Raw genomic sequence first — 52,632 nt, 5'->3', positions numbered from 1 at the left:
TCTTGCAACTTGAAACCATTGGTTCCAGTCCTACCCTCCAGAGCAGGAGAAAACAAGCATGCTCCATCCATGTGCCAGCTCATAAGATATTTGAAGATAGCTATAATATCTCCGCTCAGACTCCTCTTTTCCAGGCTAAACATACCCAGCTCCTTCAAGCACTCCTCATAAGGCTTAGATTCCAGACTATCTTGGTCTCCCTCCTCTGCACACGTTTCAGCTTGTCCACATCCTTCTTTAATTGTGGTGCCCAGAATTGGACACAGTATTCCAGGTGTGGTCTGACTAAGGCAGAACAGCCGGCACCTCGTCAAGGTTTACTTTATTTAGAGGTTATTTTGAGATATTTATTTCTTTTCTATATCAAAGTTTCTTTTGGAACATTTAAATCTATTATGTTTCTTTGAGTAATTATTAGTTGGGTTTTTTCACCTTACCAAAATCTCGTTTCAGGGATTTATCATGGCATAGTTTTATTTTTGCGTTGGTTATAAATTTATGTGATTGTCTTTTTTGCCATTTTAAGTACAGAACCTGACATTTGTCCCTATTGAAATTAATTTTGTTAGCTTGCGCCCAGTTCTCCAATCTGCTGAGGTCATTTTGAATTCTGATTCTGTCTTATGCAGCATTAGCTACCCCTCCCAGTTCGGTGCCATGTGCAAATTTGATGATCACCCCCTCAATTCCTTCATCCCATACTCTGCATTTGTATTGTTGTTGTTGTTTAGTCGTTTAGTCATGTCCTACTCTTTGTGACCCCATGGACCATAGCACGCCAGGCACTCCTGTCTTCCACCGCCTCCCGCAGTTTGGTCAGTTTCGAGAACACTGTCCAACCATCTCGTCCTCTGTCGTCCCCTTCTCCTTGTGCCCTCCATCTTTCTCAACATCAGGGTCTTTTCCAAGGATTCTTCTCTTCTCATGAGGTGGCCAAAGTATTGGAGCCTCAGCTTCACGATCTGTCCTTCCAGTGAGCACCCAGGGCTGATTTCCTTCAGAATGGAGAAGTCTGATCTTCTTGCAGTCCATGGGACTCTCAAGAGTCTCCTCCAGCACCATAATTCAAAAGCATCAATTCTTCGGCGATCAGCCTTCTTGATGGTCCAGCTCTCACTTTCATACATCACACCTGGGAAAACCATAGCTTTAACTTTACGGACCTTTGTTGGCAAGGTGATCTCTCTGCTTTTTAAGATGTTGTCTAGGTTTGTCATTGCTTTTCTCCCAAGAAGCAGGCGTCTTTAAATTTCGTGACTGTTGTCACCATCTGCAGTGATCATGGAGCCCAAGAAAGTAAAATCTCTCACTGCCTCCATTTCTTCCCCTTCTATTTGCCAGGAGGTGATGGGACCAGTGGCCATGATCTTGGTTTTTTTTTTGATGTTGAGCTTCAGACCATATTTTGCGCTCTCCTCTTTCACCCTCATTAAAAGGTTCTTTAATTCCTCCTCATTTTCTGCCATCAAGATTGTGTCATCAGCACATCTGAGGTTGTTGATATTTCTTCTGGCAACATTAATTCCCGCTTGGGATTCATCCAGTCCAGCCTTTCGCATATAATTCTGCATATAAGTTAAATAAGCAGGGAGACAATATACAGCCTTTCCCAATTTTGAACCAATCAGTTATTCCATATCCAGTTCTAACTGTAGCTTCTTGTCCTACATAGAGATTTCTCAGGAGACAGATGAGGTGATCAGGCACTCCCATTTCTTTAAGAACTTGCCATAGTTTGCTGTGGTCGACACAGTCAAATGCTTTTGCATAGTCGATGAAGCAGAAGTAGATGTTTTTTCTGGAACTCTCTAGCTTTCTCCATAATCCAGCGCATGTTTGCTATTTGGTCTCTGGTTCCTCTGCCCCTTCGGAATCCAGCTTGCACTTCTGGGAGTTCTCAGTCCACATACTGCTTAAGCCTGAGTGAAATGAGTGCAATTGTGCGGTAGTTGGAGCATTCTTTGGTGCTGCCCTTCTTTGGGATTGGGATGTAGACTGAGACAACTGAAACCACGAGTTGGTCCCTGCAGCTGGTTCCTTCCCATGGTTTCTTGCCCTTTAGCAGGTTTCTGGAATACCACCTCACTTTCCTGTGCACCATTTAAGCTGTTGCCCCCAGTGCCAGGTGCTCTACTGTTGTTTGTATTGTTTTCTCCCTCCCCCTCAAGATCTGGTTTAAAGCTCTCCTGATCAGATTCTCAAGACTCTTGGCAAACACATTATTGCCAACTGCTGTGAGGTGCAGCTCATCTCTCGCCAGAAGTCCTACCTTAAGGAAGCAGAGACCATGACACCTGCGCAGCCAGTGGTCATTCACCTCAAGTATTTTTCCTCTCTCTTATTGGGCCATGACCTTCAGCAGGAAGGAGTGATGAAAAGACTACCTGTGCACCAAAAGGTGTTATATTCACAAATATAAATGCCACACCGTGCATTTAAAGCACATCCAGCACACATTTAACATGCATGCCTTCAAATGTGTCTTGCTTTAAATGCACGTTGTGGCTCTGACCTGTATAAACACCACTCCCCTGGTTCTATATTCACACAAACACTTAGAGATAAGAGATAAGATATCTTTATTGTCATTGTCCCCTTGCGGGAACAACAAAAAATTACTCGGTTCCTACATCCACTCAGATAAAGCATTCTGCATAATCCAAAATTACAAAACCTAATTAAAAACAGTAAATATAATACAAAATAACAAGTAAAATAAGATGACTTCAAAGTCCAGGCTTTCCATTTAAGGCCAGAATCGCTCTAGAGAAGAAACTCTTCCTGAGACGGCTCGTTCTTGCCTGCATTGTTCTATACAATGTATCTCCGTCCCGATGGCAGGAGCTGAAAGAAATGGTGACCAGGGTGCGTTGGATCTCTTGATATGTCTAGTGCTTTTCTATGGCACCTGGTGGTGTAAATTTGTTCTAAGGTGGTGAGTGAGCAGCCAATAATGCTCTCTGCTGTTTTAATAATTCTACACAGCCCTGCTCTGTCCTGAGAAGTACAGCTTCCGTACCACACATATAAACCGTATGTGAGCACGCTCTGTATGGCACAGTGATAGAAGACAAGCAGCAGCTTTTGTGGAAGATGGTTTTTCCTTAAAATTCTCAAAAAATACAGTCTCTGCTGCGCCTTCTTCACAAGCCCCCTTGTATTAACACTCCAGGACAGATCCTCCTGCAACTCAATGCCTAGAAATCTAAACGTTGTTACCCTCTCCACACAAATTCTGTCAATCAAAAGTGGCTGGACCTCGTTCTTCTGTCTCCTAAAGTCCACCACAAGCTTACTTGGATTGGAAGCCCCATTGACTACCCAGCTTGATATGGGTGCGTTTCCGCTTACAAACAGTCCTGCACAAGGTATGGGGTGAGGAGAAAGTCCCATTATGCTTCAACCACTTACAATGTGGATAAAGTTAAATGGCTAATCTCTCTGTGTAACTCATCTGCATGACGGATGTTCCTGCCTGTATCTCCCCCCTCTAAACAGACTTGTAGAAGCTTAAAAAGTAGCAGATTTATTTTGGCATAAGTAGATTAGAGCCCAGTTTATCAGATTAATGAAGTGCAACCGTCATCTTGCAGATATACTGTATGTATGGATGTCTATACCAACAGACAAATATATTCATGGGTGGGGATTATAACAGTGAAACTAAATGGTCATGAAATGCAAATAATAATAATAATAATAATAATGGCATGATTATGTATGAAGCTGGAACTAACCAAGTGACCACTCAAATAATAGCGTTTTTCTTGATGGTTACAGGATCGGACATTTTTAAAAACACCACTGAAATGAGTGCTTTTAGTCTTGTGATGAGTGTTTAGGGGAGCAGAAGAATAAGCTGCTCCTCCAATATACTGTAGCAGTGGCATTCTCTGCAGGGCCTGTGGCAATACATCCCCACCACAAATATAATCAGTACTCTCATCAGAAACCATTGAAAAACCCACCTGCCAAATACAGGAAGTGGTTCTGTAATGTAATGTAAGACTCCAAACAACCAGAAAGCAATTATGTGGGTTATCACTGAAGCTGATAATTAGATCACATCTCACCTACATGACGGGCTAACAAAAGGGCTGTTGCTTACTGTGGAATGCTACTGGCACAGCTGCTGGGATGTCATGGAATCGTAAGTAAACATATATTAGAAATATGAATCTCCACGAACCTTAAAACAGCAATGGAGAAGTGTCAGCAATATAATTTTAAAAAATAAAAACTCTAGGCCAGGGCTGGGAAGCCTCTGGCACAGGGACTGGATGTGGCCCCCCGGCCTCTCTATCTGCCCCTTGGAATGCTCCCCAGGCCACACTCATCCCTGACCCTACTTCTCATCCTGTGTAGTTTTGGCTAGAACTCCTGATAACGCCTTTTGCTTGCCTGGATAGAGAAGGATAGAAAGGGGGTGTGTGTGAATGTGTGTGCTGGTCTCCTGTACAAAGGTAACATTTACATTTGTTACTCCACCTGTTTTTGGTTCCGCCCACCAACAGCATGTGGCCCCAAGGAGATTGCCCAGAAATCCAGCCCTTGGGCAGGAAAAAGGTTTCCGCATCCTACTGCCAGCCTCTCGTGTACAAATGATTTTGAACCATTGCTACATAGCATGCATGGGCAGTCATTCCACAGGCCAATTCACACAAACACTCTCTGCCCATCAGGTGGCCTTTGGAAGTCACTTTCTTGGGGTGAGCTGCATAAAATTTGTTCTTGCACATGGGTTCAGTAAAACAGGCTTGTTCTGCCACAGCCTGCCCAGAAAACCACACACAATCACACAGATATTGCTTGTGCTGCTGCCACAATGTATCTCTAACATGCAAGACAGAGTGGGCCAGATTCCCCTGCCTCGGTTCCTTTACTTCTGAGAAAGCAAAGCACAAGATTGTGCCAATGAGGCAGATATGGCGTGGAATTAAATATTGCACTCTTCCAGTCATTCTGTCCGCACAAGCATTCCTAATTTAAAGCATCCAAACGGATTGATCCCCCCTCTTTTCCCACCCCATGCCCCCCCAACCCCTCAAGTGGAGAGGGATGTGGGTGGTGCTGTGGGTTAAACCACAGAGCCTCGGGCTTGCTGATCAGAAGGTCAGCAGTTCAACTCCCCGCGACAGGGTGAGCTCTTGTTGCTCGGTCCCAGCTCCTGCCTACCTAGCAGTTGAAAAGCACATCAAGTGCAAGTAGATAAATAGGTACTGCTCAGGTAGGAAGGTAAACGGCGTTTCCGTGCGCTGATCTGGTTTGCCAGAAGCGGCTTAGTCATGCTGGCCACATGACCCAGAAGCTGTACGCCAGCTCCCTCAGCCTATAGAGTGGGATGAGCACTGCAACCCCAGAGTCATCCGTGACTGGACCTAACAGTCAGGGGTCCCTTTACCTTTACCAGCCACTGTGAGAACAGGATGCTGGACTAGATAGGACCTTCACCAGATCTTCTTATGTTAGTAAGACCAGCAAACAGAGCAATCTAGACCTGCTTCTTTATTTGACGTGTTGAAGGGGTTTGGTATCCTTCCACCTAGCCCTGCTCACCAGTGGCTGCCAGTGGAAGCGTTTTAGGGGCAGAACTGGATCTGCTAGATCCTGAGCTGCTATCATGGCAGCAACAGGCCAGATCCAGGCCTATTAAGAACAGGCCTATTAAGACCTGTGCTGGATCAGGTCAATGGCCCGTCCAGTCCAGCATCCTGTTCTCACAGCGGCCAACCAGACGCCTGTTGGAAACCCTTGAACACAGAACAATAATATTCTCCCCTCTTGCAGTTTACAGAAAGTGATATTTAGAAGCATTGCTGCCTCCAACTGTGGAAGCAGAGCAGAGGCATTCTGGCATTGCCATCCTCTCTGTGCTAGCCTGGGAACAGTGTGATCCTGTGCATGTCTACTCAGAAGTACTGACTCCAAGAGAAGCATTCGTAGGGTTGCCATCATCTGCACATTTACCTGGAAGCCCTATCTGCACATTTACCTGGAAGCCCTATTTAATTCAGTGTGGCGGGTAGATACCGTACTTTTCTGTGTATAAGACTAGGTTTTGTCTGCGGCAAGGGGTGGTGTTGATTGGTTGTTTCTCCGGCAATTGGGTGGGGGGACAGAGGTTCGGAGGCTGTTGCGACGTGCCCGAGTGTTAGCGTAGGCCAGGCGGGTGATTTGAGCTCCTATAATAAGCTCAACAACTCTGGGCAATCTCCCCCCATCTTCTTAATTTTTAGTCCCCCCAAATAGGGGCATCTTATTCATGGGGGGGGGGGCATGTTATACACGGAAAAATACGGTATATCTCAATTAATTGCACCCAGAAGCCCCAGGTTCAATTCCTGGCATCTCCAGGTAAAATTGGGTGAGAATCCAGGTTGAGACCCTGGAGAGCCACTGCCATTCATTGTAGACAACACTGAACTGTTTTCTTTACTTATTGCATTCATATCCCGCCCTTTCCTCCAAGGGGCTCAAAGTGGCATGACTGGTTCACCCCCTTCCTCATTTGTTTCCCACAACAACCCTGTGTGAGGTAGGTTAGGCTGAGAGGTAGTGACTGGCCCAAAGTTACCCAGTTAACTAGACAGACAGAACAACCTCCTGGATCAAGCCCAAAAGGCCCACCTGGTCCAGCACCCTGGACCAAAGGATCCATACTGTGCTACAGAAATTGAAATATATTTTGCTGTCTGTGAAACTTGTCTGCCTGCCTTCATTCTAGCCTAGATGTACTGCATCTAGACAAGGAACTGGTTGTAAGTGTGGCACATTATCCAGTTTGTGTTTGATTGCGTGTTTTGTATTCTCATTTCGTGTTTTTTTTCCTGATGTGAACCGCCCTGGATCTTCGGATGAAGGGCTTATACAACATAAATGCACGCATGCAATGCCTTGGCCCTGGGGAAGGTTTGGGAACAGCTAACGAGATTCCCGGCCTTAAGAGACGCTGATTCCTCTGCTTTTCCGGGACACAAAACTGCCCTCGCCATCCTCCGCAGCTCCTGTTGCTCTTTAACACACCTGCAGAGATGCGGAAGGCTGTCGTCCGGGCAAGGCCTGTTGCAGAGGACCCCACTCCCAGAAACACGCGTGTGCCGTTCACACGTGCGCGCGTCCTTTCCTGTTGACCCCAGCCTCCCTCTCCTGCCAGGGGCTTGTCCCAACAAAAAGCCAAGCTGAGGTGCATCCGGCTCTTGGGACAACCCAAAGAGCCTCTCGTGGCACCCGAAGGGGCGTCCCCGAGGGCCAAGCAGCCCCCTCGAAGCTCGAGGGGTCCCGCGCGGCCGGCTGGGCAGGGTGCCGCCGCCACCGCCCGCCCAGCGATGCTGCTGCTGGGCGCGTTTGCAGTGCGGCCGGGCTGCGTGCCGGGAGTGGCACCTCCGCCGCGCGCGCTGCCGCGGCCGCCTCCGCCGCCTGCAGGTGCTCCCGCGCTGCGGCTGCCCCGGCCGCCCCGCCGCGTTTCCACCCCGCACCCCGCGCGCGCGCGCGCCCGAAGCAGGCGGAGGCTGACGCCGGCGGAGGGGGCGCCCCGTCCCCGCCCAGCCGCGGTTGCGCCGGAGCTGGATTGCGCGGGCACTCCCTGCGCCCTCCCGCCGGAGATGCGCAGCTGAGCGCCGCTTCCCTCGGCCAGGCAGCAGCCGCAGCAGGCAGGAGCCGCCGCCGCCGGCGCAGCGCAGTGCTCGTCCTCCAGCTCGCCTCGCCGCCGCCGCCGCAGCATCCCCAGGCCCGGCAGAGGCTCGCCGCCGTCGCCGCCACCGGGCGCGGCGATCATGGCCAAGCACCGCAAGGAGCGGAACAGCTGGGGTAGGTCTGGCCCGGCCGTTTCCTCCAGGCCTGGCGAGAGGGCAGGCGCCGCGGCGGCCTTCCCCGGCTCTCCACTCCCCGTCCCCGGAGAGGCTGGAGCGGGGCGCGGGGTCGCCCCGGCTGAGGAAGGCCAGGATCAGATGAGCCACCCGTCCCTGCCTCCCTTCCTCCGGCCCATCCCCAAGGTTGCTCCCGAGCTCCTAGGCGGTCCCGGCTTTGGCCCCACCCCGGGGGCGCATCCTGCAGGGCGCCGGGAGGATGGTGGCAGATTGTGGGGCGGGGAGGGAGCGAGAGGGAGAGGATGAACAATGGGGCCAAAGAGATGCAAGGGGTGGGGAGCGGGGAGCCATTGTTTCTCCTCCTCCCCCCCCTTTACTTGTCAGAAGTAAACACTGAATTGGAAGACGGTGGTCGAGACATTGTGGCCGTGCAAAAAAAAAAAAAGGAGTGGGGGGTGTCTGGCTGTTAGATTTTATATGCATTTTAGTAGCCCGTTAGCACTCCTTGGTGGCCAAAGGTAGTGTTTTTCTCTCTTCCCCACCACCTGTTTAAAATAATGTGTGATGGTTGTTGCTTTTGCAGGAGTGGGTGCAGTCTGATCCTTTTTAAATCATGAATTGTAGTCATGATCTTCCTGCACAAGGAGGCACCGGATTCTAAGGGAGAGAGCAGGCAGCCCCTTCCCTTCCTCAGGCTTGGGAGTTTTGTGCAGGGTGTCTGTGTGTTGTGATAATGGGTGAACCGATGGAGCTCTCTGAAGCCCAAAAAGGTGTGGTGCTGTGTGTATTTGCTAGGAGGTTGAATCAGCAGGAAAGGGGGTGAATTTTAATGCGTGTGTTTATTTACTGCGTTTTGTGTGCTGCCTTTCCGCACCCAGAGATGCTGCAGGCAGCTAACAGAATAAGGTAGCGTTATGGCATCGCGTAATCCTTGTGAAATTAGCGGATGACACAGAACGGGGAGGAGCACCTGACCCCACAGGAGTCTGGTGTGAAGCTCAAAACAGACCTTGATAGAACAGAGGTCCAACAGAGACAAATGCAAAAGCAACAAACAGGACGAGGGATCCCTGATGTGTACATGTGAAGGGTATATTGGAGGTTGTACTTGATCACAAGTCAAACATGAGTCAGCTAACAGAGTTTTAAGGCTGCATGCATTAATTTGTTTCTGAGTCACGAGGAACAGGAGTTTGACTTAATTCTGCACTATTCGGACCTTGTCTGGAGTGCTGTTTCCTGTTCTGGGGGCTGCGCTGTAAGGAGGATATTGATCAGGGGTGGGGATGGAACCTATGGCCCACCTGATGTTCTTGGACTCCAACTCCCAGCAGCCCCACCCAGCATGGCCAATGGTCAGGGATGATGGAAGTGGGAGTCCCACTGCATCTAGAGGGTACCACTTTCCCCAGCTGTGGTTCAGAGCTTTAAATGTAAAGTCCAGGACTGAGACAACCGAGCCCAGGAATGAATGGGTAGTCAGTGCAGCTGGAACAAAAAAAGAGGGTCCCCTGATCTAGGGAACTCAATGCCATCTTCTAGCCCTGCCTTAGCCACCCAGTCATTTAAAACAACAACAACAACACAACACCCTTATCCCATGCACACTTACGACACATACCTGTTGTAGGTAAGATTCCAAACCATATTAAGAGTGGCTACCACTGAACTAGGAGCTTGTTGTAAATGCCACATTAATTAATCCCGATTAAAATGGTTGTGGTGGGCTGGGCACAAAGGGATGGTTTGCGTGGAATAGATCTGGTGTGTGGAATTGTGGTTTTGGAACTGGGAATGAGGTGGGGGGTTATCTTAAAGGGGGGGCACACACCCAGTTATTGGGACACTTTATTGGGGATTCCCCTCCCTTTTCACCCAATAGCTTTCCAGATGTGTTATCTGGTTGTGCTTGCAGAACAAAGTACGAAATGGGGAAGGTGAGTGGAGTTTAAGCGACTCACCGTGACTGTGCAGTGTTGCATTTGAAAGAGGAGGAGCTGTCCAGGTGAGAGGAGGGGAAGCAGAACGAAGAAGGGGAAAGGCCATTGTGGTGTTTTCCAGTTGGAACAGTCGCACTCTCTCTCTTCCGCCCCTCACCAGGATTTGCCAGCTAGGGAACAATATCGGACAGCAAATCCCCAGGGCTAATGGGATGGGCGGGACGGGGTGAGTTGCTGAAGAAAATTCTAAAGTGTTGCATATGGTTCACCAGTCTAGTTCACTGCATCCAGAATTGGCAAACACCCTTATTAATAAAAAAACCATATATATATATATATATATATATATATATATATATATATATATATAAAATCTATTTGCAATTTTAAAAAATGCATACGAAACCATTACGGTACTCATTTCTGTATATTTCCATGAACAGGCACTGGGAAAATAACTAAGGTATTATATTTTTAAAAAGGCAGCTGCTGTCCTAGACCAGGGTGGTTCACATTAACTGTCTCAAATGCAGCCAAATTAACTTTTCTTTTTTAAAAAATGGTACATACAGCAGCTAAAAAAGCCAATGCAATTCTGGGCTGCATCAATAGGAGTATAGCATCTAGATCTAGGGAAGTAATAGTACCACTGTATTCTGCTCTGGTCAGACCTCACCTGGAGTACTGTGTCCAGTTCTGGGCACCACAGTTCGAGAAGGATACTGACAAGCTGGAACGTGTCCAGAAGAGGGCAACCCAAATGGTCAAAGGCCTGGAAACGATGCCTTATGAGGAACGGCTTAGGGAGCTGGGTATGTTTAGCCTGGAGAAGAGAAGGTTAAGGGGTGATATGATAGCCATGTTCACATATATAAAAGGATGTCATATAGAGGAGAGAGAAAGGTTGTTTTCTGCTGCTCCAGAGAAGCGGACACGGAGCAATGGATTCAAACTTCAAGAAAGAAGATTCCACCTAAACATTAGGAAGAACTTCCTGACAGTAAGAGGTGTTCGGCAGTGGAATTTGCTACCAAGGAGTGTGGTGGAGTCTCCTTCTTTGGAGGTCTTTAAGCAGAGGCTTGACAGCCATCTGTCAGGAATGCTTTGATGGGTGTTTCCTGCTTGGCAGGGGGTTGGACTGGATGGCCCTTGTGATCTCTTCCAACTCTATGATTCTATTCTATGGTTAGGGCAAATGTGGCACTGCCCCACCAATCTCAGTCTGCCCTGCCCTGCCCTGCCCTGCCTGCCTGCCTGCCTGCCTTTTCGTTTATAACTGGTCATGGGGTGGTTCTGGCGGTCACTGCCTGCTTCTTGTGGGTCTCCCTGCCTTCTGTCCTACCGGCTCCAACAACCACCAGCCACCACTGGCTACGACCTTATGGCCTGATCATGTGAAACGCTGGCCAGATCAGTTAATCTTCCCTGTCCCAGCCACCTCCAAAGTGAAAATGGACCCCCAAACACCCTCAGTATGTTCCACAAAGGCTGCATGTGGCTGGATTGTGGAGAGCCAGCTGCTTCCAAAGGCAACAGACCCGCCATTCCCCCCAGAGAGGTCCTGGAGCACAGTTTGATTGTAGACTCTTGACCCCACTCATCGCTATGAGGAACAGTTGAAGGAGTTGGGGATTTTCAGCCTGAAGAAGAGTGGACTGAGAGGTGACATGATAGCCACCTGCAAACATCTGAAGGGCTGTCACAATAGAAGATGGAGCAAGCTTGTTTTCTGCTGCTCCAGGGGATAGGACCCCAACCAATGGATTGAAATTATAAGGAAGATCTTGACTAAACATTAAGAAGAACTTTCTAAAGGCAAGAGTTCTTTAGCTGTGGAAAGGACACCCTCGGAAGTGGGTGGATGTTTTTCAACGGAGGTTGGTCAGGGATGCTTTAGCTGTGATTCCTGCGTTGCAGGGGGTTGAACTAGATGCCCTTTGGGAGTCTCTTCCAACTCTACAGTTCTATGATCTGCAATCTGCAACTAGTAATGTCGGCCTGCTGCTTTTGTGGAGAGTACTGAGATCAAGTATGTGAAGTGCCTTCAAAGATGGGGGAAAATGCGTTGTGTAAGGTGTTATCATTTATTTGTAACCAACCGTGTTTCTGAATATGGCTGCCAAGTGTCATGTGCATCTTTTTTAATGTTAGGAAAGGATTTCCTCCTAAAAAAATGAAATAGTCCTTACGCTGGAGTGACTCCTCCATCTCCTACTTTGCCAGCCCTGCCTCACTCATGTTCTTGCACTTTGCAAGCATCTGCAAACTCCGAGTAGCAAAATCTGTCTTTGCAGCAAGTCCTCCGATGCTAACTCTCCCTTAGCCACGCAGCTGCAAAGGGGAGAAGGATCTGGTTGAGTTGCAGGTTTTTCCTTTAAATATTGCAGATAAGTAGAGCAAACTCTGCTTGAACTCAAAATAGTTCAAGGTAGTTTGTAGGTATCTTAACGTATAATAAAAAAAAGGTAAGGCTTGGATGGCCTTAAAAGAGGATTAGACAGATTCGAGGGGCATAAGACTACCGTACCCCAGGGCTACTACTCACAGTAGCTGTGTGAGAAGAGGATGTTGGACTAGATTTGCCATTGGCCTGATCCAGAATACTCTTCTTGGGCATAACATCAGGAAGAACATCAGTGAGAGCTGTTCAACAGTGGAACAGTCTCACTCGGAAAGTGTTGAGCTCTTTTTCATTGGAGGAATCAGTAACAGGTCCATGGACAACTCGTAGTTGTAATCTTTTTTTATTTCAGTTATTAGAGGTTGGCAGCAATTGGTCATTGGGGGGCAAGTCCAAAAGATAGGAATTATATCATATTTGATGTATTTTTAATCTTTTGTTGGAAGCCGCCCAGAGTGGTTGGGGGAAACCCAGCCAGATGAAATAATAAATAAATAAATAAATTATTATTATTATTATTATTATTATTATTATTATTATTTGCCTGTTGTCTTTGTCCATGGAGTTTTCTTGGCAGGGATACTGGAGTGGCTTGCCAGTTCCTTCTCCAGGTGGATCACATTTAGTATAAACTCTCGGCTATGACCTGTCCATCTTGGGTGGCCCTGCATGGCATAGCTCATAGCTTCTCTGAGTTATTCAAGCCCCTTCACCACGACAAGGCATTGATCCATGAAGGATCAATCCATGAAGGATTAAAAAGCAGAGACATCACCTTGCCGACAAAGGTCCGTATAGTTAAAGCTATGGTTGTCCCAGTAGTGATGTATGGAAGTGAGAGCTGGACCATAAAGAAGGCTGATCGCCGAAGAATTGATGCTTTTGAATTATGGTGCTGGCGGAGACTCTTGAGAGTCCCATGGACTGCAAGAAGATCAAACCTATTCATTCTGAAGGAAATCAGTCATGAGTGCTCACTGGAAGGACAGATCCTGAAGCTGAGGCTCCAATACTTTGGCCACCTCATGAGAAGACTCCCTGGAAAAGACCCTGATGTTGGAAAAGATGGAGGGCACAAGGAGAAGGGGACGACAGATGATGAGATGGTTGGACAGTGTTCTTGAAGCTACGAACATGAGTTTGACCAAACTGCGGGAGGCAGTGGAAGACAGGAGTGCCTGGCATGCTATGGTTCATGGGGTCACGAAGAGTTGGACATGATTAAACGACTAAACAACAAATTATTATTATTATTATTATTATTATTATTATCATCATCATTATTATTATTATTATCATCATTATTATCATCTATCTGAGATACGAGATGGAATTCAACATCATCTATTGCAAATGTTTAGCTATCCAAATTGCTGTCAAAGGGAAGATGGAACTAGCTTGTTTTCTCCTGGTCCAGAGGGCAAGACATGAACCAATGGATTCAAATTACAAGAAAAGAGAATCTTACCAAACGTTAGGAAAAACTTTCTGATAGCAAAAGCTGTTCGATAGTGGAATGGACTCCTTCGGAAGATGGGGGGCTCTCCTTCCTTGGAGGTTTATAAGCAGAGGTTGGATGGCTATCTGTGAGGGATTTTTAATTAATTAATTTATTTTTATTTTTTATTTTATTTATTTTTAACCTATCCATTCTTAAGGAAATCAGCCCTGAGTGCTCACTGGAAGGACAGATCCTGAAGCAGAGGCTCCAATACTTTGGCCACCTCATGAGAAGAGAAGACTCCCTGGAAAAGACCCTGATGTTGGGAAAGATTGAGGGCACTAGGAGACGGGGACGACAGAGGACGAGATGGTTGGACAGTGTTCTCGAAGCTACGAACATGAGTTTGACCAAACTGCGGGAGGCAGTGGAAGACAGGAGTGCCTGGCGTGCTATGGTCCATGGGGTCACGAAGAGTCGGACACGACTAAACGTCTAAACAACAACAAAACTTTTAATTATTATTTTAATTTAAATTTTATTAACATATTAAACACTTACATTTACACAAAACACATACACAACACACTACCTTATTTTCATAGCATCAGACATACCTACATGACTCTATATCAGGCACCCCCTAGCTAACAGGACCAGTGGTCATGGATGATGGGAATTGTAGTCCAAAACATCTGGAGGGCCGAAGTTTGGGGATGCCTGCTCTATATAATACCTACCTATACTTTACATATCAACATACCTATACACCTATTCCACACGGACACCCACCAAGTGACTTGACTTCCAGCCGTTCTTGTTCCGCTACTTTATTTTCCCAACTAGCTTAAACACATTTCATTGTTTCTTTAATCTCTTCTTCTATCTTGACTTTACTCTCCTTTCCCTCTGATCATTTTCTGGATTCACTCAATATCTGTCAAAAATTCTACTTTTCCCACATAGATTTTGATGTGTTCCTTAAAGATAGCCTACTCCTTATTCACTTTTTGTACCATTTCTCCTCTTATCCTCCCTGTTGTTAATTCGGCAATATATCAGGGATTTTTTAGCTGTGATTCCTGCATTGCAGGGGGTTGGACGAGAAGACCCTCGGGGGTTCCTTCCAACTCTACAATTGTACGATGCCATGACATTGGTGCAATTCACTGGTACAAAAAGTGACCACAGACGCTAGCTAAGATTTCACAAAGCTAATTTTTCCTTTTGGCAGCAGCAGCGGCTAAAATGGAATGTCAGTATTCCCAGGAGACAGCTTGGATTAAACAGTATTTCCGCCTGCCCAGAAGCTGGCATCAACTGGAAATGTTTTGCCAGCTCCGTTGCCTCTTGGCCTAACTTACCTCTCAGGGTTGTTGTGGAGATCAAATGAGGAGAGGGAGAGCCATGCAGATTCCTGCATTGCAGGGGGTTGGACTAGATGGCCCTTGGGGGGCCCTTCCAACTCTGTGACTCTACGTGTGCCACTTGGAGCTCCTTGGAGAAAATGGTGGGGTATAAATGGAATGAATGAAAGATTCCCAGCTATTGTGGTCGAGGTTTCTGTTCAGCTTTGTGGTGAATTGCACATGTGATAAATAAAGGTTTGGTGTGGTGTTGTTGTTGTTTTAATTATTTAAGGAAAACTTCCCTGATGACTTTTTAAACCAAACAGCCCAATGGGCGATATAATTGCAGAGGTGACATTCCATAAGATGTTGCCAAAGCAAAGGAGGCCGAGATTGGCTTGAAAGCACATCTTGGGTTGTGCGATGGACCAAGTTCCTTTATTTCCAGGCAAATGAGAATCAGCTGGGGCCAGAAATAGCTTTCTTGGAAGTCAGTTTCTGTGCTGGCTCATGCTAGGGCGGGGGCTGATTTCTTGCAGTGCAAAAGCAGCTTTAAAATGCTGCCAAATTCACCGATAATTGACAGTGAGTTTGCAACCGGATTGAATGGCAATGTTGGAGGGGCCCATAGCTCAGTAAAAGAGTGTGTACTTTGCATACAGAATAGCCAGGGCTCAGTCTTTGGCCTCTCCTTAAAAGAAGGTTCAGGAAACAGCTGGTGCAAAAGACCTTCTTTGTCCGAGATCCCAGAGAGCCACTTCTGGTCCAGGACTACCTGGGCTAGATGGTTTCTAAAGGTAAAGGTAAAGAATCCCTGGACAGTTAAGTCCAGTCAAAGGCGACTATAGTTGCGGCACTCATCTCGCTTTCAGGCCGAGGGAGCCGGTGTTAGTCCACAGACAGCTTTCTGGGTCATGTGGCCAGCAGGACTAAACTGCTTCTGGTGCAACAGAACACTGCGATGGAAACCAGAGCGCACGGAAACACCATTTACCTTCCTGCCACAGCGGTACCTATTTATCTACTTGCACTTGACATGCTTTCAAATTGCTAGGTTGGCAGGAGCTGGGACCAAGCAACGAGAGCTCACCCCGTCGCGGGGATTCGAACCACCAACCTTCTGATCAGCAAGCCCAAGAGGCTCAGTGGTTTAGACCACAGCGCCACCCGTGCCCCTAGGTGGTTTCTATAAGGCAAACTTAGTTGGTCTCTAAGGTGCTACTGGGGAATTTTAAATAATTATATATTTATATTTCGACTGCGTCAGACCAACACGGCTACCTACCTGACTCTAGAACCTTCCCCCAGGTGTTCTGGGCTACGAATCCCAACAAAAGAGAGTCAGGTTAAACATCAGGAAGACCTTTCTGACAGTAAGAGCTGTTAGACAGTGGAACAGACTCCCATGAGAGGTGGTGGACTCTCTTTCCTTGCAGCTTTCTAAGTAGAGGCTGGATGGCCATCTGTCAAGGATGATCTAGTTGAGATTCCTGCATTGTGTCAAAGCAATCGGACACTGTGCTTGCCTCTTCTAGGCCTGGGGAGGGGAGCTTGTCTCAGCAGGAGGGAATGACACCCTTGCCTCTTCACCAGCCTGACTCACCTCTGCTTCTTGGCCTCTCCTGCTTCAGCTTCGTCCTCTGATTCCAGACTTCTGTCTGCCACAGACTCTCCCAGCTCACTAAGGCCTGTTACCTTTCCCCAGTCTTTTCCCTCTTCTTCCTCCGACCACTCATTGTCCCACCACCTCTCCCTGGGCTCCGAATCTCCTTCCCTTGGGGGTTCCCCAGCTGGTTCTTCCCACCATTCACCTGCGTCCAACCAGTCGATGACAATTGCAGGGGGTTGGACTAGATGGCTCTTGGAGGTCCCTCCCAACTCTACGATTCTTTGATTCCTGGCCATTGGGCATAATTGCTGGGGCTGATGGGAGCTGGAGGGCGGCGGGTTGAAGGGGGCTGATGCAGCTCTACCCTCTGTTGCCGGGACCTGACCCTGGGGGCTGCTCTCTCCCAACCCAGGCGGGTTCTCTGAGAAGAATTACGAGTGGAGCTCGGAGGAGGAGGAGTCGGAGGGAAAGGCCCGCCCGGTGCAGGTGCTCATTGTGAAGGACGACCACTCCTTTGAGCTGGATGAAGAGGCCCTCAACCGCATCTTGCTTTCGGAAGCCGTCCGAGACCGTGAGGTGGTGGCCGTCTCCGTGGCGGGGGCTTTCCGCAAGGGCAAGTCGTTTCTGATGGACTTCATGCTGAGATACATGTACAACATGGTAGGTGGCCCCACATAGCCTCATTCAGCATCTTCAGGGCCTCCCCACAAGGGCAGGACCAGATCAGCTTTTGGGATCTGTCCATTGCCCTTGCAATAGGCGAGGTTGGGCAGATGTTCTGTTCTTATTTGCTCATAAGCCTACTTTCGGCAGAAAAAAGCCCCCCAAGGCAGCACACAAACAATGCAAATTTGTATCAGTCTGGAGGGCCTTTTCTGCGGTGGCTCCCTGCTTGTGGAATGCTCTCTCCAGGGAGGCTTGCCTGGCACCTTCACTACACAGCTTTAGGCACCAGGTGAAAACGTTCCTCTTTCACCAGACCATTGGCCTTGACCTTTAACGTGTTAACGTAAATTCTGTGTTAACATAAATTCTTGATTTTATTTATGTATGTATGTATGTGGGCTTTTGTTTGTTAGGGTGTGGCATGTGTTTGTTTGTAAGCCACTTTGAGTCAGACTGGCAAGGAAAAGCGGCTAATAAATAAAATGAAATGAAAAATGCAAATAGAAATAAACCAATGCAAAGGTTTGATGGATGCCATGGATGCCTTAGCTGACATTCCTGCATTGCAGGAGGTTGGACTAGATGACCCTTGGGATCCCTTCTAACTTTACGATTCTGTGCTGCTATGAAATAAATTTAATAAGTAATAATAATATTTTGGTGGGGGGTCGGTTTGTTTTGTTAGGCTTTGAATTTTGAATTTCTTTTATACTGTAAACCACCCGGCCATCTTTGGACGAAGGGTGGCATATAAATTTAATAAATACTAAAGTAATAAGAATAACAACAATACCATAAAAAGAATGCTAAATCTGAACATTTCAGAAGCAATAAAATGCATTTGTTTTCCTGCCAAAAAGACGGCAGATTACTATTCCACATAAATTTTTTTAAGAGAGAGCAAGGATAAGTACCAAAACAACAATTTTTCCTTTTAAGAGTGGGGATGGGGAGGGTGGTGAACTGGCTTGCTCCTGATGGTTCTCACAGGCTTTCTCCTGCTGGGTGTGTGTGTGTGTGTGTGTGTGTGTGTGTGTGTGTGTGTGTGTGTGTGAAGGGTGAGTTGTGATTTGGGTGTTAAGCAGGGAAGGTGCTGTAAGGAGCAATGCCTGGCTCTCTTCTTTGGGCTAGGGGGAGTGGGCTAGGGGGCGTGGGCTCCTTGTCCCAGAACTCACCTAAATGTCTGGCCAGTCCTAATGTCGAGGGGGGTCTGTCTAGCGTTCAGAATGCAACACAGCGGGCTGTTCTGACAGCTCCGGGGACGCCCCAGACATTTGGCACCCTAAGCAGACACGTTGCAAGATCTTCTGGCGGTTCCCTCGCTACGAGAAGCCAAGTTACAGGGAACCAGGCAGAGGGCCTTCTCGGTAGTGGCACCCACCCTGTGGAATGCCCTCCCACCAGAGGTCAAAGAGAACAACAATTACCAGACCTTTAGAAGGCATCTCAAGGCAGCCCTGTTTAGGGAAGCTTTTAATGTTTGATTTCTGTATTTTAATGTTTTGTTGGAAGCCGCCCAGAGTGGCGGGGTATAAATAATAAATTATTATTATTATTGAGAGCTATTGATCTGCGTGTAGCCCCAGCTTCCCAGCCACAATAGTAGAAAGTAGTGTGTGTTTTTATTGTTATTGATTTATTTATTTCCTTTACCCATCAATATCCACATGGCACCCCAGAACAATTTACGGTGCAATAAAAGCGTGCTCAGAACAATTGTGCGCTTGGAGAGAGGCTGCTGGAACATTTGCATCTATTTAAGCCATTATATGTATCTATAAAAACAATTTAAAGCAACAAGAACAGCGACACACGTATAAAAAGCCATTCAAATGCAATAGAGACGCCAGCTGGGATTTTTTCACCATAAGGTCCCAGGACATGTTACAGCACTATAAAGATGCAATATAAAAATCCAATTAAAAGAATATGGTGGATCTGGTATGCTTCCTGTTATTCCCCTTATTTTTAGCCTGGGCCACTTTTCCACTGGAAAAGCCTCCGAAGTAAGCCCTGCGGATTGTACTCGACACAGCGCTAAGGAAGGCATTCCCTCAGAGCAAGGATTTCTCCTTGAGCAGCAGGACATTCTCCCCAGTGCATGGGCGTACCCAGCATGGGGCAGGGGGCAGCTGCCCCCCTAGAAGCAGGGCAGCTGGAGAGGACAGGCAGGGACGCTGCCTGCTGTGCTCCGCCGCAGCCTGCTTGGCTGAAGCGAAACGGCAGCAGTGGCAGCGAAGCTGCCTCCGTTGAAAAAAACCTGGACCTGGACCTGGACCTGGGCTAACTTCAGCCCACACTCCTTCCCAGTGAGCACAGCACAGAAAGTGCTGCCCCACAATGCTCCGCGGCACCTCATTTGCATACAATCGGGTGGCTGGGGGGCGTGGCTGGTGTGCCCCCCCAAGCTTTGATCCTGGGTATGCCCATGCCCCAGTGCTCCCTCTAAATCTGTTCTGGGGGATCCTCCGCCCCCCCAGAGCAGACCTGGGGTTGGTTCATGGGGAGGAGAGATCCCATTGCACTAACACTAATCCTTTTCCTAGTGCTAATATTTCATGGAATGATGCCCCGTATGAAGACACACACCCTGCAATCCCTCTCCCCCACCCCTTCATGCAGGCTGGCATAGCTAGTGCCCCACCCACCCCGGGCCGAAGTGACTCTCCAGCTATGCTTTGTGACCGCCAGGTTCTTGACAGGGAGCAAAAATGGGAGATTGGTTTAGCCTCCAGGTGGGATACTAATCTCGGCCTGATTTGGCCCGCCAGTTGTGGGAACTAACAGAATCAACTACCGCTTGCCATCTCTCCACCTTGCAGGAGATGGCCGACTGGGTTGGTGACTACAATGAGCCTCTGACGGGCTTTTCCTGGAGAGGCGGGTCGGAGCGGGAGACGACAGGCATCCAGATCTGGAGCGAAGTCTTCCTTGTGGACAAGCCCGACGGGAACAAGGTAGGCAGTTTCTTGGCGCTATTCACGGCTATCGTCGGGCAGTTCTTTCGGCTGATCTGATTGGTCTACCTCAGTGGTTCCTAAAGTGGGTGGTACCACCTCTTGTGGAGGAATTAAATTGCAGATTGTGGGGGAATTAAAGTATATCTATCCCCCTGGACCCGCATGTGTGGCTGGGTGCCTGGATTCAAAATGCAAGGCTAGCATACAGAGACCCCCCCCCCCCAAATAGCAGAGTATTAAACTAATAAGTTAAGCAGTAGTATAGCACTGGGAACATAGATTGTTAAATCTTTTTATCCTGCCAGCTGAACACAGCAGCTGACCTCTTTCTACCCCTCTTGCAATGTGCACACACTATTAAGTAAGTTTAAATGTTTTACTTACAGATTCAAGGTCTCAGTCGTGCATTGTTCCTTGCAGCAGCAAGGAAAGCACAGGCAAAATACTTTGGGGCAGAAAATGCTGAATATAGTTCCAAACATGTGCTATAAGCTTGGGAGCAAGCTTACAAACGTCCTTCTTCATTACATGCTGCAGAGAGAGAGAGAGAGGGAGGAAGTAGAAAGAAACTTCGCTTCCTCTCTAGAGGAGTAAGGGCATGACCTAACTTGAGTCTATCTAGCAATACAACTCTGTGGTCCTTAACCCCTTCATGCACTAACTCGCAGTCGTGCATAGTTAAGTTTGACTGCACTCTCCCATGCAAATGACTCAGACTTTGGAAAGCTGATATCACTGGACCAAGTTCATCCATTTTGTTTAATCGATTAAACCACATAGTTTTGGATTTTGAAGAAATGTGCAATTAATTGTTATTGGTTTGGGTTTTATTGTGTTATTATCTTCCTTAGTGGGTCATGCAAACTGATGTTCTGTATAATGCTTTTCATAGGGTAGGGTGGCGGGGGGCAGTGGGGATGAGATCATGCAAACAAAGAGGCAGTGGCCTGAAAGAGTTTGGGAACCATTGCTCTAAATAAGTAAAGGACAATCCTGGTAACCTTCCCCCCCCCCCAATCTCTGCAGGTGGCTGTACTGCTGATGGACACTCAGGGGACCTTTGACAGCCAGTCAACCCTGCGAGATTCAGCCACCGTCTTTGCTCTTAGTACCATGATCAGTTCCATCCAGGTAACTGTGATGATGGGGGGGGGGTTGTGTGTGAAGACGGCATGAGCAGAGGATGGGCAATGCTCTGTGTTCGACCAGCTGACCTTGGTGTAGGCAGGATGCAAACAGCTGCCAGCCTCCCTAAGCCCCAGCAAAGGGATGTAAGGGGGTCGTGATTTCCGCCCCATCCTGTGTTTCTTGCAACCAGCGCTGTTTCTGCTCGGCTGCAGTTTGGTTTCTGCTAAAACCTGCCTGTTTGGTCTCACAATCCACTGTGGCCGGAATGAATGTCATTAATTATGCAATCACATCATTAACTCCAGCGCATTTCAGTGGAAGGGATGTGCCCAAAAGAATGCAGAAAATAACGAAACTCTTTACGTAATGTTTGCGGACTTAAACCATGCTGGCGAGTACCGCTCCTATTTCCCTTCCTGATTTCCCTTCCTGACCTTTGGTGAATTCGTGAATTGTAACAGTTTCCGCTCCTCTTCCCGTTTCCAACAGCGTTCTTCAACGTCACTAGACCTGGCTGGTTAGCATAATTGATGGCACACTTGATTGTCTAGTAAACTGATTTCTAGGGGAAGGTCTGTAGTTCCGTGGGTAGAGCTGAGTTGGGGGTGCCTCTCCCCACCCCTTCTGAAAAATCGCTGGTTCTGGGGAAATAGGCACAAGATCACATGCAGGGGGGAGACACCCACCCACTTGCCATAGTGGGGTGGAATTCTGGCAACGAAAGAGAAGCCAGGGTTCTTTTCAGTCATTTTTACATGCTTGTGGGGTTGTTTTGCACCCAGGTGTACAATTTGTCCCAGAATGTTCAAGAAGACGACCTCCAGCACTTGCAGGTAATATCACTCTCTTCTCTGTTTCTCTCTCTGTTTCTCTCTCTGTTTCTCTCTCTGTTTCTCTCTCTCTGTCTCTCTCTCCCCGCCCCATTTATGCTGTTTGGGTTTAGGCAGAAGTAGCACAGAATGGACACTGAATGAACCTCACTGGCAATCTCTCTTATTTGTCTGTAGGAAAAGAGGTTTTTGGTCCTTGACTTCTTTCCAAGCTCCTTTAAAATAATGCTCAAATTGGTTTTAATGCCACCACTGCTGTGTTTTACTGGTTCTGCTCTTTTAAATGTGTTTTATACATTGTTTTGATATGCTTCTTCTATTGTTTGTAGTAGTTCATTCCATCCATAATGCTGTATTATGTTTATAATATTCGGTTGGGAGCCGCCCAGAGTGGCTGGGGAAACCCAGCCAGATAGGCGGGGTATAAATAAATTATTATTATTAGTATTAGTATTAGTATTAGTATTAGTATTATTTCCACTTTCTCCATGCCATGTATGATTTCAGAAACCTCTATAATAAGATGTCACAAGACTCCTTGTTTTTACAGATTAAAAAGGTAAAGGTAAGGTAAACAGCATTTCCGTGTGCTCTGGTTTCCATCACGGTTTTCCATTGCGCCAGAAGCGGTTTAGTCCTGCTGGCCACATGACCCGGAAAGCTGTCTGTGGACAAACACCAGCTCCCTCGGCCTGAAAGCGAGATGAGCGCCGCAACCCCGTAGTCACCTTTGACTGGACTTAACCTTCCAGGGGTCCTTTACCTTTATCTTTACCTTTACAGATTAAAATATACTGTTCAAAAGAGGGTGGGTGTTCTTCCAGTGACGCAGCTTGTTATCTGGTGATTGGTCATACTTGGAGTAGATGGACCTTCTGAAATAAATGGGCCTCAGTTACAAATCCGTTTGATTGCCGTGGGTATGATTGCTCTTGAGTATGACTTACTTTGGATATCACCAGCTGAACTTAACAATGATGAGAAGAATGTTTGACTCCGTCCAACCTTGGGAACAAATGTTCCAGTGCAAAGGGCAGGATGGAATGAAGTTGCGTGCGTGTAGAACAAGGTCCGGCGGCGCAACTGGACTTCCCTTCTGCGTGCCTCCTGCACGCCTCTTAAATCTGCTTTGGGGCAAGCCGCATGGCGTGAGCAGACCTCATCCTCTCACGCTTTCCCACCTTTGTGCTATGTTGAATTCTACCCCCTTTCAACACAGCCTTTTCTCTGTGACCCATTTATCTCACACAAATTTTTATATATATATACTTTTCAAATTTATACATTTCATTAGTTTTACAATCAATTTAACATTTCAAAATTTGACTTCTTCTTTCTGTGGTTCCTTAATTTTTTAATATCTTCTGCATATCCAAGTTCATTTACTTGCTCATTTAATTACCTACTGTAAATACATACTCTTATAAAACTGCAGGTTATTACAATAACCCTGTTAACGTTTTCGTCTGTTTACAATTTATCTGTAAATATTCAATAAATCATTTCTAGTCTTTTATAAAGAGTTCGTTATCTTGATTTCTTATTCTTCCGGTAAGTTTTGCCATTTCTGCATGTTCCATAAGTTTTTGTATCCATTCTTCCTTTACTGGGAATTCTGCTTCTTTCCACTTTGGGGCAAGTAACATTCTTGCTTCTGTAGTAGCATACATAAATAAATTTCTATATGATTTAGGTAGTTCTGTCCCTATAATTCCCAAAAGAAAAGCTCATTTTTTTTTACCCCGGTCTGCTTCTTGTTTCAGCTCTTCACAGAATATGGGAGGCTGGCCATGGAGGAGACATTCCTGAAGCCCTTTCAGGTAAGGGGGGGGGATGGAGGGAGCACCCCACTCCATCTGTGTTGCTGGGTGGCAGATGATCTAAAAGCCAGGCTCCAGCTCCCATCACCCCCAGCTTGTGTGGCTGATTGCCAGGGAATATGGGAGCCGTAGTCCGAAACCTCTGGAGGGCCACAGGTTGGCGGAGACATTGATGGTGTAGTGGGCAGTACCTGTGGGAATGTTCAGGGAAGCAGGGGAGGATATATTGTTTATTAATATCCTTCCTAACTTGCGCTAGCAAGTTCCTTTACTTGGCAGAATTTACTTTCCCTTTAAAATGCACAGCAGATGGCTGGTTGCAGGCTTGTTTAAGCATCTCAGTATTAGATTCCTGGCAAGTTCCCTCTTATCCCGCTTAAAAGAATAAAGATGCCACAATCTTATTCATAAGTAACAAGAAGAAAGTTTATAATAATAATAATAATAATAATAATAATAATAATAATAATAATAATTTATTTTTACCCCATCCATCTGGCTGGGTTTCCCCAGCCACTCTGGGCGGCTTCCAACAGAAAAATGAAATACAATAATCTATTAAACATTAAAAGCCTCCCTAAACACGGAGTTTACTCACAAATCATCATTTCACAGTTGGATCCCTGAAGGCAGACTTAGTTACAAAGTATATACATGTGGATCTATCCCATATGGGGATAATCCCAGTGTCCTCTGTTGGCTGGAAGTCAACAGAGCATTTCTAGCTAAAAAGCTGCTCCAACGACAGAGGAAGTCAAAGAGAGAGAGGGTGTTGCATGCCTTGTCCTTTTCTATTACCTGGACAGGTAAGGTCACACCCACCTCTAGTCACATGCAAAAGGAAGTATGTCCCAGCCCAGGAGGAAACAGGAAGTTTTTGACTGACTGGACCAAACATTCCCCTGCATGTCCACTCTAGGAAAACTAGGAATGTTGTACTTGACTGCTACTTAGGTCTCACATCCCACAGTATCCGTGTATTCTCAGCTCTGTTCTCCAGAATGACTGGAGAGGGGCGTCTCTGTATTGTTATAAATTTGGAGGGGGGGAGTCAATCTGGATGATGTCCTGAGTCCCTTCCAGCTCTTGGGATCCTGTATCTGTGGGGGTAGAAGGTATGAAAACAAGCTTCCCAACCAGTTCCGTTGTCTCGGCAAGAACTTTAGGTCATAGAATCATAGAATTGTCAAGTTGGAAGGGGCCCTGCGAGTTGTCCAGTCCAACCACAATTAGCACAACCAAATAAGTTGCTCTGTGCCATAGAACAAATGGTTAGGTCTTCCCTCCATCCCCCTTGACCTAGCCAGGAGAACAAGAGAGAGAGAGAGAGAGAGAGAGAGAGAGAGAGCTGAGCTGAGCTGAGCTGAAACAGGCTGGAAGCTGGAGACACAGAGACCTGCTTGCTCTGTGCTAGATCCAAAGCTAATAGAGAAGCAAGATCTGCTGGGGTGTTGATGCTGGGAGCCCCTCCATCTTATGCTCAGGTTGTATACGTGTGTAAATAAAACCATACAGGTGAAACTTGGAAAATTATAATATCGTCCAAAAGTGCAGATGTCAAAGAGGAAAACAACTACCAGACTTTTAGAAGACATCTGAAGGCAGCCCTGTTCAGGGAGGCTTTTGATGTTTAATAGATTATTGTGTTTTAATTTTCTGTTGGAAGCCGCCCAGAGTGGCTGGGGAAACCCAGCCAGATGGGTGGGGTATAAATAATACATTCATTATTATTATTATTTATTTCAATAATAAATGCAAGTTATTATTTTTTATTTTTCTTTTAATTTTTACAAATGCTTTCTTTTGGAAATTCCACAGTAATGAAACAAATAGTTACAATAATACAAAAATAAACATCGCTATTACATTTCATTAATTACATTCCATTTATAATTGACCCACCTAACGACAGATAATTACAATTACAACAAACAAAGGCTTGACATATCTTGCTTTGCGTGTCATGCCTCTATCTCATATATTGGTTTCACCTTTTAAGTTGCGTTACTGAAATAAATGCACTTTTTGACGATATTCTCATTTTCCGAGTTTCACCTGTATAGTATATCCAAAAGACAGCACAGCCTCCGCTGACCCTCATTCCAAGGAAACCAAACCTAGCTAAGCACATGGAACCCCCCCCCCCAAGAGTCTTTCAGCGTTCAGAGATTTGGGTGGCGTATTAAGTGTTTTGTTGGGGACAGAGCTTGGCTGTGTAATTGGGGTGACTTATTTCACTTTGCACACGAGTCCTTCTCTTTGTCCCTTTTGCAGTCTCTCATATTCCTTGTTCGCGACTGGAGCTTTCCCTACGAGTTTTCCTACGGGGCAGATGGTGGAGCCAGGTTTTTGGAAAAGCGCCTCAAGGTTGGTCTTAATTCAGCCACTTTGGAGAAGGAGGTGGCAGCATTTTCTTGTGCCTTTAGACCGGGGTGGGGGTGGGGTGGGGGGATGGGGAACCTTTCTATTTGGCCTGAGGCTGTTTTGGCAGAGCTCCCTCCCAAAGGAGCAAGGCTGTCGACTGTGGAACGGACTTCCTCTGGAGGTGGTGGGCTCTTCTGCACCGGAGGTTTTTAACAGAGGCTGGATGGCCACCGGCCAGGACTTCTTTAGCTGTGATTCCTGCTTGCAGGTGGCCCTTGGGGGTCCTTTTCTGACTCTACGATTCTATGACTTCCCAAGCCATTTGTTGTTGTTGTTTAGTCGTTTAGTCGTGTCTGACTCTTCGTGACCCCATGGACCAGAGCACGCCAGGCACTCCTGTCTTGCACTGCCTCCTGCAGTTTGGTCAGACTCATGTTCGTAGCTTTGAGAACACTGTCCAACCTTCTCGTCCTCTGTCGTCCCGTTCTCCTTGTGCCCTCCATCTTTTTCTCTTCTCATGAGGTGGCCAAAGTATTGGAGCCTCAGCTTCAGGATCTGTCCTTCCAGTGAGCACTCAGGGCTGATTTCCTTCAGAATGGATAGGTTTGATCTTCTTGCAGTCCATGGGACTCTCAAGAGTCTCCTCCAGCACTATAATTCAAAAGCATCAATTCTTTGGCGATCAGCCTTCTTGATGGTCCAGCTCTCACTTCCATACATCACTACTGGGAAAACCATAGCTTTAACTATACGGACCTTTGTAGGCAAGGTGATGTCTCTGCTTTTTAAGATGCTGTCTAGGTTTGTCATTGCTTTTCTCCCAAGAAGCAGGCGTCTTTTAATTTCGTGACTGCTGTCACCATCTGCAGTGATCAAGGAGCCCAAGAAAGTAAAATCTCTCACTGCCTCCATTTCTTCTATTTGCCAGGAGGTGATGGGACCAGTGGCCATGATCTTGTTTTTTTTTTTTATGTTGAGCTTCAGACCGTATTTTGCGCTCTCCTCTTTCACCCTCATTAAAAGGTTATTTAATTCCTCCTCACTTTCTGCCATCAAGCCATTGGTCCCCCTCAATAGCCTCGCTAATCCGCCCACTCGATTCTTCTCAGGTCTCGGGAAACCAGCACGAAGAGCTGCAGAATGTCCGGAAACACATCCATTCCTGCTTCACCAACATCTCCTGCTTCCTCTTACCTCACCCGGGCTTGAAAGTGGCCACCAACCCAAACTTTGACGGGAAACTCAAAGGTGGGTTCGTTTCCAGGTTTAATTTCTCTGATCGCCTCCTTTCTGCCTGGTCTCTCTCTCTCTCTCTCTCTCTCTCTCTCTCTCTCTCTCTCTCTCTCTCTCTCTCTCACACACACACACACACACACACACACCAGATATGGGTCCCTTGCACTTTGACTCCTGGCGGCTCTTGCAAACTCCTCTCTTCCCATCAGGGCGCCTGCAAGCTTATGCTCTAAGCTGGCCTTCCCCAACCTTGCGCCCCCAGGTGTTTTGGGCTACAAGGTGATGAGGCTCCGACCTGCTGGCCTGATCCATTTCCTCATCCGTGTTTTGTTTTATTCAAATGTATGGTATTTGTATCCCACGCTTCACTGTAAGATCCCAAGGTGCATCTCAAACACAATCAAAGCAACAGTTCCAGAACAGATGAGAAAAGTTAAAACATAATAAAAACCCAATCCTACCGTTTTTAGCAGCAACCAGCCTCTCATCTACCGTATGGTAGTTCTCTGCCTGGTGCTGAAATGACGAAAGCATCAAAGCCAGACATGCGCCTGCAACTTGCTATTATTATTATTATTATTATTATTATTAATCATAAACAGATGGACAAACTAATGCATAATCTTAGAAACAATAAGAGAACCTTACATGGCACATATTCAGTGTAAAAAACAAATCAAAGAGATGCACTTACATATAAGTGTAAATGCCCGGCCGGGGCAAACGTGAGACTGCTCCAGAGCTGAAGTATTGCCTTGTGCGCATCCCTGGCTGCCAGTTAGTGCAGTCCAGTGGCACGGTAATATGCGATTGTCCTCCTCCGTGAAGAACAACACACACAGGTAATAAAGAGCCATAAAGTAGATCTAAAACTACTTTATTGCGGGCTATATACAAAGTCCATTCTCTGCCAACCAGCTCAGAAACTCAGAGCTGTGCATATTGCTTCCAGTTCGTCAGAGACAGAAGTGAAAGCAAAGTACAGTACAAAAACATCACATGGTACAAAGGAGATACTACAGATATTTCCTTTCCCACGGGTAAAGCCAGACACACAATCCATACCATTCCTCACTGCTTGGGCAGTTCAGTGTACAAAAATCCCAACATAGCCAAGTTTTTAAGATGAGTCCATATAGCACAACCACAACGAGGAGTGCATCATTATATATTAAAAATAGTCATTGAATTTGTATATCACCCTTCATCCGAAGATCTCGGGGCAGTTCACAACATAGAAATACAGAATAAAAACAAAAAAGGAGGAGTACTTGCATGACTCCCCTAGTGGCTGGGGCGACCCTGTCAGATGGGTGCGGTGCAAACAATAAAATTGTTGTTGTCGCTGTTAAAATAAAAAATGGAGACTAGTCTGTCCCCGCCTTCATCAAAACTGCCTGATTTGGCTTCGCCCCAGACTACATTTCTAATTAGGTAAAGGGACCCCTGACCATTAGGTCCAGTCATGACCGACTCTGGGGTTGCGTGCTCATCTCGCATTATTGGCCGAGGGAGCCAGCGTATAGCTTCCAGGTCATGTGGCCAGCATGACAAAGCCGCTTCTGGCAAACCAGAGCAGCACATGGAAACGCCGTTTACCTTCCCACCAGAGCGGTACCTATTTATCTACTTGCACTTTGACATGCTTTCAAACTGCTAGGTTGGCAGGAGCTGGTACCAAGCAACGGGAGCTCACCCCGTCACAGGGATTCGAACCGCCGACCTTCTGATCAGCAAGCCCTAGGCTCAGTGGTTTAACCACAGCGCCACCTGGGTCCCTTATTTCTAACTAGACAATCCGATAAACCAATGTTTCCTACATTGGTGAACCATGACTTCCACATAGGAACTTTTGATGATTTCCAGGACCAGGCTATTATTGCCCATCTGGCTGTTGATAGGAACATAAGCACTAGATTTTTATAAATAGTAGGATTGACATCATTCACCAAAGGGTTTGACATCACCCGCTTGCTCGTGAGGACTGCTCTTTCCGGAATGTGCAGATCTCTATGCATTGGATCTGGGCACTGACTCGCCTTCCCCCTGCCCCCAGAAATAGACGACGACTTCATCAAGAACTTGAAGGTGCTGATCCCCTGGCTGCTCAGCCCCAAGAGCCTGGACGTCAAGGAGATCAACGGCAATCAGATCACCTGCCGAGGCCTTGTGGAATACTTCAAGGTGAGCCTCAAGAGGATGCGGGGAGGGGCTGACTCGGAAACTCCATTCTTACTGGGCCGTCTTGGGCAGGAAGCCTCCTTCCTCTTTGGCCTCATGAAGAGGACGTCCTTTGTAAAAAGCTCGAGGGCAGGGCCTTTTACTTCGTAGCACCTCTGTGTTGGGAGGTCATACAGCAGCGGGTGGGGAACCTTCTGCTCTCCGATGGGAGTTGGACTCCAACTCCCAACAGCCCCTGCCAGCATGGCCAGTTGCCAGGGATAATGGGAGTTGTAATCTAGCACCCCTGGACCTTGGTGGCTTAGAAGAGCTTAAATGTCAAAGGTGAACGTAGAAGCATACAGGAAGGCACTGCAGCCAACAAGCCAGGACTGCAGTCATGTGAGCCTAGTGGTCCTCAGAAGCTGGTAGCCTTGCAGGTCAACCAGTTGGAGCTTCCTGTTTTCCTGAGTTTTTACAGACCTTTGTGGATTTTTCTGTGCATGGAGAAACTCAGCCTGTCCTGTCTTGTCTGTTTTCTTCCCAGGCCTATATTAAGATCTACCAAGGAGAGGAGTTGCCTCACCCCAAATCAATGCTGCAGGTAAGTCACATGGCACTGGTTCGTTTGTTGTTTAGTCGTTTAGTCGTGTCCGACTCTTTGTGGCCCCATGGACCATAGCACGCCAGGCACTCCTGTCTTCCACTGCCTCCCGCAGTTTGGTCAAACTCATGTTCGTAGCTTCGAGAACACTGTCCAACCATCTCGCCCTCTGTCGTCCCCTTCTCCTAGTGCCCTCCATCTTTCCCAACATCAGGGTCTTTTCCAGGGAGTCTTCTCTTCTCATGAGGTGGCCAAAGTATTGGAGCCTCAGCTTCACGATCTGTCCTTCCAGGGAGCACTCAGGGCTGATTTCCTTAAGAATGGATAGGTTTGATCTTCTTGCAGTCCATGGGACTCTCAAGAGTCTCCTCCAACACCATAATTCAAAAGCATCAATTCTTCGGCGCTCAGCCTTCTTTATGGTCCAGCTCTCACTTCCATACATCACTACTGGGAAAACCATAGCTTTAACTATACGGACCTTTGTCGGCAAGGTGATGTCTCTGCTTTTTAAGATGCTGTCTAGGTTTGTCATTGCTTTTCTCCCAAGAAGCAGCCGTCTTTTAGTTTCGTGACTGCTGTCACCATCTGCAGTGATCAAGGAGCCCAAGAAAGTAAAATCTCTCACTGCCTCCATTTCTTCCCCTTCTATTTGCCAGGAGGTGATGGGACCAGTGGCACTGGTTACAGTTACTATTTTTACTCACATTACATGACTTGGATTGTTCTCTCCATGGTGGGTGGAGAGTTGCAACACACAACTGATGCAATAGCTGTGCACTAGAGATGCATTTGTGAGATGCATTTGTGTCATCCTGCTTTCTTCATTGTTTTGCAATCCTTCCCCAGGCTCCATTGCTCCTGGGGTGTGTGTGTGTGTGTGTGTGCTATAATGCTGCAGCAGTGCAACAAAAGCAAAAAACAAAAGAAAAACAAAAGTGGGACGAAAAATAAACTGGGACATTTGAGGTATGCCAAGTTACAGGATACAAGTTACAGGGACTCGGGTGGCGCTGTGGGTTAAACCACAGAGCCTAGGGCCTGCTGATCAGAAGGTCGGTGGTTTGAATCCCCGCGATGGGATGAGCTCCCGTTGCTCGGTGTCAGTTCCTGCCAACCTAGCAGTTCGAAAGTGCGTCAAAGTGCAAGTAGATAAATAGGTACCGCTCCGGCGGGAAGGTAAATGGCGTTTCCGTGCACTGCTCTGAGTCGCCAGAAGCGGCTTAGTCATGACCTGGAAGCTATCCGCCGGCTCCCTCGGTCATTAAAGCGAGATGAACGCCGCAACCCCAGAGTTGGTCACGACTGGACCTAACGGTCAGGGGTCCCTTACCCTTTCCCTTTAAATTACAGGATTTCAGCAGGAAGCTACATGATTGGAAGCATAGTGGAATGTCTTCCAGGCACAGTGCTGTAACTGCCCTGATGCCATCGTGAGCACAAATGATTGTGGATGCGCAATGGAAAAGGTGTTTGGAGGAGCTCTTAAAGATACTCCTTCCCACTCCCTCTCCTTGGTGCATTTTTGTCTTGGGTCCAGTGAGCCTTTTCCCTCCTCCTGGTCCCTCCTTCTGATATTTCCTCCTTATCCCTTGCAGGCCACGGCAGAAGCAAACAACCTTGCGGCTGTTGCCACAGCTAAAGACACTTACAACAAAAGAATGGAAGAGGTAAGCCTGATGCCCCGTCCTCCCCCAAGGAGCGTGGCTTCTCCACGATTCCATTAGGTCCCCTTTGGGCTGCAGTGGATGCCTTCTAGAGGGCCGTGGGAAAGCCCTCTCTGTGCAGGAACTGGGCAAGATTCAGCTGGCAGAGAGTCCGAATTGTGCGACAGGATGGCCCAACCCCCTTCTAGGTGGGGTTTCGCTCCATGGAAGGAGCAGGCCATAAGAGTCATAAAATCACAGAGTTTGAAGGGGCTCCCGGGGGGTGGGGTGGTGGCCATCCAACCTCTGCTTAAAAGCCTCTAAGGAAGGAGAGTCCACCCCCTTCTGAAGGATTCCTTTCCACTGTCCAGCAGCTCTTACCCCAACTTGAGAGCATTCCTTGGCCCTTTCCCCCCTACTAGAGAGCCAAGTGAGATTTCTTAGGAGTGCTGCAGCCATTTCTAGATGCGGGTAGCCTGACCACAGTGGGTAACCTCGAGACTCGCTTACTGCAATGCCCCTTATGTGGGGATGCCCTTTTTTCAGAATCCGGATGCTGCAGCGACTGCAGATTGCCTGCCATGCTTCAAGCTGGGTCCCTCATAAAGGCCAACTGAATCTCAAGGCACAGGCGGACTTTCGGTCTTTCAAATTTCAGCAGCACCCCATGCGAGGCCAAAATTCAGTGTGCGCCCCTGCCGCCCGCCTACTGTTCTGCTCAGTTCACTAAATCAGTGGTTCCTAAGTGGTGGTCCCAGGGGTTTGTGCCACCATTCACCATATTGAAAATTTCAAACGTAGGGGGTCCATGGCTTGGCTTTTCAAAAGCAGGGGGTCTGCAGTACTTAGCTAATTGGGGACCATTGCACTAGGCCCTAGGGCACACCGAGGCTCAGTGCCCAGTGCAAAGGAACCGATTGCACTGCCATAACTCTGCCTCTGCTCAGGGGCAGGTGGGGGAGCTGCCAGAAGCGCCCCAGGAGAAGATCCTGAATGGGGTAACTGTGCCCCTGAAGGACCAAGTGCACAGCCTGGGAGTCATTTGGGACTCGCAGCTGTCCATGGAGGTGCAGGTCAGTTCTGTGTCCAGGGCAGCTGTCTACCAGCTCCATCTGGTACGCAGGCTGAGACCCTACCTGTCTCGCCATGTGTGCCTGCTCTAGTTATCTCCTGCTTGGACTACTGCAATGCGCTCTACGTGGGGCTACCTTTGAAGGTGACTCGGAAACTACAACTAATCCAGAATGTGGCAGCTAGACTGGTGACTGGGAGTGGCCACCTACATTGGCTCCCAGTACGTTTCCGAGCACAATCCAAAGTGTTGGTGTTGACCTTTAAAGCCCTAAACGGCCTCAGCCCAGCATACCTGAAGGGGCATCTCCACCCCCATTGTTCACCCTGGAAACTGAGGTCCAGCTCTGAGGGCCTTCTCGGTAGTGGCGCCCTCCCTGTGGAACACCCTCCCGTCAGATGACAAGGAAATAAACAACTATCTGACTTTTAGAAGACATCTGAAGGCAGCCCTGTTTAGGGAAGTTTTAAATGTTTGATGTTTTATCATGTTTTTTAGTATTCTGTTGGGAGCTGCCCAGAGTGGCTGGGGAAACCCAGCCAGAAGGGTGGGGTATGTTATATTATTATTATTGAAGAATCAGGCGATCCTTTAGATATTTGGGGCCCATGTAGCTCAGGGCCTTGTGAATTAATGCAGAAACTGTGAACCTGCAGGTGTGTGGAGGCGACAAGCCTTTCCTAGCGCCCAGCGACCTCCAGAGCAAACACCTGGAGCTGAAGGAGGAGGCGGTGCGGCAGTTCCGGTCCGTGAAGAAGATGGGGGGCGAGGAGTTCAGCCGCCGCTACCTCCAGCAGCTGGAGGCCGAGATCGACGAGCTCTACGTCCAGTACATCAAGCACAACGACAGCAAGAACATCTTCCACGCCGCCCGCACGCCTGCCACGCTCTTTGTGGTCATCTTCATCACCTACGTCGTTGCCGGGGTGACCGGCTTCATCGGCTTGGACATCATAGCCAGCCTGTGCAATATGATCATGGGCCTGACCCTGATCACCCTCTGCACCTGGGCCTACATTAGGTACTCAGGGGAGTACAGGGAGCTGGGCGCCGTCATAGACCAAGTGGCTGCAGCGCTCTGGGACCAGGTGAGCAGGTGTCAGGTGTCAGAGTGTCCAACACCCCCCCCCAAACGGTAGGTTGCCAGGTGTGGATAAGACAGGAGAGTTCTTATCAATTGCTTTTTATTCAATATTCCCAGAGAGAGGCTTAGGAATGCAGCCTCTTGGAGCAATGGTGTTGCTCCGAGTGAAGCCCGACTCCCTGCGCCCCTCCCACTTCTCATGAGTCATCGCTGCGGTGCTGAAAAGTGCCTTTTGCCTCCGAGCCCTCTGTTCTCCTACTTTCAAAACACGCCGTGTTCTGGAAGAGCGGGAAGGGGGTGGGTCTGGAATGCTTTCTAAAGACACTGAGCCCGTCAGCTGTCTCTCCCCTGGTGCTTCTTGTTCCTCTCCCATTATTTCCCAGCTTTCCCCCCTCATCTGCCTCTGAGCTGTAACTTCCCTCAAACCCCTCTTGTAATTCTGCACTGTCTCCTTCTTCTCTGGAAGGTTCAGGCTGGGGAGGCGATCTCCACCATTCCTCCTCTCCCCAGTCCCTGACAGTAGAACAGGCTGCCTCTTGCCAGCAACAGGCAGCCTTGGGCACTTCCAGGCTGCCTGTTTCCGGGGTGGATTCAGTCACACAACAACAAATTCAGCTTCCGCATTAATAGCTGGCTAGAGAGAAGTGCCTGGCATTGCATGGGAAGTCCAAGAAACCAAAATAAGTCTGTGCATTTTAAAAATCAGCGCAGTTTTACATGGTTCCGTCTGCCATCTTTATTTCAAATGGCATCTGACGGTATCCAAATATAGGCCGAGACCCACTCCTCCATCTTGGCATCTGTCCTGCCAAATGGGGCGATGGCATCTTCAGAGGTTTGGTCTGCCATCCACCTTCAGAATGGCATCTTAAGGGCATTCAAACGTAGACAAAAGCCTCCTGCTCCATCTTGGGCACTCTCATGCCAGGTTGGGCAACTGTGTCCCAAGAGGAGTGTGAATGCATAGAGGACAGCTGGGCAGAAAGGCAATAATATAAATAATAGATTGGGGGGAGTCTTGCTTCCCCCAAAAGATTGGGGGGGGGGTTTTGCAGGAAGGAAGGGGATGGGGAAATACTCTGGAATGCGTTGGGGTAATGATTGCTTTGATGAAATGCTGTCTAACCTCCCTGCAAACAGATCAGAATAATTGCTCATTGAATAGCCAACGTTTTCCCCTTAAACCTATCTCCCTCCCTGCTCAATAAATGGTTCATCTGGAAGCCCCCCCCCATGAGATTAGGAGGAGGAGGAAGGAGAAGGGAGGCAGGGAGGGAGATAGGTTTAAGGGGAAAACTCAGCTTTGACGGGTGAGGGCAGAGGCCGACAAAAGTATGAATGGTGAGGAGTGAGAGGAGAGAGTAATTTTAGAGCATCGGAGTCATCCAGTGAACCTTATTTACTAGGATGTGCACAAGGAGGCTGCACTTCTACAACAGGGAATCACTTTATCTGCATGGGACGCTGGGATGGCTTTAAAAAAGAACCAGGCAAATCCATGGCGGAGGAGCCATCTGCCAGTGGCTGGTGGTAGTCAATTCTCATCGCCAACAGAAGGACCGTAGCTCGCCCCATTTTGGTCCCTGGCATCTCCAGGTGGGGCTGGGTGAAACTCCAGTCCAAAAGGTTGGAGAGCTGCTGTTGGTCAGGGGCAAAGGCTGCCAGGAATCCCTACGTTGTACCTGATCAGTGGAACTGTGCCCAGTGGGGTGGCCTCTGGGAAATGGGTAGACTGAGCATCAAGTTTTTTTAACCTGAGACTTCCAGGGGCAAGTCCTCGGCCGGGGGGGGGGGGGTTCTGGGGAGAGTCCATAGGAGCACATCCTTTGCATGCAGAAGGACTTGTGTTTATTAAAGACTTCTAAAATGCTTTTCAGTTCGGACACCAAGAGCGGTTCAGTTACTCATGTGCTTTTGGTCATGACTCCTGAAAAGGTGGGGTATAAATTAGAACTGGAATAAATGTCTCCAAACCTCTTCCCATTTCCACAGGCTCCCATGAAAGTTGGTGGGGAGGTATTTTGAAATTTTGGAGGGTGGGGAGCAAATTTCTAAGCATTTTCATCTTAGGCTTAAGCCAGAGGTGGCCAAGAGATTCTTTGCCCCCTTTTAAAGGCCATACTAACTCTGCCTGTGTTCCTGGAGAAAATGTTTTGCAATGGTTATATTTTGTGGGAGGGTTATCCCTTTCCTCATTTTTTTTAAAAAAGTTCTCAAACACATTGTATTTATGCCTAAGATAAAATGAACTTTTAAAAAGAAGCCTGCCCACCAACACCTGCTGCAAAATCAGTTCCAACAAAACTTTGCCCAGAAGTATTTATAGCATCTGTGTATATTTGACAAATTGTTGTCTCCTGACTTTCCCGACAGTTGAAGCATCAGATGCCCAAAAGCGGAATCACCATGACAGTATATAGCGACCACACACACACAAAAATCCAAAACAAGAATAAATAAAAGTAAACCTCCAGTGAAAAAGGTGGCAGAATTTGTGCCAGGAGGCCCATTTTCAGCACAGTCAGCCATTCCCCAACCCTGGTGCCCTTCTGCATGGTTTGGACTACAACTTCCCTCATCCCCAGGCGGCACAGCTGTGCTTCCAGCAACTACAGCATCCTATGGCTGTGCCTGATGGGAGTTGTAGTCCAAACCCTCTCCGGAAGGCACAGGGCTGGATGAAGGCTGCGCAACCTGGGCTGATGGCATGACTCTTTACAAGGGTTCAGATAGCAGGGAGGGGATGGAGGAAGGAGTGTCAGAATTTTCCACCAGGATGCCCTTAAGCGTACAGAGGTCTAGAGGAGACCTCACATGTCTTCTTTCTCTCACCTTGTGTTTTTTCCCCCTTCAACTGCCTTACCTGCAGGGAAATACGAATGAGGTAAGCCCATTCCTCTTTATGTAGCAGCAGCTGCCCTTCTCCCAGTGTTTGTCTGTGTGTGCAAACTGTGCTATACTTGGGGTGGTTAAATGGTTCAACTTCCTGCCTCCTTTGTCCAAGTAGGGAAGGAGAGGCAGGCAGGCTTGTTTTGCTTTGGGACTTCCTGGCTTGCAAGACTGCACAATTTTTGGCCCAGGGCGTTGATTGCACAGCCCCATCGTGCATGTGCTGCGACCTGTCCAGGGCTTGACAGCCTCCCTTCTTGCTTCCTGCAATTCTAGGCAGGGCTTGGGTAAGGGCCATAGCTCGGTGGTAGAAGCCCTGCTTGCATGCAAAAGGCCCCAGGTTCAATTCCCAGGTAAAGCTGGGGATGTCTCCTGTCTGAAATCCTGGAGAGCCACTTTGCCAGTGCTCCAACTCTGTATATAAGAAAGCTTCCTATGATCCTTCAGCAGCATTTAACAAGCTTCTGGCTGGCCTGATCCTGGAGGGCTCAAGTTCTTGGGTGGGCTCAATGTTTAATGGGAATTGCTATTCTGAAACCACACTGAAATTGTGTATTGGAGGCAGCAATGCTTATGAATAATAATTAATAATAATTTATTATTTATACCCCGCCCATCTGGCTGGGTTTCCCCAGCCACTCTGGGCGGCTTACAACAGAAAAATGAAATAAAATAATTAAACATTAAAAGCCTCCCTAAACAGGGCTGCCTTCAGATGAATACAGTACCAGTGTTGGGGGCCACAGGAGCAGAGAAACTGCTTGTCGGAAGAGGCCTTTGATTGGCCACTGCGAGTACAAGATGCTGCACTAGGTGGGCCTGATCCAGCCGGCTCTTCTTCTCATGTTAACCATAAGTGTGCATGGTGCCTTCTAGTAGTAGCAGCTGGAACTGTGCTGGCTGGGACTTATGGGAGATGTAGTCTAAATTATTAGGAGGGCACCAGGTTGGGGATGGCTACTCTAGTTGCTCCTGGTAGTTAAGTAGTTAAGCACGCTAAGTTTCTAGCAATCATTTAGACGCTGCTGCAGAGAACCCCAGAAAAATGTGGTGAAAACTGGGGATATTGCAGGAGGACCGAAGAACAACTTTTAAGAATACAAGTTCAGATTAAGGACACTCGAGCTCTTTTTTTTCTGCTTTTGGGATTCGTTGATAGGTTCTTATGCATCGCAGTTAAGAGGTTGCTTGTTTGCTGCCCGTGGATAACCCTGACGGCAGTGGGCCATGTCGCTTCAGGCAGGGTGAAATCATTCCTTTCTTAGCCTAGGCTCTCAGCCATGAGCACAAACAGGTTTGCACTGCCTGATTTCGGGGCTGTTGCACTTAGAGTTGAAATCCAAAAATCCACGCTTGCTGAGGGTGCTGCTTTGTGTGAGATGGTGGCTTTTTGCGGGACCGAACCCCGGGGTGCATCTGGGGAAGCTTGCCGTGCATAAAAACAGCATTTCTGTTTTCACAGAAATGAGAATTGTGGCACAGAGTATCAGATGTCTGATCCATAGACTTGGCCTTGATCCTAAACTATGGCAGTTTCTCTGCCTGGTGATAGGGTGGCGTGTTCTGTGCCTGCCTTCAGCTGAAGGGAAGCCACTGTCTTCCTTGGCGCATTCTGCCGAAGCTGTTGAGAAACGGCGAAGCCCACCTAGAAGTATAGTGACAGCTGGGAGACCCAGGCAGAGGCAGGAATAAGCTCCAGCAGCTTAAACCTAGCCCACTGCGATGGTCTGCCTCATGTACCGGTAAATAGGCAGCAATGTGCCGGAGCTCCAAACTAACAGGTTCCACGTTGTAGCTGAAAATATTAAGCGAGTTATAACCCAAACTCAAACAAGGACAGAATTCTGCAGCTACTAGAAGTTACACAGATTATATAATGGATTGGCTTGCTTTGCCCTATTTATGTTGCACATTTTCATGTTTTGCATTAATGATTTCGCTTCTGCCAGCAATAAGAAGAGCAAGGTTGCAGGGACCAAGCAAACCTGAATCCCTGGCCACTGGCAATATTATCTGGCCACACACAAACACTAAAACATCTATATGCAGACTTGAAACTATATTTTTTTTTAAAAAAAGGAACACTGAATTCTGCCACCAGTGCCAAAAGTGTAAACTTTGGGGCACTTTTGCAGAATCGAAGTGCACCTCCAGAGCCCTGAATTCATCTTTTAAGACATACCCCCCCTCCTTTCCACTAACCTTTCTGTGCTTTTGTGTGCAGGCTTTGTACAAACTTTACAGCGCAGCTGCCACACACAGACATTTGTATCACCACGCTTTCCCCACGGCGCAGAAGGCTGAGCCCACCGAAGGCACGGAAAAGAAGACAATGTAAACCCAGCTGTTTTCCACAGAGGTGCATGAAAACACATCGTTAAAACATGTTAATCATTTTTGCATCCATGTACGAGACTCTGCCACTCCTTGAAACGAAGACAGAGGAAAACAGATAACTCATTCACTTGTACCAATGGCTTAAGTGTGGCTGCTTTAATTTGGACAATGCCCTGCTTGAGAGGGGAAATGAGTCAGCATGACTTTCATTTTCTAAAAACTTAATTTTGCTGCAGGTACATTACTGGGTTGGTTCTCCGGAACACTTTGCCTTGGCCCAGGACTTTTCAAGACTGAGGTTTGGAGCCAGAGAAGGCAGTGGTTACTACCTTCCCTTTGCAATGGTGGCATCCTGCAACCCCAGAGTACACACTCATAGCCTCCTCTGGCTCCAAGCTCCCATGCCATGAATCCAGTGGCCAGTATTCTGAAAAGGAATGTGGCTCTTATTCAGAAAGCACCACGTCTCATTAACATATTTAAATTTGTACTTGAGGTTCTAATTTAACACCATTCCCTCCATGCAGCTGTGAATGATAACTTATTCACTTTAAGACTGCCTTCTCAGAAGCTACAAAGAATATTTCTTTTGCTATGGTATGTTAAAAGAGATGGGAAGTATTTTTTTTTGTACATGTATTTGAGAGTTTCACTGTATATATTTTTGTTTAGTGCATAAAGAGTGTATCAAGTTTTTATTATTTAATTGTCAATTAAAAGTTTGGTTCCTAAGACAATTACCTCATTTGTCCCTAATTCATTATCCCCTACTCCCATCTGAACCCTGTCTCCTTCGCATTACATGCCAAGCACTGTATGGGCATGATCCCGTCACCTTTTGCATCTTTCAGAGCTTCCTTCAGCATCAGGAGAAAGCACCTGTACGCATATGGAATAGACCCTTCAACCGGAGCAAAAAGTATTTTGAACCACCTGTACTATAAAAAAATCAGGTTTTAGCTTTGAATAGCTATTACATACCACAAGCTGCTTTTTAAAAGAAGTTTTAGAGCAGACATCCCCAAACTGCGGCCCTCCAGATATTTTGGCCTACAACTCCCATGATCCCTAGCTAACAGGACCAGTGGTCGGGGAAGATGGGAAATGTAGTCCAAAACATCTGGAGGGCCGAAGTTTGGGGGTGCCTGCTTTAGAGTCCAGATTTTAAGAAAAGCAAGCCTAAAATCCGCTTGACATATTTGGATGAGGGTCCTCAATTCTTCAGTGCACACACTGCTAAACACCAACTGCAATTAAAAGGTGCTTGTCCTTATACAGATCAAATATTATTCTCATTGCAAGGTTGCAGGCTCTGCTCAAATTACTTTTGGAAAGCAAAGTGCCTGCACTTTTGCTGCTACCTGTTGAAAACATTCAGGTGTACATTTAGCTTCAACAGGGAATTACATGGTACGCCTTCAAGGGGAAGGTTATAAGATAGCCTTCATTGTGCCAGAACATGGTCAGGTTCTGTTCTATAACCTTCCAACTTTAAGGGCTAGAAAGCAATTACTTGTGTGTTTGTTCTGGCCAAACAATCTCAGGATTCTTGCCTGTTTGCTCTTAACAGGCACTAGCCATTGTAGTAGGTAACAAAACAGTGGCTTCATTTGTCCCCAATGCTAACCCATGGTTTGTTTTCAATCTGCTTTTGGCTTGAGCCTTAGTAGCTTGGTAAGCAATCTGAGCCAGGACAACCAAACCATGGTTAAGGAAGGGTGCTACTGGGTTTCCACATAATGCCAAGCCATGCTTAAAACAAGCCAAGGTCCACCAGCCAGCAACAAGTCATGACTTCAGCCTGTGGTTTGTTGGTAGCAAGTTAAACCATTGTTAGGCCACTAGACAGTGTTCAACCGCAGCTTAGTGTTGTGTGGAAACCAGAGATAAATTTGTTCCAGCCACATAAACAAAAACAGAACTTTATTTGATTGCCGAGATTTACAGGACACAGATGTTACAGAACTTTCATATACATTGCAGGATGACAGATCAAAATGTGAAACGAAATACAAAGGCAAACTTTACCAGTGGATGGAAGTTTTCACAAAATCGTTCCTTGCTGGTTTGATTAGGGTGAGACTTACTCCAAATGGCTAAGGCAGGTGGCTCGGTTCTCCAGTTGCTTTTCAACACAGCCCACTTGCGCCAGCCTGCAAATGGCAAAACGCTCCTGAGAGGATCTGCAGCAAACTAGAACGATGAGCTCAACAGTCAAAATAAGGCAGTCGTTTATTCATTGCTTGGGTCCAACAGAACCATATTTTTGCAATGTTTTTGTAATGAAAGATCATGTGGACCTTTAGTGTATTAAAGCTGTCTCCAAAGGCAGCCCACAAGATCAGCAGCTGGAAGGCAGGAAACAGGCTTCATAAAACTTCCAGGGTGCTTCTTGCATTGACGTCATTCGAAAATAAAATTTCTTCTCCAAGGTACAACCGTTGCTAGAAAAAAAGGATACCAGACAAAATAATAATAATAATAATATAAAATGTGGATTTTCTTGAATTTTCCCACCACACTGGCTCTCAGAATAAGAAACTAACTTTCTTTATACAATATAACAAACATCTTTTGTATTCAATAAACATGATACACAAAGAAGGTTAATTACAAAAGGTGCAAGATCAGCGAGAGAGAAGCTGCCTTTTTAACCAAAGCACTTGTTCACGATTTTTCCTTTTTTTTTTAAAGAGTCCCCTATGATTCCAAGAGCCCTCAGAGAGCCTGCTGCAAAAGGGAAGGAGCTCAGAAGTTCTTGCCGTGTTGCTGCTGAGCATACCACTGCTGCCTCTGCTTGCGGTTGTCCAGCTCGGTGAGCAGAGCCTGGCGGTAGGCTTCGTACAGCTTCACTATCCGCTCCAGTTCCTTCATGAAAAGCAGCTTCAGCATCCCTTGGTATGTATCCAGGTCAGCTAGCTGGAAGAGCTCCCACTTCAAGATGTGGTCGTATCTGTTGCAAGAGATAAGGGAACGTAACCGACTGGGCAAGCAGTGGATAAAGATGAGGAGAGCATAAGGAGAGCTTTATGCCGCGAACCGCCCTGAGATCTTTGGGTGAAGGGCGGTGCACAAATTTAATAAATAAATAAGAGCCTGTTGGATCAGGCCAATGGCCCATCTAATCCAGCCTCCTGTCGTGAGAAAAACCTGGAAGCAGGATTTGAGCACAAGGGCACTCTCCCTCCCTCCTTGTGGATTCTGACGTTGGAGGCAGAGCAGAGCCATCCTGGCTAGGAGCCAACGATAACTAGGAATCTTCTGGACCTGACCTTAAAACAGGCCACTGTGAGAACAGGATTCTGGACCAGATGAACCTCTTGTCTGATCCAGCAGAAGTCTTATGTTCTTATGCGACTTTGGAAATCCAGCCAATACTGATTATATTAAGAGCATATCATTTATTTTTAAGATGGTACACAAACGTAAGCTTAACATTCTGGATACATTCAAGATGTCCCAAACAAAATGCCTCCATTTTTAAAAAATACAAGCTGATAAGTCAATGAATTGCCCACTATGGGCAGAAATAAAAATTGAAGTTCATAGACAAGTGCTTAATGCTCACTTTACAGGAGCCCTGGCATAGACCTGCAGCCAGTCTGGGATCTCCGCCGTGTGGTATGGATTTGCAGGCACAAGGATAGGCTGGCTTCTCTCGGCTGGCTGTGGCTGATACGTCATTGGAGGTGGTTGATCGTAACGGGGAACGCTGCACAGAGATACAGCAAAGGTCGAACTCGAGTCACTTCAACACCAAAAATGGCAGCAACAGCTCTCTTAGGCTGGGGTGCAGAAACTTGGAGTGAGCAAATTCCCATTGCAGTTGTGTGTGTGTGTGTGTTCCTGATTTAGAAAATGTGGAGCAAGGCACAGCAGTGCTGGTCAGCCCAGGAGTCAACCCATACAGTGGTACCTCTACTTACGAATGTTTCTACTTACAAATGGAGCTCCGTCCGCCATCTTGGATGCTGCTTAGATAGGAATTTTTCTACTTACGAATTTTTAGATAGGGTTGCTTCTACTTACAATTTTTTTCTCCCAATGCATTCCTATGGGATTCGACTTACAATTTTTTTCGACTTACAAATGTGTGTTCGGAACGCATTAAATTCGTAAGTAGAGGTACCACTGTACTTTCATACCAAAGATTGTAATGGAGTTCCCCCAACTCTCCAGGGCTGATCTGGGGAGGGTGCAGGGGGGAAGAGAGGAGGGAAGTCCCATTGTGTTAAAAGGAATCCCTGTGCTGGCTAGTGCAGGTGCAATGATTTGACTGAACACAGCTTGACGACACTCTGAAAGCCAACTTCAAAGCACTCCTACCCATACTTGGGAGTTTACTCTATCAAACAGATTTGGATGGAGAGATCTGTGCCACAAAGATTATCTATGTTTAAAAGGTGGGTGTGTTAAATCTTGCGAATTCCACCACTTAGACTAACTCCAGTGTACGGTAGTATAAATCCTTGTATCTGCCAGTCTGGGATTAGCCTGGGATTGTCTCTGGGGTGTGTCTCAACAGGTGAGAAACCAGAAAAACTAAGGATTTAAGCAGACAGTGGCTCTGCACTGCCTGCCATGGAAGTAGAGAGCAAGTTCCGAGTAGGACCTATGTGTTGTGTGCTCTGCTAATCTAGGCTACCCTTGGCAGGCTTTGCTAATGGAGGCTCAAAGTTCTGCGGTTGGTGACCTGATGTTGGGTTCTTTTCCGCTCTTCTTTAGGAGCTGGAAATCGGTGAAAGTCCTTTATGTGTGCTAGCAGTAAGGCATTTTAGGTTCATTCTCTTACAGTGTGATCCTACACAGGGTTATTCAGAGGTCTCACAGAATTCAATGGGGATTAGTCCCAGGTAAGTGGTCACGGAATTGCAGCCTAAGGCATTGGTTGAAATTCCCAAGGGAAGCCCACAGATGACTTACCTGGGGGCACAGGGGTGTTTGTACTGTGCTCTTTTATTGATGTGGTCGACGTAGTAGACGCCAAACTCAGCCGATTCCACACGCTCCCACCCTGGAGGCAGCCCCTCTCGCTCAAGTGGATGACTCCAGTGTGTTGTGTTGGTGTTATGGTCTATGTAGTATTTCCTTCCTCTAAGAGTCCAGTCCACAGACCAGCCAGGAGGGAGAGGTAAATCTTCCGAACTGTGGTTTGTTAAGTTTCCTAACGATGTAGCAGCCACCCGCCCAATGCCTGGAGGGGAAAAAAACCAACCCACAACAGCGTCAGTGAAGCAGACACTCATTTAACGGGCTTCTTGCAAAGTTACCCAACTTCTTTTCTTCAGAAAAGCAGCAAAGATTGTCAGCAATTCCACAATACACCCCCCCTTCTCAGTGCTTAGATTTATTGTTTCATCTCACAAACATTCCTGCCTTGAGAGAGCACTGGTGCTTTCTATGCAACATGCTCCTTTTGCTTGCAGAAGTTCATTAGCTAGTAAAGTCAGAAGCAGTTGGGTAGTTGCTTCCAGGCCACATGGCCACTAAATCCCGGCTCACTTCAGCACAGGCTTGTGCACATAAGACCCAGCCTCCCAGAACAGAAGGCTATTCTCCAAAGATAACTTTTTAAAATGAGAAGATTCTGTATCATGGAAGGCAGAGTGAAGATAGCAACTATCAAAACATACCCCAAAACATAACAGACATGCCAAGTCAGATAAGGGGATAAGTAGTTGAAAGAGCAGTATTCAAAGAAGTTCAAATTGGGAAGTATTTCATGTTTTCAAGACTGACAAAACACAGACACTTGACCCATATCTATTGCATAACACGGCTGCTTATCAGAAAAAAAGATGGTTCTTGATTGTGTAATCTGTTTCGCAGGATATCCAAGAGCAAATGTTGGAATGGAAGCCTCAAGATTTCAGCCCCAGCCTCCCAATAAATCAAGAGACAGATTATGGAAGTGGGAGGGCATTCTCTAGGTATGAATTAAGCCCTATTTAAGAGGCAAGACTGCCAGGGAACACAGCAAGCTGTCTTACACTGACTCAAGACCACTGGGTTCATCTACTCTGGCAGGCAGCAACCTTCCAGCTTTCAATGCAGGCAGATGCCTTGCACATCACTTACTACCAGGTCCTTGGCTGGAGATGCCAGGGATTGCCAGCACGTTTGCGAGCACAATTCAAAGTGTTGGTGTTGACCTTTAAAGCCCTAAACGGCCTCAGCCCAATATACCTGAAGGAGCGTCTCCACCCCCATTGTTCTGCCCGGACACTGAGGTCCAGCACCGAGGGTCTTCTGGCAGTTCCCTCACTGCGAGAAGCCAAGTTACAGGGAACCAGGCAGAGGGCCTTCTCGGTAGTGGCACCCACCCTGTGGAATGCCCTCCCACCAGAGGTCAAAGAGAACAACAATTACCAGACCTTTAGAAGGCATCTCAAGGCAGCCCTGTTTAGGGAAGCTTTTAATGTTTGATGGATTTCTGTATTTTAACGTTTTGTTGGAAGCCGCCCAGAGTGGCTGGGGGAACCTGGCCAGATGGGCGGGGTATAAATAATAAATTATTATTATTATTATTATTATTATTATTATTATTATTATTATTATTATTAAACCTGTGACTTTTGGCATGCAAAGCATGTGCTTTGCTTTTCAGCTATGATCCCTCAATGGTGGGGAGGAGAGAAAGATAAAGGGGCCCAGAGGAAGCAGATGAAAACTATTTGGCTTGCAGAGCTGGCATCCCACATCCCTGATGTGAACAAGCCGGAGGGCTGAATGGTTCGTGTGAATACAGTGCACAGCAATGGAGATGGGGGGAAGGCCTGGGTAAAGGGGTGCATCTTGACCAACTGTTGGAAAGCATGGAGTGATGGGCATAAGAGGGGAGGTCTTTCCCTCTCAAGTGCTACTGCCCCTCAAACGACAGAGGGTAGCAGTGCTACCAACAGAGCTTCCCCTGCTGACCTTAACAGGCAAGCAGGTTCATTTGGGAGAAGGCACTCTTTCAGGTACAGAGGACCCTTGGGTTACGTTACTCTCGAGTAACGCAAACTTAAAGTTGCGAAAGCGGTAAACGCAGAAGTATTTTTCTGGGTTTTGCTGCTCGCATGTGCGCAGAAACACTCTAATGCACCATGCATGTGCACAGAAGTGGCACCTCTGGATACGGATTTTTCGGGGTGCGCACAGACCCCCGGAATGAATTAAATTTGTATCCAGAGGGTCCACTGTATTTGGGACTTCATATTTCAATGTATCTTTAAACCAGGCTCAGTAGTGAATTGGCAACCAATGCAGATCACAGATTCATAGAACTGTAGAGTTGGAAGGGACCGCAAGAGTCATCTAGTCCAACCCCCTGCAATGCATAAATCACAGCTCAAGCATCCTGGACAGGTGCCCATCCAACCTCTGCTTAAAAACCTCCAAGGAAGGAGAGTCCACCACCTTCCCAGTTAGTCCACTATTGAACAGCTCTCACTGTCAGAAAGTTCTTCCTAAGGTTTCTCTTCCAAAACCGATGTGGTACGTACCCAGCTAGAAATATTTGCCAGCAGCCTTGCTGCTGCATCTTGCGCGAGTTGCAGCTTCCGAGATGGTGAACCAACTGTAGCTTGAAATAGCCCTTTCCACCCAGAGCGCTGCAACCCTGAAGGGAACTAGCCCCCTCCCAAATTCCTGGGCTCAAGAACCTGCAAGAGACTGTGCTTCAATCTTGGCTGGATTCAGCTTCAATTTATTGATCCACAACCAGCCCCTTTCCACCTCCACTACCACTGCCTCTCCTGATTCAGATGCACCAAAAGATAGTGATGGGTATCACCAGTATACCACTGACATGTCACTCCAAATACCCTGATCACATCTCCCAGTGGCTCCATACAGAGGGGCAAGATAAACCTTTGGGGAACTGTACAAACAGGCTCCCAAGGCACCAAGGAATAGATCTCCAATGGTTACACCCTGAAACCAGATTCAGAGGCCGGAACGGAACCATTGTAACAAGTTCCCAGACTCGGGAGCTGCTCCAGGAGCATGGCTTGGTCAACAGTATTGAAAGCTGCAGTCAAGAAGAACCAAAAGGGTTGCACTCTCCCTGCCCCTCTCTGAACAAAGGTCACCAACCGGGGTGAAGAAGGCAGTTTTGGTGCTGCACCCGATTGCAATGGGTCCGGATAAGACGCTTTACCAAGTATATCTTTAATGGGATCACCACACACCCCAGTCTGTCTCCAGCAAGCTCCAGCCGCAGCCCTTTCCCCTTGCTTCTTCATTGACTTCTAAGCTGTTCTGTGTTTCTTTGGAGTAGACCTGTAATTTTTCAGCTGCCGTCAAAGCCAAATTGTTGCCCGCTCATACACAATTGCTTCAGCCAATGCTAAAACACAACAACCCACCTCCTTCCTCTAAAGGACGCAAGTTTCCTTTCCTTAAATGTGGGGTTTGCATCCCAAGTCTCCCATCGAGCACAGCCTCCTGCTACTTTGCTAGAGCATATTACTGTCTCTCATGCCAACAAACTGCTTTAAGTGAAGGCCTTCAAGAAGCTGCATCATCTGCGGCTTGGCTTCCCCCCTTTCTGTACACTCTATGGTGGCTGGCAGCCAGGCAGCCTAGCAGCTTCCAACTCCATTTCCACAACCAAGCCACTCCCACCAGCAGACGCCTATGAGCTCATGTTCTTCAAAAACCTCTCTCCTGCCAATCAGTAGGAGTTTGGTGGGGTGGCAGATTAATGGAGGCCACAGGAAACAGATAGGGGTTATTTGGTTTGCAGACTTGACATTCCCTCCTGCTAATCTGAATAAGCCATATACACCAAGAATCATTCCTAAAACAAACCAAAATTAAACATTATAGAACAGTCAAATGCACAGGCATTTAATTTTCCACAGCACAGAACCAGTCTCTAACTCTTTGGAGCTCAGCCTCTCTTCTTCTAATAATAATAAAAAAAGCCTTCTAAGAGAAAAGCATCTCTTTCTCAAAAAGCAGTGTTTCACATTTGAGGTCAGTAACCCTAAAGTTTTGACATTCTTGCCTGCAGATTTATTTCCCCCCTCTGCAATCTGCGCAAGATGGTCAACTTGACTGCAATGCGTTTCATAACCAAGGAAACTGGGGGAAAGTATGACATGCTTACATATTGATCTGTTTATGTTTACAACATAAATACCACATTTTAGAGCTTGAGAGTCTTTATGCTGTGCCCAGCACTGTGATCCCACAAGCGCTACTCAAAAATTTAACTTTGTCTTGATGAGCTTCCTTCAGTAAACACAAGTAAACCACATGAAAAATGTGATCCGGAATGCTGTCACGCCCAGGAAGAGTCACATTCCAAGGCAAACATCTGATGTCTTCTCACTCAACTTCAAAGGTCCAATGCCCCCTAACACTTCAATTCAAGAACAAAATCACCAGTTTTCTGAGGAAACTAAGATAACACTCAACATTTCAACTGCATATAAAGAAAGGCCTGTGTTTTTCCATCTCTCTCGCCCACGTTGCTTTTCCTGCAAATTGCAAGTTTGCAACCATTGCCCTGGCTGTATTTAAAATTCACAGAATTACACTTCGAGAAGACAACACAGAAAGACACACAGGTCACCAGGCATTTGTCATGCTCCCATGGCCTTGCCTCAGAAGTCAGCAGACAGCTTGGTTTCTCTCTCAGGAGGAGCTTCTGGAACTTGCTTAGAAGAAAAATCCCCCACACCTTACAATAATGGCCTATATGAACCAACAATGCACACGTAGATACTGTCCCCAGTATGATACATGTACACACAAAAGATGTACTTCCGAATGGCAAATCCTGGAAAATAAGCTCAAGATACTTGCCTGAACTATGCCTTCCCTGATTCTGTGACATCCTTTGGACAAGGTCAGTGTTATGTTCATAGTATCTATATTCCTCCTGCACATGATCTCCCAGCTGGTGCCGCCTCTGACCATTATAAAAGTGGTGGTCATAATAGTGACGGGATCCGGGTTCTCCGTTTTCAGTTACAGAGTTTGCCTCTGTTAAAAAGGACTGGGAAGATACGCCATATTCCCGCGGGACGTCGGCCAGGCTCCTGGCAAGGTAGGAAGGGGCAGAGAGTCTGTTGCTTTCCCGCCTCACTATCTCGTGAGGAGGCCTCTGCACTGGAGTCCGAAGGAAGCTCTGGTTTCTGGAAACTGCTCCATCCCCACAGGCAGCGTAGGCAGAAGAACCCAAGTCCAAAAGGCAGAGATCTGTTCGTCTTGGAATGGTTGGACCATGACGGATGAATGAAGGCATCAGATCTGCAACAGAGCATTGCAGCAAAAATTTAAAGGCCTCAACATGGTCAAAGTAGGCACATTATTTCATTGAATTTTTAAAATTACTACGTGTCTGGGGGAGGCAGAATCGAAACATGGTAGTAACAATACTCTTTACAGGATTTTATTGTGCACTGACTTTGAGAGGCATTTCATCTAGGAATTGGTTAGTAAGTTCTATAAATAAACAGGTTCAAAGCAGAGGGTAAATATCTCAGCAGAAATCTCTTCTTGCAAATATGCAAAAAGTAGTCAAGCAATTTTCAGGATACTAGAATATGGTCCCCAATAGCTTTCCACTAGGGTAAGGTAAGTCCTTGGCCCAAAAAGATCTCCCAGCACTGTTACAACCCCCGCCCCATGGAACCTCCTTCACCCCATTCCATTAGCTACCAATGTAGTGCTCTCCAGATGCTAGAAACTACAACTCCCATCAGCCTGAGGCAGCACGGCCAATAGCCAGGGAGGATGGTCACTGTTGTCTGAAACATCTGGAGGACACCACATTGGATAACCCTGCCCTATGGCGTAAATTACACTGGGGTTGTATGTATGTAAATGAATAATGAAAAAAATACAGAAGGAAATCAAATGCAAAACAAACCTACGGTGAAAAGTACAGCGGCAGGATGTATGTGTTACCATGCTCACTATTCGGCTTTTAGGGAAGGATAACTGCCCTTTTGCACCTTGCTAACCTCTGGTTTCCCTCCTCTCTGTCCCACTGCCTGGCCTGCAGCCAGGTGTGGCAACTTCGGATTGCACTTCAGGCACAAAGCACAGGGTCTATCCACAAGATGTTCATGCCATAAATACATGTGGTGGGGTTTAAGGCGCCACAAGGCTGTGTTTCCATTTACGTGTTGTGTTCACCTTCAGTTCCCTTCCTCGATCAGAATTCCTAACTTCTTTTAACCGTTGCAACACATTCAAAACAGGTGCTGAACACTGCAGATAACCAGGACCCTCCTCTAACCTGGGAACAGACCCCCCCTGAATTTAGCAGGGCTACGGTTGCAACCTGAATCTCTGAATCTTCCTTGGTCTCCATACTGCCCCCAACAATAAACCCACCCACCACCACAGATTGAAATCATTCATGCACACACCCCTTCATGGGAATTTTTTTTAGGCTGAGGGGCTGGACGGTCACCTGCCATGGATGCTTTCTTTGCACTGGGGGAGGGGGCTGATCCCTTGGGTGTCCACAGTTTCCTAGGATGGGAAGGGGGTGGGCTCTCCTCTGCTGGAGGTTTATGAACCACCTGCCATGGGTGCTCCAGCTGCATCCATCCCTGCACTGCGGGGAGGGGGGGGCTGTTTGGGCAAAATGGCCCCTTGTTGCTGCCGCCGCTGGGGAATTTCCCCTTTCCATCTACAATGCAGCCTCACCTACCTCACAGGGTTGTTGTGGGGATTAAATGGGGGGGGAACCATGTACCGATATATGCCGCCTTGAGCTCCTTGAAGGAAAAAGCGTGATGTAAATGCAATAATAAAAAAATGATTCATGGATAAGAGGGGAGAACACTCCCGAGCTATAGCAGCCAGCTCCCAGGGGCTGAGGTCCCTTCACCCCCAAATAAAATATGTGAGAGGGGCCAGCCCTCCCCAAAGCACATGACCATTTAAATGGGGTGCACATTTGAGATCGATTATATGGGGTGGGGCCAGTGCCGGATTGACGTATAAGCTAAACAAGCTATAGCTTAGGGCCCCACTCCCTTGGGGGCCCCACTAAAAATTTAAAGGGGGGAAAACGGGATGCACATTTCCAAACTATAAGATAAAAAACAAATAAAATAAAACCTACATACAACAACAGTGTTTTGTGTTGTGTAGGCTCCAACTTGTTATGTGCAAATGGCTTGAGATACCCATTAGGTCCATAAATGACCATATAGCGTATATCCAACACAAAAAGCAGCGGCCATTTGTTGTTGGCAAAGGACAGCTGGACACAGAAAGAGTCCCATGACCTTCAGGAGCTGAGGGCATCATCCAACCTCAATCCGGCCCTGGGTGGGGCTTACCTGTGTGTGTCCCCCACCTCAGTATTTTAATCAAGCTGCCCCCCCCTGCTCCCAGCCTCTCCCTGCCCCCCACCAGGCAGCTCCTTCCCTTGGGAGACCAGGAGGGGCCTGGGGATGTTGATACTGAATTGCCCCCCCCCGGTTCAGTTGACCCCACCCCCAAACCACAGCCCTGGGGGTGTGGAGGAAGGAAGGGGTTCTGCACTCACTGCGGAGCAAAGGGCTCGTCTCCTTGATCACGTACTTGCCCTGCACCTCGCCGGGTTTGGAGAGCTCGGCGCGCGTTTTCTTCCGGGACAGCATCCCCTCCCCCCCCCTCGGAGACGGCGCCCCTTCCCCCCTCCCTCACAGGCGCCCAGCTCAGCCCGCCGCGCCGCCGCCGCCCCCGGAGCCGGGCCCCTCCCGGTGGGGCTCCATGGGGGTCCTCGCTCGGCCCCCTCAGGGATGGGGGAGGGTCGCCAGCCACGCCCGGCCGCCCTCCGCCCCTTCTCCCTTTCTCTCTCCCCTCAGCGCCTCACGCCACCAGCAGCCCCTCAGGCAGCGGACTAAACTTTCTCGCCACGCCCACCGCCCCGGCGCGGCCTGATTGGCTGGTCCGCGCGAGGGACGCCGGGAAGGCAGCGCCGAAAAGGGCCCTCGAGGAGGAGGAGGACGGAGAGGGCGCGGCGGCACAGAGAGGGCGGGAGGGCGAGCTCTGCGGAACAGCGCCCCCGCGCGGCAGGGAGGGGGCTTGCTCTGCGCCCGGCTGCTGTTTGATTAAACCGTGTTTATGGAAGAACCGTGTTTATGAAAGCCTTTGCCTGTGTCGACCACAGCAAACTATGGCAAGTTCTTAAAGAAATGGGAGTGCCTGATCACCTCATCTGTCTCATGAGAAATCTCTATGTGGGACGAGAAGCTACAGTTAGAACTGGATATGGAACAACTGAGTGGTTCAAAATTGGGAAAGGAGTACGACAAGGTTGTATATTGTCTCCCTGCTTATTTAACTTATA

The 52,632-nt window shown here is 47.5% G+C and overlaps 2 protein-coding genes across 4 annotated transcripts; one reads left to right on the top strand and one right to left on the bottom strand.

The window, feature by feature from the left end:
• The first annotated feature begins 7,348 nt into the window (after window positions 1-7,348).
• On the top strand, window positions 7,349-40,081 carry ATL1 (atlastin GTPase 1). 2 transcript variants are annotated; one of them, XM_060270525.2, is made up of 14 exons: window positions 7,349-7,806; window positions 16,958-17,205; window positions 20,034-20,168; window positions 21,198-21,302; window positions 22,082-22,132; window positions 23,893-23,949; window positions 26,224-26,316; window positions 27,423-27,561; window positions 29,606-29,733; window positions 30,257-30,313; window positions 31,912-31,983; window positions 33,688-34,119; window positions 36,985-36,999; window positions 39,229-40,081. In XM_060270525.2, the coding sequence occupies exons 1-14, from the start codon at window positions 7,773-7,775 to the stop codon at window positions 39,340-39,342; spliced, it is 1,680 nt and encodes a 559-aa protein (XP_060126508.1). In that variant the 5' UTR covers window positions 7,349-7,772; the 3' UTR covers window positions 39,343-40,081. The 2 variants fall into 2 exon arrangements, with proteins under 2 accessions (XP_060126508.1, XP_060126546.1); XM_060270563.2 differs by lacking the exon at window positions 36,985-36,999.
• A 1,166-nt stretch (window positions 40,082-41,247) lies between these two features.
• On the bottom strand, window positions 41,248-52,198 carry SAV1 (salvador family WW domain containing protein 1). Of its 2 annotated transcripts, none has more exons than XM_035098427.3 (5): window positions 51,847-52,198; window positions 49,140-49,586; window positions 44,265-44,535; window positions 42,910-43,053; window positions 41,248-42,294 (listed from the first exon to the last, which is right to left on the bottom strand). In XM_035098427.3, exons 1-5 carry the CDS (start codon window positions 51,938-51,940, stop codon window positions 42,090-42,092), a joined length of 1,161 nt encoding a protein of 386 aa, XP_034954318.3. In that variant the 5' UTR covers window positions 51,941-52,198; the 3' UTR covers window positions 41,248-42,089. The 2 variants fall into 2 exon arrangements, with proteins under 2 accessions (XP_034954318.3, XP_034954406.3); XM_035098515.3 differs by having other exon boundaries at window positions 51,882-52,169.
• Between the last annotated feature and the right edge of the window lie 434 nt (window positions 52,199-52,632).

The sequence above is a fragment of the Zootoca vivipara genome, chromosome 1 (assembly GCF_965207765.1).
Source record: "Zootoca vivipara chromosome 1, rZooViv2.hap1.1, whole genome shotgun sequence".
NCBI lineage: Eukaryota > Metazoa > Chordata > Lepidosauria > Squamata > Lacertidae > Zootoca > Zootoca vivipara.
Note: the sequence above shows the minus strand (reverse complement) of the source record. Positions and strands in the feature narration are given on the sequence as shown.

What these genes read in the sequence shown, in the direction of transcription:
- ATL1 (XM_060270525.2), top strand. Translation starts at nt 7,773, where the DNA reads ATGGCCAAGCACCGCAAGGAGCGGAACAGCTGGG. An exon ending in CAAGGAGCGGAACAGCTGGG is followed by an intron (nt 7,807 to 16,957) that starts GTAGGTCTGGCC and finishes CTCCCAACCCAG; the next exon opens with GCGGGTTCTCTGAGAAGAAT. An exon ending in ACCCCAAATCAATGCTGCAG is followed by an intron (nt 30,314 to 31,911) that starts GTAAGTCACATG and finishes TATCCCTTGCAG; the next exon opens with GCCACGGCAGAAGCAAACAA.
- SAV1 (XM_035098427.3), bottom strand. Translation starts at nt 51,940, where the DNA reads ATGCTGTCCCGGAAGAAAACGCGCGCCGAGCTCTCCAAACCCGGCGAG. An exon ending in TCAGGGAAGGCATAGTTCAG is followed by an intron (nt 44,536 to 49,139) that starts GCAAGTATCTTG and finishes TTTCCCCTCCAG; the next exon opens with GCATTGGGCGGGTGGCTGCT. An exon ending in TATGCCAGGGCTCCTGTAAA is followed by an intron (nt 42,295 to 42,909) that starts GTGAGCATTAAG and finishes CTCTTGCAACAG; the next exon opens with ATACGACCACATCTTGAAGT.